This window comes from Magnolia sinica, chromosome 16, assembly GCF_029962835.1.
Source record: "Magnolia sinica isolate HGM2019 chromosome 16, MsV1, whole genome shotgun sequence".
Classification (NCBI taxonomy): Eukaryota; Viridiplantae; Streptophyta; class Magnoliopsida; order Magnoliales; family Magnoliaceae; genus Magnolia; species Magnolia sinica.
The window spans coordinates 52,510,602-52,582,690 of NC_080588.1; the positions used below are offsets into that span (position 1 = coordinate 52,510,602).

Consider the following 72,089-nt stretch of genomic DNA (forward strand, 5'->3'; position numbering starts at 1 on the left):
AAAGGGGACCCGCACTGCAAGATGAAACACATACATCTGAAGTGGGTCCCACTGTCCTGTGGTGTGGATGGTGAAGATAAAGCTCACATATCACAGTGGGTTCCACCATCCATAAAAATACATATATCAGGGTAGGATTCTCACCATCCAGATGATGGATGACATGGATGCAATACATACATTAGGGCCCCACGGTTCTGTCTAGATGCACGGACAGCTGTGGATGTACAACATCATGTGTGAGACCCACTGATCTTGCTGACATCAGCAACAATGGGACCCATCTCTGTAGAAATAGATGGTCGGCGTATGTATAAAACACATGCATTGTAATGGGGCCCATCGTCCAGACAGTGGATGGCTGGAATAAAACACATGCCCCATGTTCAGACCCTGAACTTACAGGCGTTAACACAGCAGCTATATAGCTGCTATACGGTACTCCAACCAATTCACTTCATAGAGGTGGGTCCCACGTGGGGCCCACCATAACGTTTATTCTCCATCCAATCGTTGAGAAGGTCACACAGACCGAAATGAAGAGGAAAAACAAGTTTCATAATGATCCAAAGCTTCTGGACCCAAAAGGATTTCAATGGCAGATGTTTAATCACGCTGTTTCCTGTGACGTGGGCCAATTAAGCTCCAGGTACGACTAATTTTGGGAGGGGCCCACTGCCTAAAGGGGCCCACCAAATGCATGGCGTGGATGTTCAACACACATCACGGTGGGGCCCACATATGGGACCCATGTCCCTGCCCTCCGTCAACCGCAGCAAGACGCTGCTACTCGTCCAGAGGACGTAAGCAGCAGCACCTGCTGCTTTGGTTTTTTTTTAACAGATTTTTCGAGGTTTTTCATAGGTGAGGCCTGCGTCTGGAAAATCCAACCCAACCATTGGATTCTACAGCTCATGACAGATCAAACAAGCCCAATATTGAACATGTTTTGGTGTATAAAAATATCATAGTAGATTTCAACGATAAAACCACTATCTTTTATGCTATGGCCCGCCAAATGATCGAATTGGCTTCGTTCTTCGGCTCAACGCTTAAAATGATCTGGGGAATAGGATGGATGGTGTGGATATAATAAATACTTTAAGGTGGGTCCCACATGGAAGTGGCTCACCCAAATATGATATAACATATATCATATATATCATATAATATATATTATATACATTATATAGTACATAAGCAGATTCATTCCAGTGTCCAGAGGGTCTGGACGCTGGACAGTTGGGTCCCACGGTCAGTAAGGTGGGTCCACGTGGTGTGGCCCACCAGAAATTTTGATACATGATGTTGTTTTGCCTGGATGGTACACATGCAACACATATAAACGGTGGGGTCCACACCAGTTGGCCACTCCACTGATCAAGCTGATATTTGTATTTTTTTTCTAGGGCAACGGGTTGGGGCCCCAACAATTGGATAGTCTAGATCAAGTGGGCCGTAATCCATCACGAAAGAGAGAAAAAGAGAGAGAGAGAGAGAGACAAGCATGAAGGGGAGGGACCCCGCCACTAATGAGCCCTCGCATTTACAATGTATACATCAAGTGGGTCCTATAATAAGTGGCTCTCAAAAATCACAAAAGATCGAGATGACGAACACCTACTGTTAGATCTCGGACTCTTCCTTCCACCGATGCGATCTAGAGCTCCAATAGATAGACTTCAACGGTTGAGATTGGACTTGGATGGTGGAGATGGAAGGTAGGAAGGTGGGGCACACTAGCTCTTTCTTTTTCACCTAGGAAGCCATGGACGTTTCCTCCTTGGTAGCATGGAATGGAGTGAGAAAATGAGAGAGAGAGAGAGAGAGGAGTGGTGAGATGGAGTGATGGGATGAGAGGGCATGGTGCTTGTTGACTTATGGTAAGAGATGAATGGGATGGGTATGGGTTTAGTTGAATTTTGGGTAAAAGAGGAATGGGTAGGGGAGAGAGAGTTGACTTGTGGAAAAGGGAGGAAGGGAGCTTGTACTTGAGGTATGAGGTGTACTTGACTTGATTGATTAATTGATTAATGGGACATGTTGTAAAGATTCTCTTCAAATTCGTAACGCGCAGCGTTTTCTTAGAAATGAACATGGGCCCACATCTTCTAGCTCGGGTATCGGATCGGTATGCGAGTCACGGCGTTGGAACCGCGGCGACGACGCGGTCGCTAAGGTATAAGTTTCGGGTCAAACCAACTTTGGTATGCATGACTCAGCTTATGATCGCATACAAATGTCGGATATAGGTAGAGAGTTGTCAGAATTTGACCGGGAGGATCGCGGAAGCTTACGGACTAGGATATGGGTTTTACAACAACAAAATGGTATCAGAGCATCAGGTTGAAAGTTTGGATTTGAGTGAAGATGTCAGGATTAAAATTCGATATACAGAAGTTTGATGTAAAGAATAAGTTAAATTTATGGCAATGGAAGGTCAATGACATTCTAGTTTTACAAGGGTTGAGCAAGGCGTTGTTGGAAACAAAATTGGAGAATATGTCGGATGATGACTAGAGCAATCTCGGGGAGAAAGCTATGGGCACCATCGGTTATGTCTATCAGATGAGGTTATGTACAACGTCTTGGATGAGAAATCTCCCCTGATGTTGTGGAAGAAGCTAGAAGACCTGTATATGTCGAAGTCCCTTACAAATAAGTTGTTTGTGAAGAAATAACTTTTCGAGCTAAAATTGAAAGAAGGATCAGATCTCCTGGAGCATATGAACTTGTTTAGAAAGGTATGTAGTGAGAAGGTAAGGCTCGAAGAGATGGTTAAGGAAGAAGACAAAGTGGTGGTGCTTCTAGTATCTCTTCCCTCGTCATACGACCATCTCTTCACTACTCTGTTACATGGGAAGAATACAATGAAGCTCGAATAAATCACCACGACGCTTGTTTTAAATGAGATAAGGAATAAGTCGATTGATAATGACTCTAAAGCAGAAGGACTAGTCGAGAAAGGGGGTCAGGGACATGTGCGATCCGTAGAGCGATCTCTGTCAAACAAGAAGAAAAAGTCTAAATCTAAGTCAAAGGCAAAGGATGGATGCTTCTATTATGACATTAAGGGGCACTTCAAGAAAAACTGTCAGAAACGAAATGATGACATGGAAAACGAAAGAAAAGATAAATGAAACACAACTTAATCAGCAAGTGTTGTAGAAGAGAACTTAGAAAGATACCTCTTCTCGTCTCTCAGACAGTTGGATTATAGACTCAGGATGTTCGTATCATATGTGCCTGAATAGGACTTTGTTTGATTCCTACAAGTCTTATGATGGTAGAAGTGTTCTAATAGAAAATGACGCAACATGCGAGGCTATCAGAATAGGGACCATCATGGTAAGGATATTTGACAAAGTCACTTAGACTCTTGGTGACGTTAAGCATGTCCCAGATTTGAAGAAAAATTTAATATCCTTGAGAGTTTTAGATAGAACAGTTGCACATTCACCGCATCTGGTGGTATATTAAAGGTTACCAGAGGTGCAATGGTGTTGATGAAGGGACATAAGGTTGGAAATCTGTACAAATTGGTCGGGAGCATAGTTATGGGTGAGGGCGCTATCACCTCACACGCAGAATATAAAGCAGATGAAACAAATCTGTGGCATATGCGGTTAGGGCATATGAGCGACAGGGGCATGATGAAACTCCATAATAAAAAATTATTGAAGGGAGTTAAGGCATGCAAGATGGATTTCAGTGAGCATTATATCCTAGGCAAGCAATACATGGTAAGGTTCAAGGCTGTTACACACACTAGCAGCGGGGTGCTTGACTATATTCATTCCGATGTGTAGGGCTAGCGACAGTACTGTTTAAGGGAGGGGCATAATACTTTGTGACCTTCATAAATGATTACTCGAGGAAGGCTTGAATCTACTCAGTGTTCAAGTTTTCGGTATCGCTATAAGTTTCGTTGGCCGGAGATAAAGATATAATATCGTTATCATCGATAATATCGTCAATAACATGAAATTTGGGGAAAATGTAAGAAACATGGGGAAAACAGTGGAATTTCTTGATGAAACTTCCGGACATGCTTAAATACATATATCTGTATATTTAGGAATAAAAAACTACAAAAAAGACTGCATTGCATAATAAGTTTTCATTTAATGGGAAAACATAAATATCATCCAACATGTTCATATGGTCACATAAATCTATATGGAACCTTCCTAGGGCCCACCATGATGTTTATTTATCATCCAACATGTTTATAGGGTCACATATGATCCAATAAATATCATCCAACATGTTCGTATGGAGGGAAAACAAAAATATCATATTGATCCAAAACTTTTATGGGCCCGAAGAGGTTTTCAGCGGTAGGCATTCAATCCATACTGTTTCTTATGGTGTGGTCCACTAGAGGATTTGATCTAGCTCATTTGTGGGCTCATGAACTAAAAAGAATGGATGGACGATGCGGATGAAACACATCATCATGGTGGGCTGCACAGTGCCCCTGACAGGACAATCCGTCTCTAGCTAGGTCCTGGCAGGGATACTACCCAGTCCACGCCTAGCTGCGATAAAGAACCAACCATGTGAGTGGAACCCCGATAGTAGGGCCACCTCGATGTATGCATGGAATATCCATGTTGTCCATCTATTTTGCCACATGATATTAGGGATTGTCATAAAAATAAAGTAGATAAAAATTTTAGGTAAACGATGTACCACTGAACACAAAATAGTGGTCATTGACCAATAAAAATTATCTGCCACAAACATTATGAATCAAGCTGAAATTTGTTTTTTGTTTTTTTATCCATCCAAGTCTATATGAACTTATCAATAGGTTGGATGGTCAATAAACATTATAGTGAACCCTAGAAAGTTTTTAATGTTAGGAGATCTGTCATGCCCCAAACCCGAAAATCGGATTCACAGGAATCCTGAACGCCGAATCCGGTGCCGACAGCCTCCGTAGTACCCCATTCTCGGTTTCCAGCGCCCATATGCCAAGTTCCGATCCTGGGATCCTACAAAGAGGATTTTTTTTCTAATGTACATTTATCTCGTATGGGGCATAACTACAAGCTTACCCAAATCACAAAAGCAACATCATCATCACATATCCACTAATATAAACTTTGAATACAATGCTGAAAGGGAAATACATATTTCAAAATAAAATCAAAGTTCCATAAGACAGCTGCACGCTCCAAGCTCAACGCCACTGCGACCAACATCACCTGCATGCATCTATCGTGCATAAGCTTATAGAAAGCTTAGAGAGTGGTGAAAGTGTGTGCGCAAGATCAGTGTTAAGCACACAAATACAATGTCATAATAATACAATGTCGGAAATGCTGGTAAGATCATGAATCATAAGATATCAGAATAAGCGAAAATTTTGATAAGTCCATAAGTCAACCATATCAGAGTACGCAATACAGATTGACTATACAAATAAGGAGTCATAAAGAGCCAAATATCAGATGCCGAGGATGAAATGTAATATACAAATCCTGCTGAGTCCGTCTAGGCCATATAAGTGCGAAAATATAAAAATTCCAAAAATGCCATATGTGTGCGAATGTAATGCAATATGCTATGCAAATGAAATGACCAAGCTGAAGTGTAAAGTCGAGATGATAGTACGTAGTATCGCAGGCTACGGGGTCCACCACAAGGGACTTCTATCCAAACAAGTCCCATACCTAAATTTGGATAGTTGGACTCAATGTGGTAAACTCTTGATCTCAGGTTAGTCGCGCGCCCCAACCAAAATCCTAACCATTGCGAAGGTACTCGTAACAAATAGTTGCGCACCACCAGCCCGAGTGGATAGTGAATGAATGAATGAATGAGTATACAACTCCCACTCAATAAGTCCACATATCAGTACGGTTCCTCTCTGGGATCATCACCGGGGTCTATTACACTCTACGCCAGCCTGTCGCCCCTATCCGAGCGCACAACTGAGTAAGTGGAAGAGACCTCACTATCCGCCTACTAATATCGGGCCCGACTCGTCAATAACGGACTCATTCCTCAAGTTGGTCAGACTCAACCTAGATATTGCCCCCTCACTCAGGCAAGTAAGGTCACACCCCCTCCCAACCGACCATGACACAGTGGGAGACGTGACCTAGTGGTATATGGCCCTCATGCACTCATATATATCCACTCGGTCTCGACGTTGGGGCATCTTCTGGCCATGGAGGTTTAGGAATTTTCACCTAGGGACATTTATGGAGCCCGTATGCTAGAACCAAACATTTCTGATGTCTCATCTGGCCATCTACGATATGTCTATGGAGGCTATGGCCCTGATATCGTTAGGGCGTACAGTAGTCATATCACAAAATGCGTGATGCATGAGTCATACAATCCAGTCATACATCAATCCTACCACTACCAAAAAAAAGAGGTAAAGGATTCAGACCACGTTAGTTTTTTACTACAGATATAAACCTTAGCTACAGTTGCTACGGTTTTAATCCATGGCTAAAAAGTTGATACACCATTAATAATTAATAGTGTTGTAAGGGGCTCTATGAGGCCTAAAAAAGCTATATGTTCTATCTAAGCCGTCTATATATTTTTAAATCAGTTAGATCGAAGGCTCAAGTGGACCACACGGTAGGAAACATGGATATTAAATTAAGGTTGCTTCTTATGGTGTGGTCCACTTGGGCCTTCAATATACCTTAAATTTGGTATCATAAACTAAAATAATTTATTAAAATTATGTATCGAAATTGATTAACGAAATACATCATGGTGGCCCCACGGAGCTCCTGTTCGGACCATCTATGTCCGTCCGTGAGAAGACGCCCAAATTTAGGCGCGCGCTCAAAACAGAGCCGCGCCCAAAGAGGGTATTTCACTCACTCTCTCTCTCTCTCTCTCTCTCTCTTCCCGTTCCCTGATCAGAGCATTCCCTAAGCTCTTCTTTCCCTGATCCTCTCTCTCCCTCCCGATCTCTGCTCCATCTTTCTCAGTCTCCTCCCTCTCTCTCCAATGCATCTCCGCCATCTCTTCTCTCTCTCCATTGCAGCAGCCGTGAAGCTCTTACCCGAAGAAACACATGCCATTCGAAGCCCTTCTCATATCTTTGAGGCATCTTTTAAAACCAAAGGAATCTGAGGCTCCTCTCCATAGGTTTGATATCTTCCTCTCTTTGTGTCTTTTTTTGTCTTTCAGATTTCTTGCATGCTAACTGTTTCATGAAATGACATGCTATCTGTTTAATGAAGTTGCTAGATGAAATGACATGCTATTTGTTTGATGAAATGACTAGATGAAATGGCATGATATCTGTTTGATGAAATGACTAGATGAAATGGCATGATATCTGTTTGATGAAAAGATTAGATGAAATGGCATCCCTATCCCTTGCCTCTACAATCTGCTGGAGCTCCTCCATCCCAACTGCTAGCTTGTCAAGCAATTCCTTCCCGTGCTCTTTCTTCAATTTAGCAAGACCCAAAACAATTTAAGACTTTCCCTAGTTGAGCGCACGAGATGCCTACCTCGCATTCTATCATTCACACATAGATGATAACAGTTAACAGATAATCCAAGACCCTTTCAAACTAAAAGAAATTACTCAGCAATTATTCATCTATGATAGTGTACCTTGATAAATGAAAAGCATGCAGATGGCACAAAATTCATGAGAAGAGATTTGCTAATTGTATATGTATGTAGACTCCCTCTACATGCACGACACTGCCGACATGGAGAACTTGTGAATTTTGGTGGATCCAAGCCTTCCAAGAGAAAGCCCATCGTTTATGTCACCTGGCCCAAGAAGCAGGCCAATCAAATCAGTGCATATGCCAGCTTGTGTAAAAGGATGATGATGATGATGATGGTGACATCTAGAAACTGTTGGAGGAAGACCCACATTAGATGTATGTAAGTGGCCCACCTTATGAGTAGACTAGCCTGATTCTCAGGCCAAGGCGCATTGACAACAAGGCCAACATGATGGACAGCTTGGACCCTGAATGCATGCCACATCAGCACGTGTAGAATTAGCACACATCTAGAACTATCAGAAAGGTGGGCTGGGGTCTGCACACATCTAGAATAAGCAAACCTATTAGTTGAAAAATGACATAGAGCATAGATGATTGCATTCATGACATTCTCATACAACTACCAGAAAGACGGGCAGTTCCAAGAGAATGGTTCAGTTGAGTTTGCTTACTCTTTCCACGGAATCCAATGCCTTGACACCTGCTACCTTGAGACTGTCTGTGATATTTTCAAGCGGTAACTTTGTTATTAATGGGCAGTGCATACCTCAACAATGCACCAGGATCCTTGATAGGAGGCCCGAAGATCAATACTGAAAGATTAGGCAACACTGGCCCAGCTTGGGATGCATATGTAGACCAACCCAATGTGGGTATGCACGTAACCAATCCAATTGCCAGAGCAATAGAAAATGCACACTCCGTAAAGCAAAAGGAGTTGTCTGTCTGCTAGAGAATCCAGTGGAATGGTAAAGGCGGAAACAAAGAGTCAGCCCACTCAAAGAGTTCAATTCCAAGCAAAAAAAAAAGAGCAAACAAATCTATCCTTCGGAAAATACCAAAATCGACACCAACTATTTTCACATTCTCACACCAAATTTATTTCAATATTTGAATTTTCCAGATTCTTTGTTGTTTTTATCATACATCCTCTTTTAGTTGTTCTTAAATCCTAATCCATTTTGGAAGTTGGTTCTCTTTTACGTTTTGATATTTGAAACTTGAACACTCTATCTTTGGTTATTAAGCCTTCTGTTCTTGCTGCATGCTTGAAGTTATGTATGACAATCTGAAATATGATCTTGCATTCATCTAACTGTAAGCTTCTTGTTTACTCAATGGGTTCTTGATTTTGGTTGTGGTCTGAATAGGGAGGTTTTCGATACTCCAGCATATGACTCTCAATATGCTGACTATATTGTGCAGCTCACTTTCACTAAGTCCCAAAAGTCAGATTGGTTGAACAATCCCAACCCTTGATATGTGGACAATTTTTTATTGAAATAGGACCATTGGGTATTTTCCAAATGGTCAGATATCAAATAGACGTTTTCATGATACATATAAACTCGGACCCATAATTGGACATTTTGATTTGAATTACTCTTATACCACATGCAATTTCTAAATAATTACCCAATGCTTACGTATCATTCATCACTCTGCCGAGTATCAAAGTTTTTTTGTTTTCCTTCTTACCATGCTCTTGTGAATAAGGGGCTCAATTTAAGAGCTTTCACAACCATGCTCATCTGGTTTATCTGTTTAAGCTACCATGGACAGCTAAGAGCCTTGGCTCTTATCCAAAACCACTAATGCCTCCTAAAGCATTCCTGTCTTGGCTAGATTGTCCACCCTAGAGTTATCCGACTGATGCATGTGACAGAAAGTTGCCAAGAGAGATGACTTGATGGCAGTTTTGAATGCACCAGACACTCCACAAACAACTTTGCTGAAATTTCTTTCCATCCATTGAGGATTGCATGGACTCATTTTAAATTTTCTTATTCTTTTGGCAAACTAGGTGATGATTGTGGATATCAGTCCTCTACTTGTGAATGATCTGTATTTTCTGGAAGAATTATGTACATGATTGCTGTGGCCACAACATTTCTTCTGTGGTATTTTCCTTAAACTTTAATCAGACTTGCAACATGGGTTTGCAAGGAAGCAACTGGCTCCGACAATGCCAAAGATCCAACATTCCCTTCATTGTTTTGTTGTCATGAAAAAAATCAGTTAGTCCAGTTATCTATTTTTATGAATTATTGATTGTATTATTTTCTTTCCAAAAATCAGGTCTCTGCCAAAACTTCCTGAGGTTATCTTACTTGAAGACCTTATCGTGAGCATCGCTTTGTCATTGAGACAAGAAATGAACAATGCTTTTTATCATTGGGACTTCAGAAAATATCTTATGGTAATTTTTCTCATACAAAGATATCTTAATGCTCTTGTTATTTGGACATAAAATGATGTTGGTAAAAAAAATTTGTGCAGGTGATTGTGGGCTTGTGGGTTGTTTCTATAATTGGTAGTTGGTTCAATTTCTTGACTCTCTTCTACATAGGTCAGTTCTCTTCAATTCAAAAATGGAAAATTTAATTTGAAATTGGATATAGATTGGATTTTTAATAGGCATGTCAGTGGGCCCCACACCTTCTTCCTGCAGGAAATTCCTGTTGGCAGGGGCAGGGGCAATTTGTGTCCAATACATCCGTAAAGACTATTGCTCTTGTTTTTATTATTATTCATTTATTATGCCGTTGCTATGGATTTTCTTTAGATTCAGCTTGAGTTCTTGTACGTCTAAGTCTGATTTATGACAATCCTTGCATTGTCCGATATGTTTTGTATCAATGTGTGGGCTTTATTGATATTTATATCAATTTCTGCATTGAAGAAATGTGATCTTTGCTTCAACGCAAAATTGGCTTTTTAGTATATGTGGTTTTATAATGTTTATAAGTAACATTGTTATGTTAATTAATGCACATGAAGATTGCACAAAATTTCAGAATGTTGAAATTTGCAATGATGGGCAGCTTGGTATCTTGAATGTTACTCAGTCCCAAGTACGTACAACATACTTGGCCCATCTACAAGCAATCTTCCATGAATCTGACTATGCGACCAAGCTAAAGCAAGCCCCAATTGCGATGTCTAGACAGCTGAACTGTCTAGGCAGCTAAACTTGTCTTTTTGTGCTCTTTGGGATTTTTATTGTGATATTGATTTACAAATGATAGCTGCTTCACTATAATTTCATGCTTTTATATTCTTATATATGCTCAGAAATTAGTCCTTTTCTATTTAATATTCCTACAACCCTTTTGTATGTTGACAGGTTCATGGCCCTAGTGTTGATATTGATACACTCTGCGTGGGACCATCCTATGTAAACTGAGAGGTTTTTCTTTTTCTTTTTCATTTTCTTTTGTACAATTCATATTTAATATTTGACTCAAATTGTTGTTTTGTGATTTCTTTCCAATGTAAACTAAGAGGCTTTTGCTTTTCTTTTTGCATGATTCAGATTGTTGTTTTGTGATTTTAAGGGCAAGCTTAAGTTGTTGATTTCTTTCTGCAGGAGGATTTTTTTTTTATAATATTGCATGACACCCTGGCTGAAAGGGAAGAAGTGACGAAATTACAACCAGTTCCAGATGCTCATGTACCAATAATGAAATTCAAGTTCTGTGGAATATCAGTTGATCTTCGTTATGCCAGTATCTCTCTCTTGGTTGTTCCTGAAGTAAGTCAATTAAAACATAGATTTCCCTCTGGTTTTTTGTTCTTTTGAGTGATTTGTTCTTATGTATAAATTAATGATTTCCCTTTTCATTGTCTGTGGAGTTTTATTGCTTCACAGTGGGTTATCTGATAACTTATAAGGGAATAAGAGAAGGTTAGAGGTGAAACATCAAGACCTGTTGAAAGATGGAAGGAGCGCATTTCACATGATTCCTCAAATGAATTTTGGATGAAACCTTGTTTTCTTGGGTTTGAATGTCTCTCATATCTCTTAGTGTTGTGGAAGGGGGCTCATGGTCAGGGACTCTAGCCAGTAGCCAGTAACAAGAGTGTCCTGCAACCATGAGCTTTCTTCTTCTTTCTTCTTGTTTTCTTTTTCTTCCTTTCCTCAGGTTTACTGAGAGAACTTCCCTCACATATTTAATGAGTGGAAAATGAGTAAGCCTTCTTTGATCATGGAATCTTATTCTGTTTTTTGTTTTTTGTTTTTTTTCTTTTGTTTTTATGCCTGACTTTATAGTTTTGGAACACTGTTCTGTCTTTTGATGCTTAACTTTTTATATTTGAAACCCCTTGCCTACTCTTACCTGCAGCCATAGGAGTACTCTTACCGAACAGCTTTCTAACTTCGAGTTATAGTTTTCTTCATGCCACAGGACTTCTCTTGCTTCATATTCCTTTTCAGCTGTTCTTTTGCCAACTTGTAGGAGTCGTCGAGGACAACAATCAAAGTTGCTACTTTTTCGCCTATCTATGCTGTAATCTAATGAAGAACTGAAAACATAAAATCTTGGATATCAGAAAGACGTGATTTTAGATCATCAAGAATCATGCTGCGATAGGGCACTAAACAATTCCTAGGAAAGGATCTATCAAGCATCAACTTTTGAAGCTGTAGTAGTTAACATATCTCTGGAACCACTTGCATACAGTTATCCACTTCTAAAGTTGTGGTTGTGCTGTTCATGGAACTGTTCTTGGTAAACGCATAATGCAGGGCAGTCAAATTGTGTAGTAAATGTTTTCTGAGAATGCAAGGTGGATGTTTTTGTCATAACCACTTGCTGCATATGCATATCTCTGGAACCACTTGCATACACTTATCTATTTCTGAACTTGTGGTTGTGCTGTGCATGAAACTATTCTTTGGAAATGCATAATGCAGTGCAGTCAAATTGTGTGGTAAATGTTTTCTGAGAATGCAGGGGCTGGATTTTTTTGTCATAAGCACTTGTCGCATATACATTGGAAGGCCTGTATCCTAGTCCGTACCGTTCCGTTGGTTTCCGCGGTCATTCCGGTCGAATTCCGGCAATCCTCAACCCATATTCGATGTTTGCGCGTGATCCTAAGCCGAGTCCTGCATGCCAAAGTCGGCTCGAACCGAAACTTGTATCTTAACGATTGCGCCATCATCGCGGTTCCAACGCCGCGACTCATGCACCGAACCGATACCCAGGTCAGAAGATGTAGGCCCACGTTCATTTTGAGGAAAACACCGCGCGTCACAAACTTCAGAGAATCCCTACAACATGTTCCATCAATCAATCAATCAATGTCAAGTACAACCATACCTGAAGTACTACAATCCATCCATCTTTTTCCACAAGTCAACCCTCTCTCTCCCTACCAATTTCTCTTTTTTCAAAATTCAAACACAACCATACCTCTTTTACAAAATTTTCAAACAAAGTCATCACTCCATCACCTCTTATCATTCCCATCACCTCACACTCTCTCTCTCATTTCTCAAATCTCCAAAGCAACCCAAACTCCATACGTCCAAGCTCCTCACTCCCAACTCCAAGTGTGGCCCACTCTTCCCACCTTCTCATCTTCCATCTCAACCTTCCAATCATCATCTACCAGCATCTAAACCCCATCAACTTTCATTAAAAGGCAAACTAAGGAGCATAGGAGCCTAAGGGAGCAAGGAGGAGGCCTAGAGGTGGGTGATTTACCGTTGATCTCAAATTTTGGGGCCACTTGTTGTGGGACCCACATGATGTACGCATTATTTAAGGGAGGGCCCATTAGTGGCGGGGTCCCTCCCCTTTGACGTCTCTCTCTCTCTATCTATTATGATTGGAGTGGGCCCCACAAATATGTGTTATACATAGATGTCCATCAACGGTGTGGCCCATCCTATGGAGATCCCCACACTGACATACATTATATTATATGTATTTTATATCATATTAATATTTTATATATATATATATATATATATATATATATTCATGGTGGGCCATGTCCACGTGGGACCCACCATGATGCTTGAGTTGTATGCAGACCGTCCAATGTCTAGGGACGCTGGGCATGGTTCCACCCTGAAGTGTATGCGCTGACGGTGGGGGTGTACTACAGCAGCAAAAAAAAGGGAGGAAAACAACCAAATATTAGCTTGGTTGAAAAGGTTTGAGTGGACAGCTCCTATAGGCCCCACCTTGATGTATGTTAATCCAAGCCGTCCATCCTTTTCCTCAGATCATTTTAGGCGTTGAGCCGAAAAATGAACTCAATCCGAATTTCTGGTGGGTCATAGCATAACAAACAAAGTTTTCTACCGTTGAAATTATAAGTGCCATAGTTTATAGCCCTTTGTGTTGTCAAATTTGTGGTGCCAAAGACACTGTTATGAAGCTTGCATCTGTGAAGAACAATGCTCTACTCAAGATCAACTTAGGTTGACAAGCACTGTTCACAAGTCAAGAATCTCAAGAAGCTTTCAAGTTCAACCTCAAGATCTCAAGAAGCTTTCAAGTTCAATCTTAAGATCTCAAAAAGCTCTCAAGTTTAAACGACATCAAGACTTCAAGCTCCATTACTTTCAAAGGTCACTCGTCTCTAAAGTTTCAATGTCCTTACTTCACTATTGAGGTATGACTGACCTTAGGTTGACCTTTAGAGTAGGCCATTTTGGATACATAATTCATATGTTTTATATAAGTGAGTTTGGTCTGTTCTAAGACTAGTCTTGAACTTTGTTTGACTAGTCATAGCACTGCTTCGACCTGTCTAAACATTTCCTAGATCTATCGTTAGTTTGTTACAAAAATTGAAATTTTCTGTTAGGCTTCAACTAGTCCTGGGGACTGTTCGACTAGTCGTAGGAACAGTGTCGATTGCATCTTCGACCAGTCGTAGACCTATGACTCAAAGAACAACGTTAAAATTTGGCCACCTACAACCAGTCGAAGGGATCCTATGACCAGTCGAAGGAGACCTACGACCAGTCGAAGGAAACATACGACCAGTCGTGAAGCTGCCAAATCTTATCGCGCCCGAATTTTCAAATATCTGTTGGTTCTACGACTAGTCGTAGAGGTCCTTAGACCAGTCGAAGGCGTGATTTGCTCACCTATAAATAGAGCACGAATCTCAGAATTATAGATGAAAATTAAAGAACTTCAAGCTAAATTAATTCAGCCTTCTGAGAGATAAGTCGGTGCTCCATATAAGCTAAGTGTGCATATTTAATATTCTTTTCCTTTAGCTTTCTTAATTGATTTTGTTTCTTGTATTCCAATCTAATCTGAAAAGAGGAATTGTTATTTTCCTTTTTCTTGAATCAAAATCAATTAGAGCTAGCCCTTTTGTTTTAATTTAAAATATATTAGAACCTAGAACCATTATAAAGTGAGTATTGGACATTGAACTTTGACATTCAAATCTCTACTTCGACTTGGTTCTTCTGGGCTGCTACAATGAAGGAGAAAATCAGGTATTTTACAATTTGTGTAATTTACATTGTTTGGTTCTATTTGAGGTTAAGCTAGAAAAATCTCAAAGTTGGTTATCTGAGGAGAGCCAAAAAACTCAGAAGTGAGGGTTTTTGAATTGTGTAAGCCCTTTGAAAAAGACACAATTGTGAAGGTTTTGGGTGAACCTGTGAAAACCTATTTGATAGTGAACGCTAATAACCCCTAAGTGAGGCTATTAGGAGTGGAGTAGCATTCTGTATGGTTGTTATTTAACAGTTGGTGAACACACAGGCGAACCACTATAATTCTTTGTGTTGTGGATGTGTGATTTATATTTCTAATCTTTTATCATTCGGATTTGTGGAATGTATGTGTGGATGTGAATGTTGTAAATTTTACATTTCAAGCACAGTGGGGAATGTTGTAATAATTTAGATTTACATTTCAGCATTATATTTTTGCTATCTCTTTATTACTTTGAGCTTCAATTTTTCTATTTGTTCTAGTAAGGTTGCCCTGCCATTTTTACGGGGCATGGTTGTCCGTAAAACTATCAATATTTTGAGCTAGCATTCAGCAGTGTGAATTGATTTATTTATTTAGTTCTATCTTTCTATATTTCTGTTGTATTTATCTTAAAATTTGGCATAGTCCTATTCACCCCCCCCCCCCCCCCCCCCTCTAGGACATATAGCTTGGCCATTTCAGAAATACACCCTGATGTTGCTGTACACTAAAACCCATCGAATATTGGGCTTGATGAGTTGGTATTGAGCCATAGGAGCCGATGGTTGGGTCGGATCTAACTGATGTGGGCCCCACCTATGAAAAACTGTGAGAAATCGGTTTATTAAAAAAAATATGCAGCAGCGCCTGCTGCAGCGTCAGCAGGACGCTACCGCTCATGCAGCCGTGGACTTGAAGGGGGCCAGGGAAATGGGTCCCACTTGTAGGCCCCACGTGATGTGTGATGAACATCAACACAGTGCACTTGGTGGCCCCCTCTCAGGGCAGTAAGCTGTCCAAAAATCAACCGTATATGAGACTCAGGTGGCCCACCTCACATGGAATAGTGTTCAATTGGACATCTGCCATTGAAACCCTTTATGGGTCACGGAAGTTTTGTATCAATATGAAATTTATTTTTCCACTTCACCCAGGTCCGTGTGACCTTACCAATAGGCTGGGTGGAAAATAAACGTCATGGTGGGCCCAGGTCCGTGTGACCTCATCCACAAGTTGGGTGGAAATTACATATTATGGTGGGCCCCAACGTCTGTATGACCTTGTCAACAGGTTGTGTGGAAAATAAACATTTTGGTGGGGCCCAGATCTATGTGACCTTATCCACAGGTTGGGTGGAAAATAAACATTATGGTGGGCCCCACATGTGACCCACTGATGTATGTATGTATGGTAATCCACACCTTCCATTAGTGTGGACCCCACCATGAGTTATGTAATTCATCTAAGCCGTCCATCCTATGGGACCCATCATGATGCATGTCTTGCATCCAAACCGTCCAACCATTTTGGAAGCTCATTTTATGGCATGAGCTACCGGCTGAGATAGATCTAGGATCAAGTGGACCACCCAGTAAAAAAGGACAGTGGGGATTAAGCTTCCACCATTGAAATTCTTTTGTTGTCACAAAAGTTTGGATCGTTAGGAAATCATTTTTTTCCTTAATCCAAGTCTGTGTGACCTCATGACCAGGCTAGATAGAAAATAAATGTTATGGTGGGACTTAAGAATTTTAATGGTGGAGATCATTGTTGCCACCATTATTTGGTGTGTGGTCCAGTTAATCTTTTGATTTGATTCATGTATATATATGAGGCCCATGTGACTAGGCCCATCTTGATGCATTTGTGGCCCGTTGTTGAGGCACACGTTGACATATATGAGACCCATGATTCGAGGCCCATTTGATGTATTGGAGGCCCATGGGTCGAGGTCCAATAGGATGTACATAAGGCCCATTGTAGTATGATTCCACAATGGTTTATGTGTTGACCTTTATAGCGGGCTACGCCTTGGGAGCAATGATGGTTTGACACCCTCATTGTAAGTACAATGTTGGTTAAATGTTTGCATTGTGACTCTCCCTAGGGCCCAATGATAGGTTCATACTTGTAGTGTATAGACCGTCTAGGCCCATCTTTGTTACGAACAGAACCTATCACCACATAACATGTTTAGATCCATGATTCATACTCATACGCATCATATGTATGCTTGATATGAGGAGTGACTGGTCATAGCATATGCCTTTGGGCAGATTGTTTATGGGCTCCCTGATAGGCGGAGTTGCCCTTCATGAGCGCGCGGTACGCACAGGACTGTTGCATGACTGTTAGTATGATTCATGCACTTCACTTTTGTATGACATGATTACTATACGCCCTATCAACATCAGGGTTATTACCTCCATGGACACATCGTGGATGGCAGGATCGGATACCGGAAATATTGTTACTAAGCATCGGGGCACCATAGATGTCCCTGGGTGAAAATCCCTAAATCCGATGGTACTAGAGGATGACTTCAACGTCGAGACCGAGTGGATATATGAGCGCACGAGGGCCAAATACCAGGAGGCCGCATCTCGCACTGTTTTGTGGTCGGTTGGAAAGGGGTGTGGCCTTACTCACCCAAGAGTAGGGGGTAATAGTAGGCTGAGTTTGACCAGCTCGTGAATGGGCCCGCTATCGACGTGCCGGATAGGTATTGGCAGACTATTGGCCAGGCGGATAGTGAGGTTTTTTACGCTCACCTGGACCGTGCGGCTAGGAGAGCGGCAGTGCCATTTAGAGTGTACTAAACCTCCGTGATTATCCAGAATGAGAACTGTACTGATATATGATGAAGATTGGCATGCTTGAGTTGCATCTCGCATTGCATGACCCTGTTATAGCCGATCGTATTCATATCCTGCACCGCATAGCCTTGGTACGGCTGATTGTATTCATGTACTCTTCAGCATGATTTTGCATTACTCTGACCTTACATTCTGAGCATGCTTATATTGCACACACACTTACACCACCCTTTAAGCTTTCTATAAGTTTATGCACGATTGATGCGTGCAGGTGACGCCAGGACGCAGCCGTAGTATAGGAGCAGCAGGAGCGTATAGTCGAGATTTTGGAGTTTTCGTTATTTGCATTATCTTGTATTTCCCTTCAGACGCATTGTACTCAAAAGTTTTTTATCATAGTGGATTTTGTGATGGTGTTCTTGTGGTTATTGTTCATGGGTTAGGCTTATGGTTATGCTCATTATAAATCAAATTAATGATTAGAAACCCTCCTTGTAGCATCCCAGGATCAGAACCTGGCGTATGGGTACCGAGAGCCGAGAATGGGGTATTACGGAGGCTGTCGGGGCCAGATTCGACGATCAAAAATTTTGTGAGCTCGGTTTCCGAGTTTGAGGCGTGACAAAAGTTGGTATCAGAGCATAACATTAGAATAACCGAGAACAACATCACATGTTTGCTATGAGTCTAGGTTCTGAGTGCGTAACCTTTCAATTCAATTCTCTATGAGTCTAGGTGAATTCTCTATGAGTCTAGGTTCTAAGTGCGTAACCTTTTGTGAGCTCGGTTTCCAAGTTTGGAGCATGACAGAAGTTGGTATCAGAGCATAACTTTGGAATAACAGAGAACAACATCACATGTTTGCTATGAGTCTAGGTTCTGAGTGCGTAACCTTTTGATTGAATTCTCTAACGTGCAATTCTCAAGGTTGATCGACGTCCTTATTCTTCCTATAGGAAATGCCACGTAGGATGGTGACCCGATCGACTCCCGATCCACCTCCTGATGCTCTCACTTTACCACCTGCGGCTCCCGTTCCACCCCCAGATATCCCTGCTCCACAGCCTGAGGATGTCGTTTCTCCACCTAAGGCCGGTGCGGATCCGACCGTACCTGTGAGTGTCTCTCAGTTACAGCAGATGTTACAGGCTATGACAGCTGCACTTCAGGGACAGGGAAGGTGCCCAGTTATTTCTCTAGCTCAGGCAGAGTAGGAGCGCGCGAGCGCCCTTCTTCGAGAGTTCAGACAGTTCGATCCTCCGCATTTTCAGGGCGAGCCAGATCCGACAGCAGCTGAGAGGTAGCACTTCGATGTGGAGAAGATCTTCTATACTATGGCATGTATGACTGAGCAGCGAGTCCCACTTATAGGCCCCATGTGAAGGGGGCCAGGGAAATAGGTCCCACTTATAGGCCCCACGTGATGTGTGATGAATATCAACACGGTGCACTTGGTGGCCCCCCCTCAGGGCAGTGAGCCCCCCAAAAATCAGCCGTATATGAGACTTAGGTGGCCCACCTCACATGGAACAGTGTTAAATTGGACATCTGCCATTGAAACCCTTTAAGGGTCATGGAAGTTTTGTATCAATATGAATTTTCCACTTTACCCAGGTCCATGTGACCTTACCAACAGGCTAGGTGGAAAATAAACGTCATGGTGGGCCCAGGTCCGTGTGACCTCATCCATAGGTTGGGTGGAAATTACACATTATGGAGGGCCTCAAGGTCTGTATGACCTTGTCAACAAGTTGGGTGGAAAATAATCATTTTGGTGGGGCCCAGATCTGTGTGACCTTATCCACAGGTTGGGTGGAAAATAAACATTATGGTGGGCCCCACATGTGACCCACTGATGTATGTATGTATGGTAATCCACACCTTCCATTAGTGTGAACCCCACCATGAGTTATGCAATTCATCTATGCCGTCCATCCCTATGGGACCCAACATGATGCATGTCTTGCATCCAAACCGTCTAAACATTTTGGAAGCTCATTTTATGGCATGAGCTACCGACTGAGATAGATCTAGGATCAAGTGGACCACCCAGTAAAAAGGACAGTGGGGATTAAGCTTCCACCATTGAAATTCTTTTGTTGCCACAAAAGTTTGGCTCGTTAGGAAATCATTTTTTTTCCTTAATCCAAGTCTATGTGACCTCATGACCAGGCTAGATAGAAAATAAATGTTATAGTGGGACTTAAGAATTTTAATGGTGGAGATCATTGTCGCCACCGTTATTTAGTGTGTGGTCCAATTAATCTTTTGATTTGATTCATGTATATATATGAGGCCCACTTTGATTTATATATGAGGCCCATGTGACTAGGCCCATCTTGATGTATTTGTGGCCCGTTGTTGAGGCCCATTTTGACATATATGAGACCCATGATTTGAGGCCCATTTGATGTATTGGAGGCCCATGGGTCGAGGCCCAATAGGACGTACATACGGACCATTGTAGTATGATTCCACCATGGTTTATGTGTTGACCTTTATAGCGGGCTACGCCTTGGGAGCAATGATGGTTTGACGCCCACATTGTAAGTACAATGTTGGTTAAATGTTTGCATTGTGACTCTCCCTAGGGCCCAATGATAGGTTCATACTTGTAGTGTATAGACCGTCTAGGCCCATCTTTGTTATGAACAGAACCATCACCACATAACATGTTTAGATCCATGATTCATGCTCATACGCATCATATGTATGCTTGATATGAGGAGTGACTGGTCATAGCATATGCCTTCGGGCAGATTGTTTATGAGCTCCGTGATAGGCGGAGTTGCCCTTCATGAGAGCGCGGTACGCGCAGGACTGTTGCATGACTAGTAGTGTGATTTATGCACTTTACATTTGTATGACATGATTACTATACGCCCTAGTGACATCAGGGTTATGACCTCCATGGACACATCGTGGATGGCAGGATCGGATACCGGAAACATTGTTACTAAGCATCGGGGAGTCATAGATGTCCCTGGGTGAAAATTTCTAAACCCGTTGGTACAAGAGGATGACTCCAACGTCGAGACCGAGTGGATATATGAGTGCACGGGGGCCGAATACCAGGAGGCCGTGTCTCCCACTATGTCATGGTTTGTTGGAAAGGGGTCCGGCCTTACTCGCCCAAGAATAGGGGGCAATACTAGGCTGAGTTTGACCAGTTCGTGAATGGGTCCGCTATTGACGTGCCGGATAGATATTGTCAGACTATTGGCCAGGCGGATAATGAGGTTTCTTACGCTCACTTAGACCGTGCGGCTAGGAGAGCGGCAGTGCCATTTGGAGTGTACTAAACCTCGGTGATTATCCAGAATGAGAACTATACTGATATATGATGAGGATTGACATGCTTGAGTTGCATCTCGCATTGCATGGTCATGTTATGGCCGATAGCATTCATATCCTACATCGCATAGCCTTGGTACGGCTGATTGCATTCATGTACTCATCAGCATGATTTTGCATTACTCTGACCTTACATTCTGAGCACACTTATATTGCGCACACACTTACCCCACCCTCTAAGCTTTCTATAAGCTTATGCATGATTGATGCGTGCAGGTGACGCCAGGATGCAGCCGTAGCATAGGAGTAGCAGGAGCGTGCAGTCGAGCTTTTAGAGTTTCCATTATTTGCATTATCTTATATTTCCCTTCAGACGCAATATACTCAAAAGTTTTTTTATCATAGTGGATTTTATGATGGTGTTCTTGTGGTTATTGTTCGTGGGTTAGGCTTAGGGTTATGCTCATTACAAATCAAATTGATGATTAGAAACCCTCCTTGTAGCATCCCAGGATCGGAACCCGGCGTATGGGTGCCGGGAGCCAAGAATGGGGTACTATGGAGGCTGTTGGCGTCGGAATCGGCGATCAAGAATTTTGTGAGCCTGGTTTCCGAGTTTGGGGCGTGACATACAGATCTCTGGAACCACTTGCATACAGTAACCCACTTCCGAAGTTGTGGTTGTGCTATGCATGAAACTATTCTTTAGAAATGCATAATGCAGTGCAGTCAAATTATGTGGTAAATGTTTTATGAGAATGTAGGGACTGGATTTTATTTTATTTTTGTAAGGTGCAAGTTCAAAATGAACCCCTTGGTCAATCAAGACCTGGCTATAATAGATAGGGAGTGGATGACACTAAGTTTTCCGAACCCTCATTTTATTTCTAGAATCAGAAGCTTTGTGAAGTTTGCACGAGAACACCTTCTTGGTAGAAAAACATTCTTTGTCCATGCGCCACTTGCAGATGTTTACGATTACCGGTTTCTTAATGATGATTTGGAAATACATCTAATGAAAAATGGAATCGACCCAAGCTATAAGGTTTGGGACATGCATAGTGAGCATGTATCACCTAAGTGTACTGAATATGCATCAAGTTCCCAACAGTACCACAATGTCCTGAACTTAAATGAGGTTCACAATGCGATTGTTCAAGAACTCGGTGGTTAATTTTCATTCATTTTCTGAGAGGGATTCTTAAAATGAGGTTCACATTGCATCAAGGTGAGTTGTGTACTTTTCATTCATTTTCTGAGAAGGATTCTTAAAATGCTTGATGGTTAATTTCAATAGTTTTCTGGCTTCTTCTACTATCATTTGAGGACCTCAAAGGCCTAACTAACTTAATATTTTTATATGCAGGCTGATGTATTTTTAGCCCCACAGATCAATGTTGCCACTACAAGGTTCAATATTGAAATAGTAAAGTTTTTAACTATTTATTTTATCTTTGTTTTTTCCTGTTCTTCATAAATAATTTGATGTCTTAACCTCCTGTCATTACCAGCTAGTCTTGTCACTATTTGTGCATATGTCATTTCATGAGTCTTACTTTTTGTAATTTTCTTACCCCTATAGTGATTATCAGAAGCAGAGGGCCATCATTGAAAGATTACCCTTATAGTGAGTCCAATCAAGGTATGGATAATATATGGTTTTAGCTCATGGTAAATGGTACCTTTTATTATGGGTGGCCTGGCCATTTGGACAAGCCCGTGTTTATGTATTATCTTGAAATTGATGAAGCAGATCCGAATGTGCGTCGGAGCTATCCAGATGTTGAGCAGGGGTCTTTGGAATGTGGGAACCGCTGTTATGACCATGATGAAGCTGTCCATATCCTATGGATAGGAATATAGGTGGCCTGGCCATTTGGACAGGCTCGTGTTTATGTATTATCTCGAAATTGATGAAGCACATTCAGATGTGCGTCGGAGCTATCCGGATATTGAGTGGGGATCCCTGGGAGGTGGGAACCGCTGTTATGACCATGATGAAGCTGTCCATTTCCTATGGACAATAATATGGGTGGCCTAACCATTCGGACAGGCCCGTGTTTATGTATTATCTCGAAATTGATGAAGAAGATCCGGATGTGCGTCGGAGCTATCCGGATGTTGAGCAGGGGTCCCTGGAAGGTGAGAACCGCTGTTATAACCATGATAAAACTATCCATTTTCTATAAATAGCATTGGAGGGGCCTGGCCATTTGGACAGGCCGTGTTTATATATGTATTTGCAGGGACCACACCCTTAACCTAAACCACATCCTAAACCTATAACCTAAACCTATAACCTAAACTTTAACCTATAACTTATAACCTATAACCTAACCTAAATCTAAACTTGTAACCTAAACCTATAACCTATAACCTAAACCTAAACCTATAACCTAAACCCGATCCCGAACCCGAACCTGATTTCCTAAACCTAAACCTTAACCTATTCTCAATTCCCTAAAGATATAACCTATAACCTAAACCTAAACCTAACCTAAACCTATAACCTTAACCTAAACCTAAAACTTAAACCGAAACCTATAACCTTAACCTATAACCTATAACCTAAACCTAAACCTAAAACCTAAATGTATTCTCAAATCCCTAAACCTAAACCTACACCTAATCCTAATCTCAACTACTTAACCTAAACCTAAACTTGAAAACCCAAACCCGATTTCCTTAACCTAAACCTTAACCTATTCCCAATTCCCTAAAGCTATAACCTATAACCTATAACCTAAACCTAACCTAAACCAATAACCTAAACCTAAGCTAAACCTAAATCTAAACCAAAACCTATAAGCTTAATCTAAACCAAAACCTATAGCCTAAACCCTAACCTATAACCTATAGCGTATAACCTAACCTTAACCTAAACCTAAAACCTAAACCTAAACTATAAACCAAAACCTAAACCTAAACCTAAAACCTAAATGTATTCTCAAAACCCTAAACCTAAACCTACACCTAATCCTAATCTCAACTCCCTAACCTAAACCAAAACCTAAATTTGAAAACCCAAACCTAAACCCGATCCCGAACCCGATTTCCTAAACCTAAACCTTAACCTATTCTCAATTCCTTAAAGCGATAACCTATAACCTATAACATATAACCTAAACCTAAACTTTAACCTAAACCTATAACCTAAACATAAACCTTAACCTAAACTTAAACCTATAACCTTAACCTAATCCAAAACCTATAAACTAAACCTTAACCTATAACCTATAACCTATAACCTAAACTTATAATTGATAACCTAACCTTAACCTAAACCTAAAACCTAAACCCAAACCTGTAACCTAAACTTAGAACCTATAACCTAAACCTAAACCTATAACCCAACCGTGATCCTAAACCCGATCAAGAACCTGAACCCGATTTCCTAAACCTAAACCTTAACCTATTCTCAATTCCCTAAAGCTATAACCTATAATCTATAACCTATAACCAAAACCTAAACCTAACCTAAACCTATAACTTTAACCTAAACCTAAAACCAAAACCAAAACCTATAACCTAAAACCTAAACCTAAACCTAAAACCTAAATGTATTCTCAAATCCCTAAACCTAAACCTACACCTAATCTTAATCTCAACTACTTAACCTAAACCTAAACTTGAAAATCCAAACCTAAACTCGAACCTGAACCCGATTTTCTAAACTTAAACCATAACCTATTCTCATTTCCCTAAAGCTATAACCTATAACCTATAACCTATAACCTAAACCTAAACCTAAACCTAACCTAAACCTATAACCTAAACCTAACCTAAACCAAAACCTATAAGCTTAAACCAAAAACCTATAACGTAAACCTTAACCTATAACCTATAACTTAAACTTATAACCTATAACCTAACCTTAACCTAAACCTAAAACCTAAACCTAAACCTATAAACTAAAACCTAAACCTAAACCTAAAGCTTAAATGTATTCTCAAATTCGTAAACCAAAACCTACATCTAATCCTAATCTCAACTCTCTAACTTAAACCTAAACCTAAACTTGAAAACCCAAACCTAAACCCGATCCCGAACCCGAACCCGAACCCGATTTCCTAAACCTAAACCTTAACCTATTCTCAATTCCTTAAAGCTATAACCTATAGCCTATAACATATAACCAAAACCTAAACCTTAACCTAAACCTATAACTGAAACCTAAACCTTAACCTAAACCTAAACCTATAACCTTAACCTAAAGCAAAACCTATAAACTAAACCTTAACCTATAACCTAAACTTATAACCGATAACCTAACCTTAACCTAAACCTAAAACCTAAACCTAAACCTATAACCTAAAACCTACACCTAAACCTAAAACATAAATGTATTCTTAAATCCCTAAACCTAAACCTACACCTAATCCTAATCTCAATTCCCTAACCTAAACCTAAACCTAAACTTGAAAACCCAAACCTAAACCCGATCCCGAACCCGAACCTAATTTCCTAAACCTAAACCTTAACCTATTCTCAATTCTCTAAAGCTATAACCTATAACCTATAACCTACACCTAAACCTAACCTATACCTTAACCTAAACCTAAACCTAAAACCTAAATGTATTCTCAAATCCTTAAACCTAAACCTACACCTAATCCTAATCTCAACTCCTTAACCTAAACCTAAACTTGAAAACCCAAACTAAACCCGATCTCAAACGTGAACCCGATTTCCTAAACGTAAACCTTAACCTATTCTCAATTCCCTAAAGTTTTAACCTATAACCTATAACATATAACCTATAACCTAAACCTAAACCTTAACCTAAACCTATAACCTAAACCTAAACCTTAGCCTAAACCTAAACCTATAACCTTATGTAACGCCCTGAAAATCAGGGGTTGAGCACAAACTCGACTCCCGAGTTCCAACGCATCACTTATGTAACAAAGATAATGATGATTAAATGTTGTCCATATTAGTGCATTAAATATGAATGAGATTATACCAAAACAGCATATCATAGTCCAGAGACAAGTGAATTTTGCAAGCGGAAGACTGTATTAGATGTATAAGATATATGAATTGTAGTAAGTCTTCGAAGTATGATCAGGTTACTAAGTTAAACATCTACATGTATACTCCGAAAATGTACAAAAAGAATATACATGTGTGCACCAAAATACAATCATAATGAGTGTAATGATATCTAGTCAGCATCCCTGTAAGCCCCGTCGATTAGAACACGGTCTACATAGACACGCCCGATAACTGCATATAGGAGAAACCCTCATCATCATCCTTGAAGTCCGGCTCCGCCTCATAGGCTACGCCATCATCTGAACCTACAACAGGGTCTAGTTGGTGTGTACAACACCGTCCCATAATGTGGGAGTGAGTGATCAACTCAGTGGAACAATAAAGCAAAGGTTAACATGTTATCAAACCAATCAAGCAGAAATGATAAAGCAGCACAATTAGACATCCCTAAATACTCTGATTAATGTAAGGATAAAATGTAAGCATGATGCATGCCCTCGCCTACACTCCCTCGTGTGACACCATCTTACGGTCGCGGCATGCTTTCTTCCCTCTGTGCTCTTCAACTCGGGGCACATGCAGTGCGATGAAATGAGAATGATTACTGAGTTATTATTAGTCCCTTTCATATAGAAGGATTGGGAATCTAAGATACCTCCCTTATATCATTCCCAAACAATGATCCATTCTAGGGTTGTCAGTCCTAGTAAATCTCATACGATGATATGGTTCTAGGTTGTTGCAAAGGACTCGTCACCTTATCAGTGTAGGCCTAGTGTACTCTTGTTGTTACGTAAGGGCTCGTCGCCTCTATGCAGTCTTAGTGTACGCTCGAGGTCACTACAAAGGGCTCGTCACCTTATCAGTGTAGGCCGACAGCTCGAATACAGTGTCTCATACTACCGTATTCGGCTCATGAGTCTAGGTTACTCACTGGTCACTAAGGGAAGGTTCATCACCCCAGCGTATGCCTACAGCTTGACCACGGTGTCCCATACCACCATGTCAGGCTCATGAGTCTTAGCGGATCGAGGTACCAAGGTTAACGGGGTTTCACTGGTAAGTTTGGTACCTTAGGTTCAAACAGTAGCGTCCATACATGGTGAATATACAATAGGGCCAATCGGGTTACTTGACGAGCTCGACTAGTACGAGCGCACGTTGAGTTAATCAACATGAAGTGCGTAAGCACTCCGTGTGGCCTAACCACTGCCAACATCCCAAGTACGGCTCGAATTCATCGATTACGTCCTATGTGGCGAGACAACCTCAGCCACAAAATCAGAACCTGTTACCGATTGCTTGGACTATTTCATAGTCCCAAACACATTCAATTATAACAGATAATCATATAAGCTAATCAGAATAGTAATGGATCAACAATTCCAATCATACAAGCATTGATGGATTTCAACTTAAATATGAATTCACACATAAGCAGTGTCTAAGTAAAACAGACAAAGAATGTAAGTTACATGGAGGAAATCATACACATCGTTAAGATAGTTGAGAATCTCTTCTCAACGCCCATATAAAGTGCAATATATTACACATTTGTTCATTCAGACATTTCTACAAACAGTTAGACAACATATTCCAACATACATGACATATGTTGGTGATAGCATGTATTAGGGCAAATCCTTACACTAAGGAGTTGCCCCATATACCACACGCATATACCCACGGTGAATAATCATGGCATGCATGAATCCGGGTTCCATATTCATTTAATCATTTTCACAAACACTTGGGCTACACACTTTAACATATATAACGTATATCGGCCGTGGCGTGATTTAGGGCAAGTCCTTTCGCTAAGGAGTTGTCGCATATATAACAAGCATATATCCATGACAAATAATCATGTTAGGCATAATTTCAAATTCCATATGTATTTAAATATCACAACATGTACATAGAATACACTATATGTCACATAGTTTATATATACTTGTAAAACGAAACAGACGACTCATTTTGCATGTAAAATAGCACCCACGTCAGTTATAAATCATTAACTGACATTGAAAGCTTTGAAAACCATAACAAATACATTTATAGTTTGCACCTTTCGCCGGTAGACTCGTAACGAACTCAATTTTAAAGCTAAGTCTTTGTCTACGGCAGATTAGCAACCTATAACATAAATTAGGTTAGATATTTCATAACTTACACTATCTAAAACACTAAAACAGATTAGGGTTAGGTTTTCTTACCTAAGAACAGGATTGGTATCGCCCGTATAGCGACATAAGAGTGGTGGCTAAGCACATGGAGCGTCAGGGAAAGATCTCAACATCTATCTCTCACTCTCTCTCTCTCTCTCTCTCTTCCTCACTTTCTTCTTCTCTTTTCTCTCTTCTTTCCCTTAGGGTTTGTAAAATTCGTATGGCATATGAGAGGGAGTGTTTAAGGTCCTTATATAGGCCCAGGTTTGATGGGAATGACCCTAGGGCCAAGGTTTACTTAGGTTATATCCAAATACGGACTGTTCCGGTCCAACGGAGCACTTCTGGTGGCCCCTTTTCTACATGCGGTCGTACTTAAGCTCCCTGACCATGGATCTAGGTCAGGCTGAGTCTTCGTTCCAAGAAGATTTACAGATCAGTCGTGGCGGACCAGTTTCAGTTCAACGGTCACGGTCACTCGATCAGGGCCACAAGCACATCGACATGTGTGAGACATTTCTCCTAATTCGAGGGTGTATTTGGGTCAGATTCTGACAGTCTGAATCCTTATATTTGGCCCGTAATTGACGCGACTCAGATTACTTAAATTCGGATATTTATTTCTAAATATTTTCACGTTTCTCACACTCTTCGCTCCGGGCTGAAGTTGTGCATTTCTAGACCCAATTAAGACTTGATTTCCAAGGGGGTTGTCAAATCCAGTATTGTGGTCATAACTGTATAGTTTTACGGTTATCGGGCTTTCGACGTGCGGTTCAGGTCCGATACGAAGTTTCAAGGTACTCCCGAGAGTAACTAGGTTTTGAGATGGATCCTAAGTTTCAAAATAATGTAGCGTTAATGATTCTACACATTTTGAGTCTTTTATTTTGTATTTAAAGTAGTTCGAGCTAATTCTATTGATTGTTCAGTTTAACACTTAACTAAATCGTGCCCTAATTACGATAGAATAAGGTCTTAGGGCAGTTCTACACCCCTTTCTGGCACTTTTAGTTGGTATATTATTTTAATTATTATTTTAATAGTTTTTTATTAAGTCCACTTCATCCTTACCAAATTTCATTAGATTTTGTATTGTATAAAAATTCTAAAAATTCTAGAAGCAGCAGCTGTCCAAACTAATGATTTTCGGATAGTTGTCACAACGACCTATATTTAACTATATTAATTATTTTATTATATTTTTTATTTATTTTTATATGTAACTAGACTTATCAAGCTTCAATATAGATTTTGAATCACCTAAATTGAAGTTATAACGAGGGAGATGATTTTTCAAAGTCGGACGTATATTGTAGAATTTTTCTGCCGAAAACGGGTTGCCGGCTCGCTATGGCCCTACCAGGCCCATTGTACGGACGAGGCTCCTCGCCAGTCGCTAGACTCTGAGGTGATGGCTCACCCCAGGGGCGATGTCCTCCCCCCGGGGGGGTGCTGGATACATGCAGGACCCACCTCGGGTCCCCCCGAATTGTGTCGTTTGGCCCTCGTGTCCGTGTACGGTGTTTTTGAGTCCAATTTACAAACTAGAATGATTTTATTTGATATGCAATATATGATTTTGGGGTAGGAGATACTAATCTATCCAACTAACCTATTTATTTTGTTAGATTCCAAAAGGTTAAGGGTCAAAAACCCATTTTATCCATTTAGTTACTATTTATGGTAAGTTTTAGTTTCGGTATTGTTCTTCATCATTTATACCCTAGGATTGGTGTGTATTATGAATGTGCTTAGAAACATTTGAAGGATAGGATGGTGAAAGGTGAGATCTCGAAGGAAAATGGTTAAAAAGGGACTTTACGCTTTGGGATTGAGTTTTAGAAAGTTAATAAGGTGTTATGATCGACCCATTGCCTAAGTACGTCTAACTCCAAGTTAGCAAAAATCCAGGGTGTTACACCTTAACTAAAACCAAAACCTATAACCTATAACCAATAACCTAAACTTATAACCTATAACCTAACCTTAACCTAAACCTAAAACCTAAACCTAAAACCTAAAACCTAAACCTAAACCTAAAACCTAAATGTATTCTCAAATCCCTAAACCTATAACCTAAAACCTAAACCTAAACCTAAAACCTAAATGTATTCTCAAATCCCTAAACCTAAACCTACACCTAATCCTAATCTTAACTCCCTAACCTAAACTTAAACTTACGCCTAATCCTAATCTCAACTCCCTAACCTAAACCTAAACCTAACCTAATCTTAATCTCAACTCCCTAACCTAAACCCGATCCCGAACCCGAACCCGATTGATGTAATAATGTAGCCCAATCACATGGCAACAAACAAGAAAATCTTGCTTTGTTGGCAAGTATACTCGAACTCAAGCATCACAATGCATCTATTTCCATCTCTACTATCTCTTATAGCATAGATTATTTGAGATTTGGATTTATCTCATTTTTAGAGTCATGTCCTAACACAATATGATAATATTAATAGACAAGGTGGATTTGTCACCAACATTATTCCAAGACCCATATAACTTCTCCTTATAGGAAGTTGGGTAGGGTACATGCAGCTTGAATCCATCAAAGGAGATAAGGATCACCTCTCATATGTTCTCTCTCTTTTCATTTGTTTTTTTCCATAGGATTGTTTATTTTGTGGTATCTGCTCATGTACAACATTTTAGCATGTTAACATTTTAGCAAACCAAAATGAGTTTTTCAACATATCATATATTATTTTAGGTAGGAGAAGCTACTTTAAAAGTCCATCCTAGGTTTGAACACATTACTCATGTTAGATTTTGCCATAGTTTAGAAGATTTGTAGGTACATTTTTTATTTTTTCATATATAAGTGTTTTTTTTTTTGTCTTTCTTCCTTTTAAGATGTGTACAAAGGTATGCTTGTTTGATTGTGTCTACAAATGCTGTTTTATACAGGCTGACAAGCTAAAGAAGTCAGTGGAGGATGAAATTCATTTTCTCAAGGGAAGGGTTTAAGAACTTGAAAGTGATCTTGTCTTGAAGTCCACAGAAGTTACATCTGCAGTTTCAAGGAAAGAAGCTCTATCTTCTGCATTTGCTGAAATTGACCATCTGAAGGAAGAAAATTCTGTAAAAACGTGAGCATTATTGAATGCATATGGAGGGTGTTTATTGTGTTGGAGTGTATTTTATTTCTTGCACATGAGGGCACGCCTTAGTTGTAATTCTTATGATAGGTTGAGCAAAGTAAAGTATTGTTTATTTAGAAATGTGAATGTAGGATGCATTGTATGATTTGATTGCTATTTGTAATAAATGCATCGTTTTTTTTTTTCTGATTGCATTTTATGTACTATTTCTATTTGCATTAAGCTTAGATGAGTTATCAATCATAGCAAGTTCTTGCAATGGAAACAGGTCGTATTATTACAATTTTTTTAAAAATAGCTACGAATATAATCCGTAGCTATAGCTACGGCTTTTGTCCGTAGCTATTGGTATCTATTGCTACGGATATAATCCGTAGCTAGTGGTATCTATTACTACGAATATTATTGGTAGCTATTGGTATTTATTGGTACGGATAAAATCCATTTTGCTACGGATATGATCCGTAGCACGTTCGTCGCTATTAGTGGGGTAGCTATTAGTATCTATTGCTACGGATATAATCCGTAGTTATTGGTATCTATTGCTACGGATATAATCTGTAGCTATACCTTTAGCTACCCCACCAATAGCGATGGACGTGCTACGGATCATAACCATAGCAAAAGGAATTTTGCTACGGTTTTTGGCCGTAGCCTATGCCCGTTTTTCTTGTAATGTGCGCATGCCGTGTGCTCATGTCATATAACCTCCGCTTATCAGGGATTCTCATATCAACCTGCCCAATGACATATGTGATGGTCAATCACATCTCATAACAAACATTCAGATGATGCGTATGTGCATGTATCATGGTGTTGTGCTGTCACATACTAATAATTGGTATCGGATGATATACACGTAATCAGTATCGATAACCGGCACCAATAATTGACCTTGACAATGTGGACATTTAACCAACATTGCCCCTAAGGAATAACCCACATAGAGCTTAACATATAGTGGACCCATGGCCTCACACAAGGGCCAAATATACAACACCATGAGCCTCACTCAAGAGCTTAACACATCCCAATGAGCCTTTCACATGGGCCTAACATACGTCACAATGGGCTACATCACCTGGCCCTCAAATGCATCACAATGGGCCTCATCACATAGGCCTCATATACATCACATTGAGCCTTAAACGCGGGCTGAATATACATCACAATGGGCCTTAAATATGGGCCACATACACATCACATTGGACCTCAAACACAGGTTGAATACGCATCACAATGGGCCTCAAATACGGGCCGCATATACATCACATTGGGCCTCAAACACGGGCCGAATGCACATCACAATGGGCCTCAAATATGGGCCGCATATATATCACATTGGGCCTCGTCAATCGGCCTCGATATCCAGCCTTGACAATCGAAATCAACCTTGATAATTGACCTTGACAATCGGAATTGGCCTATACAATCAGAATCGGAATCGGCCTCAATACTCGGCCTCGACAATCGGAATTGGCCCATACAATCGGAATCGGAATCGAAATAGGCCTCACCAATCGGCCTCAACAAACTAGAATCGGCCTCGATACTCAGCCTCGACAATCAAAATTAGCCTATATAATCAGCCTCCACAATCGGAATCGTCCTCGATACTCGGCTTCGACAATTAGAATCGGCTTATATAATCGGAATTGGCCTCGATACTCGGTCTCGATAATCGGAATCGGCCTATACAATTGGAATCGGAATTGACCTCACCAATCGGCCTCGACAAACCAGAATCGGCCTTGAAAATAGGAATCGGCCTCCACAGTCGGAATCGGCCTCGATACTCAGCCTCGACAATCAGAATCGGCCTATATAATTGGCCTCGACAAATCGGAATCAGCCTCAATACTCGGCCTTGACAATCGGAATCGGCCTATACAATTAGAATCGGAATCGACCTCACCAATCGGCCTCGATACTCGACCTCGACAATTGGAATCGGCCTCACCAATTGGCCTCGACAAACCGGAATCGGCCTCGACAATCAGAATCGGCCTCACCAATCGACCTCAACAAATAGGAATCGGCCTCGATACTCGGCCTCGATAATCGGAATCGGCCTATACAATCGGCCTCCACAATCGGAATCGGTGAGAATGGGCCTAACAAAGCCTAAGGGAAGGTCACAATATGGACATCCAACCATCATTGCCCATCAATGTAGACATTCTACCAACATTGGTCTCAAGGAGTGGCCCACATAGGGCCAAACATACAGTGGGCCCACGACCTCGCACAAGGGCTTAATATGCATCATTCATGGCCTCACTTAAGGGCTACATATGCATCACATTGGGCTGCAACAATGGGCCTTACATACATCACATTTGGCTTACGAAATGGGCCGGAAATACATCACAATGGCTTATCAACTGGGCCACAAATACAACATAATGGGCCTCTCGCACGGGCCAAAATACATCACAATAGGCCACACCAATAGGCCTTATATATATCAAGTGGGCCGCACTAATGCGCCTCAAATTCAGAATAGGTGGGCTTATACCTTCGAAATGGGCCCACCAAATGATCGGCATGGATGAACAACACATATAGCAGTGGGCCGCACGTCCAGCGGACTGGACGGCATGGTTATAACACATACATTAAGATGGGCCCACCCCCAAAAATAGATGGACGGCGTAGATCAAAATATACATCATGGTGGTCCATAGCACCATCACATGGTGTCAAGCACTGCCCAAACTGTCCAGCACCGTCCAGACCCCTTGGACGGTGTGGATGAAATCTACATTATGATGGGTCCCGACAAAACAAATGGACGACGTGGAGAACACATACATCACGACTGGCCCCACCATCCACGTGGACGGTGGGAATATGCAATACATCATCAAAGTAGGGCCTCACTAGCACTGTCCAGACATTCTGGACGGTGGGGATACAGAATACATATGGTAAGGTGGGCCCCACCCACTTCCAAAATAGATGGACGACGTTGATAAAATTCATGCATCATGGTGGGACGTCCACGTCTCAGCTGGACGGTGGAGGTCCCACACGTGCAGAGTGGGTCCCACCGTCCAACAATTGGACGGACGGTTTGGGTGAAACATCATCAAGGTGGGTCCCACAGAACCTGGTGACGTCGATGCAGCAAGTGCTGCTGGTGTGAAGCACTCCAGCCACTCTGCTTCCCAGGGTGGGTCCCGCGTGTGGAGCCACGTGCCACCAGGGCAGACCCAGGGATTGACCGAGTAGATAAAACACTTACATCGCTGGGACCCATCGTCCTTTGCTGACGGTGTGAATTTTTACACGTACCACGTGGTGGGGTCCACGGACTAACAGAGTGGATAGAACACAACATCATGGTGGCGTTCCACTGTCCAGCTTGCTGGACGGTGGAGATACAACACGGACATCATGGTGGGGTCCACACGTGCCATCAAGGCAGGCCCACAGGTTGCTAACGTCAACGTCAATACAGCAGCTATGTAACTGCGTAGCTACATCATCCAATCCACTTGGTGGGTCCCACGTGTGGAACCACTAGATATAATACTTTATTATTATAATATTATATATATTGTTTTAATCTAAGCCTCTGGGTGTCCATTGACGGACGGTCTGGACATCACATAGCTGCCATGTGGGACCCACCATCCTGGCTGCTGGACGGTGGAGTCACACGTGAGGAATCAAGTGGGTCTACATGTGTGGTCCACAGGTCTGGATACGAGCGGATATTTGTGTTTTTCCTTCGTTTTGGGCGGCAAGGCAGTCTAGCTGTTGGACTGTGGGTATCCCATTGTTTGGACAACGTGTGGTCCCACTAGATGGCGTGGATCATCCATCAAGGTGGGCCATCATTCACAAAAGGAGAGAGAGAAGGGGAGAGAGAGAGAGAGATAGAGAGAGAGAGACGAGATGGAGAGACTCCGCCACTATGGGCCCCTCTAGATTTCAACACATACATCAAAATGGGTCCCATCATAAGTGGGCCCTTAAATGAGAATTAACGGTGGATCACCCACTTACGGCCTTCTTCTTTAGCTCCTAGGAATCCCTGTCTTCTTGGCTTTAACTTTAATGGAAGTTGATGAAGGTTAGATGGTTAAGATGGGAGATAGGGTGGTAGGAAGTGGGCCACACCTAGCTTCTTTTCTCTCCTTGGAGGCCATGGACATTTTTCCTCCTCTTGGGTGCTAGGAAAATGGTTAAAGAATGAGAGAGAGAGAGAGAGAGAGAGAGAGAGAGAGAGAGAAGTGATGAGGCAGAGTGATGAGATGAGATGGCATGGTGCTTGTTAACTTAGGGTAAGAAATGAATGGGATGAGTATGGGTTGTGTAAGAGAGAGTTGACTTAGGGAATGGTAGATGGATGGGCTAGGTAAGGTTGTGTACTTGACATTGATTGATAGATTGATGTGACGTTTCGTAGAGATTTCCTCAGAATTGCAACACGCAGTATTTTTCTTGAATTGAACGCAGCCCACATCTCCTGGACCGGGTACCGCATCAGCGTGTAATATACCGCGTCGGAACCGTAGCGACGGCACGGTCGCAAGGGTACAAGTTTCAAGTCGAGTCAACTCCGATATGCAGGATTCGTCTTAGGATCAAGCGCAAACGTCAGATACAAGTCGAGGGTCACCAAAATTCGACCGGGAGGACTGCGAAAGCCTACGGAATGGTACGGTCTAGGACACAGGCCTTACAAGATCAATGACCATTGTTTCTTGTGGCATGATCCACTTGAAACTTGTATCAATTTCATTTTTGGACCATGCCCTAATATAGGCTATAAAAGAAGATGGATGACGTGGATATGCAAAACATACATCGAGGTGGGCTCTACAGACTCCCCCATCATTCGTTTACTTTCAAAGGTAGAAGATTAGGTGCGGCCTAGCCTGGCCTGACCTAAGACAGTACGACACTTATGGTGGGGCCACCTTGGTGTATTTATTGTATATCCACATCATCTATATATTTTAAAAAATCATTTTAGGGCATGATACCAAAATAAATCAGATTTAAATCTCAAGTGGGCCATGCCGTAGGAAACAGTGGTTATTGCCTATTAAAACTTTCTAATGGTTCACAAAAGTTTTGGATCAACCTGATATTTATTATTTTACTTTCATCTACATTTATATGACCTTATAAAGAGGTTGGATGACAAATAAACATTAAAGAAACATTACGGTGGACCTTAGGAAGTTTTTAATGGTATATGTTCAAGTAGCACTCTTTCTTAGAGTATGGCCTACCTAAGATTTTGATCCAATTCAATTTTTTCCTCATGTCATAGAATGATTTGGAAAACCGTTTGGACAGAATGGATATGCAATACATGCATCAAATTGGGCCCTACTGTAAGGGTCACACCATTTCACTGCAGCCCGAGTCGCGCCAAATCGACTCTCTTAAGTGATGGGAGAGGTCGAGAGAGTTCAACAAAAGAGTCCTCTTTTTTGGTAAACCCACAAATGACAATGGCGATTTCGATGCTTTTTCCGTTAGAACTCCCAAAAATCTCTCCCCAGATTCATTTTTTTTTCAAATACCAAATCAAATCCCAGATGCTTTTTGTAAGACCCGTGTCCTAGATCGTACCATTCCGAAGGCTTCCGCGGTTATCTCGGTCAAATTTCAGCAACTCGCGTTCTGTTACCGGGGTTTGCGCGCAACCCTAAGTCATATCCCGTTATTCAAAGTCGGCTTGACCCGAGACTTGTACCTGTGCGACCGCATCGTCGCTGCGGTTCCAACGCCGCGTCTTGCATACCGATCCGGTACCTTGGCAGGGGGATGTGGGCCCGCGTTCAGTTCTAGAAAAAAATGTCGCGCCTTGCAACTCAAGAATAATGTCCCATCAATCAATCCCATCATTCACTCCACATGCCAAGTACGTTGCCCCATTCCCAAGCAACCCCCAAAGTCAAACAACCCCTTTCCCCCTCAAGTCAAGTACACCCATCACACCCATCCCTTTCTCTTACAATTTTTCTCTTTCTCTCTCTCTCTCTCTCTTCCTCTTCATTCCATTGCTAGCCATGGACGTCCCAAGCAAGCTCCATTTCTAGCCCTCTCACCTTTAGATCACTCCTAATCTAACCATTAGAAGCCCATCTCCACCATTGGAAGGGGTCCTAGAAGGCTTGAGGAACCCATGGGTAGAAGAAGAAGGAGAAGATCATTGTGGGTGCTTCTCTCTCCATCTCTCTCTCTCTCTTTCATATTTTGTTGCTCACCTGATCGATGTGAAAGTGATCCGGACCGTCCAGTAGCAAGGACGCCCTTGCTGTCCAGATTGCTGAGCATCCAGTGATCCCAGGCTCTGATGAAGGGAAAACCATATATATTAGCTTGATAATGGGGGCCATGTGGCCCATCTGCGTGGACCCTCCCATGATCTATGTATTTGATCCCAACCGCCCATCTGTGGAGATCATTTTGTGATGTGAACCCGCCCAATCTGATCAGGTCAGCTGCTGGCAACCGTCCAGCCTGCCTGCAGGCTTGGACGTAAGAAAACACAAATATTAGTTTTGATTCAAACGTAGGCGGGCCACACTCACGTGGACCCCACCTTATATATACGTGTTGCGTCCACACCATCCATGGGGGAACCGTCCAGATCTAGAACCCTGGTGGCCCGTACCATAGCAGTAGCAGAATCAATGGCCGTGCTTTTGAAACACCTGGGCCCACCGTGCTGTATGTGCATCTCATTCATGTGGCTCACCTAGTGGATGGGACCCACTATGATGTACGTGTCCCACACCTACACCATCCATCTTCCGATCTACCTTGATCATGAGGTCCGCACAACACCCGCTGGGCAGAAATCTGCCCAGCAACAGGTCTGCCGTGACGCATGGGTCTTACCCAGTCCACCCATATCGGCCCACCTGGACAGGTTCTGATGAACTGTCCCCAGATGGGACCCACCGTGATATGTATGTCATCCTGACTGTCCATCCAATTTCCCATGCCATTTTAGGCCATGGGCCTGAGAATGGGACAAATCCAAATCTCAGTTGATCCACACCGTGAGAAACAGTCGGGACTGATGTCTGCCCTTTAGCATTTTTTTTAAATTTTTTTTATTTTTTTGCCCACTACGAATTTTGCTTGAAGCCCAGCTAGGGGCTACTAGGCCCACCTTGCGCATGTGTTTCAACCAGGCTATCCAGTTGAGGGACGGCCAACAGGCCCAGCCGCTGGTGGGCTGGACGTTTCGCAGTGGGCCCCATCTTGCTGTGTGTTATTTTCCCACTGGGCCCCACCTCTGATGTATACGTTATATATCTAAACCGTTCGTCCATTTCCTCTTATGGACCACCATGTTTGTATGTGTTGCATCCCACGGTCCATCTGGACGGTGGAAATCTTGTAGGTGGGGGCTGCTGTGTACATCTGCAGGTTCTGGGAACCAATGTGATGTGTGTGTGTGTTCTGAGCACACCGTCCATTTGCTGGTGGGGCCCTGACCGTGATGTATATGATATATCCTAACCGTACATCTGTCTGGACGTGGGTCCCACACCAGCCATATGCTGCTGTCTGACGTCCGTAGGTTAGGTGGGCCCTGACTATGATGTGTGTTGTATATCCAACCGTTCACCCAAGTGGGCATCAAATGACGTGTATCTTGTATCCACACCGTCCAGCTCTCTGGACAGCGGAATCCATTGTGATGTTTATGCCGTTCATCGGTGTGTGGCCCACGTAATAACCCACACACACGATATAGTGTTTTATCCATGCTGTACGTGGGAACCGTGATGCATCTGAACGTTACTATATATATAATTCTATATCTGTGTAGTGGCTGGGCCCCACGTGGATAGCCCACTATGATGCATGCTATAATCACCACCGTCCACTGTCTGGGACGGCGGGACCCACCTCTTTCTCTGAATACAGCCTTGGGGCCCACGTGATGTATACGCATCACCCACACTATCCATTGTGTGGACATGGGGCCCACACTCGATGTATGCATTGTATACTTACACTGGACCACCATAAGGTACCTGTTCCATCCAACCGTCCATTTGGACGTTTTGCTGGGTGGGGCCCTCCTTGACTTATGTGTTGCACATACACACCGTCCATCTTGACGGTGCTGCATGGGCCACCCTGATGTAAGTGATTTGGCCACGCCGTCTAGTCCGTTGGACGTGTGGCCCACTCGGTATATGTATTGTATATCCAAGCTGTTCATTTGGTGGGCCCATTTAGAGGTGCAGGCCCACTTGCTATATATGTATAGACCTACCTTGATGTCAGTGTTTCATATCCACACTCTCCGTACTTGGATAGCGGTAGATGTAGCCCACCCTGCTGGATGTGTTTTATCCAGGCTGTCTGTCCACGTGGGACGTGTGGACCTCGCATCTGATGTAGGAATTTCACTCATGCTGTCCATCCATGGGTCCCACGTGGGGATTGCCATGATGTACGTATTTTATGTCCACACCATCCATCTGCTGATCCCACTTTGATGGATGTGATTCATCCACACCGCCCGACCATGATCGATGGGCCCACCGACCGTGTTATCGCAGGGCCCACCATGATGTACGTGTTTCATTTATCCGGCCCCTATAATGTGGCCCACTTGATGTTTATGAGGCTCGTTGGTGCGGCCCATTGATACGGCTCACTTGATGTACATGAGGCCCATTGGTGCGGCCCACTGATACGACCCATGGTAATTATATAAGGCCCTTGTATAAGGCCATGGGCCCACGATACTTTTGGCTCTATGTGGGACACTCCTTGGGAGCAATGTTGGTTGAATGTCCATATTGATAGGCAATGATGGTTGGATGTCCACATTGTGACCTTCCCTTAGGCCTTGTTAGGTCCATTCCGTGACCGATTTGTCAATTCTGATTATCGATTGATTTCGATTGTCGTGACCGATTGTCGATTCCCATCGATGTGACCGATTTGTCGATTCTTATTATCGATTGATTCCAATTTTCGTGACTGATTTGTTGGTTCTGATTATCGATTGATTCCGATTGTCATGACCGATTGCCAATTCCGATCGACGTGACCGATTTGTCAATTCTAATTATCAATTGATTCCGATTTGTCGTGACCGATTTGCCAATTCTGATTGTCGTGGCTGATTGTCGATGCCGGTTACTGATACCGATTCTGAGTATGTGATAGCATAACATCATAATACACGCCCATACGCATCATTTGCATGCTTGATATGAGATGTGATTGACCATTGCATATGTCATAGGGTAGGTTGCTCATGGGGCTCCCTGATAGGTAGAGTTACCCCACATAAGAGCACGACATGTGCAGGATTGATGCATGATTGGACTGTGTAATTATGCATCTCGCATTTGTGTGACATGACCACCATATGCCCTGGCGACATCAAGGTCGTAGCCTCCACAGGTATTTCGTGGATGGCCAGATGGGACACCGAAAATCTGTTCTATATGAGGTGTTATAGATATCCCTAGGTGAAAGTCCATAAACTCTCTTGGTTACAGAGGTTGCTACCGTCTAGACCGAGTGGATGTATGAGCGCATGAGGGCCGTATACCGTTAGGCCCCGTCTCCCACTGTGTCGTGGTCGGTTGGAATGGGGTATGGCCTTACCTGCCCGAGAGGAGGAGGCAATGCTAAGCTGAGTCTGACCAGCTCGAGGAATGGGTCCGCTATCGACGAGCTGGGCCTGATATTGGCAGGCGGATAGTGAGGTCTCTTCTACTCATCTTGTTGCGCGCGATGGGGCGGCAATCTGGTTTAGAATGTAATAGACCCCGGTGATTCCCCAGAGAGTAACCATACTAATATGTGAACTTATTGACTAGGAGTTGCATATTCATACATTCATTTTATTCACTATCCACTCGGGCTGGTGGTGCGCAATTAACTGTTGTGTACCTTCGCATGGCGAGGATTTCGGTTGGGCGCGCGACTAACCTGAGATCAGGAGTCTATTACATTGAGTCTGGCTATCCAAATTTAGGTATGGGACTGGTTTGGATAGAAGTCCCTTGTGATGGACCCTGTAGCCTGCGATACTACGTACTATCATCCCGACTTCACACTCCAACTTAGTCATTTCATTCGCATCTCATTGCATCTTCAGCACATATCATTTGGTTTACTGCGCTTCTATATTGCATAACATAATTAAGGTTAACGATATTCGTGGACTCGGTATCTGATATTTGGCTTACTATGTCTCCTCATTGCATAGTTGATCTACATTGCTTCCTCAGTATATGATATTGGTTTATTATATTCTCACATCGCATAGCTTGGATAAGGTTGATAGTATTTATGGGCTTATCAGCATGTTTTTGCATTACTCTAATATCGTATGATTTATGATATTGCCAGTATTTATGATATTGTATGATTACGGGCTTATTAGTATTTCTGGTTCCTCTGATTACTCTGATATTTCTTACTTGACACTTACTTTGTACACACACTTACACCACCCATTAAGCTTTCTATAAGCTTATGCACGATAGATGCGTGCAGGTGATGTTAGGTTGCAGCAGCATTGAGCCTGGAGCGTGCAGCGGTCTTCTGGAGCTTTGATTTATTATATATATGTATTTTCCTTTCAGTATTGTACTCAAACGATTATATTAGTGGATATGTGATGATGATGTTGCCTTTGTGATTTGGGTAATCTTGTGGTTATGCTCATTATGAGATAAATGTACGTTGGAAAATCCTCCTTGTAGGATCCCAGGATCGGAATCTGGCGTATGTATGCTGGGAGCCGAGAATGGGGTACTACGGAGGCTGTCAGCACCGGATTTGGCGATCGGAAATTTTGTGAGCCCGGTTTCCAAGTTTAGGGCGTGACACTTTTTCTAGGTGAAGGGATGTAGAGAGCGGTCTACGCTCAAAGTGGAGGTCTTCAGAGTGACTTGGCATAATGCAAGTCAAGGTGGAGATTGTTATGTAGATGCCTTGCATTCTGCAAAGTATGGTCAACTGTGAGGATCTATGGTTGACCGTGACTCTCTGTGATGATTCACGATCAACCGTCGGGTTCCACAATTTTGTGTAAAATAGGGTATTTAAGCCAGATTTTGTCATGAGGGCTTCAGGTTAATAGAAAACTAATACAAGTGTTTTCTCACTGGGCTAGGATTGCCCAAGGGAGATGATTTTCTACACTTGTAAGGGGACTTGACAAGGATTTCTCAAGAGATCTAGGGGTTTTCTAGAGGTGTGCCTTACAATGGGAGATCGGGTACATTTGTAATCAAAGAATGTGAGTCTGTACAACTCTAATGTTTTGATTATTGTGGATATTTATCGCTCTGTGCCGTGGCTTTTTCCCATAAGGGTTTTTCTACGTAAAACATTATTGTGTTTGTGATTTTTATTTTTTATTTAGTTTCGTTATCTCGCATCATTATATTGTTCTATATTCGTTTATCGTGCTTCTGCAAAGCACACGGATTGGTTGTGGTGTTAGATCCAAATTTCTAATACCTAGAGTTTGATTCGGATTTAGTGTTAGCTTGGGTTTACACCATTGTGGTGTGATATAGAGCAGGTTCACTCACAACAATAACTAGATAATGAACCGAAATAGGTGCAAAGGAAAACCATGTGAAAGATCAGTCACCATGAATCTTGATTTTTAAGAAAATAAAGAAAATGCCAAGAAAATAAATTTTGATTTTCAAGAAAATAAAAATAATTTGAGAAATATATAAATCAAACCTTGGGGAATTTTATACAATGCTTGTGAGATAGATACAAGGATATAATTTGAAGATATAAGGTGTAAAACACTCTACTTGAAAGAAAATGATTGTATATAAAAGGACTAGATTCTTGATTAAAGAAGAGAGTAAAAGAAAAACTACCAAAAAATTATATAATCGATTTATAATAATTTAAAAAAAAAAAAAAAAAAAACCCTTAGTAGAGGATCACTCATCTGGAAACTAAAGCTAAAATCCCTTCCTCTCGGCTTCACCTTTTCCTTCTCTTCATCCCACTTTCTATCTCTCTCCTTAGTTCACATCCTCTCTCTCTCTCTCTCTCTCTCTCTCTCTCTCTCTCTCTCCCGAAAAAAAAAAAAAAAGATAGGGTGAAAGAGAGGGGTTGCTCTTTATTTATAATGCACTTTCACATCTCCCCCTTCTTATTCCTTCTAGGAAATTTCATGTTACCAACTCTTATATCCCTATAACTTGCACACTGCACTGTTTCACACCCCACATGCATGTGATGCATGGTGGGTTGGGTAGATGAAGGTTATAGATGGGTGGACGGCTAGACCATCAAGTGGGTGGACAATTCGGATTGGGTAAATGGATGACTCTATTGATAGGTTAATTGGACAATTACAAATCATATAACATTAGGACGGATTTTTGTTGTTGTTGAGAATTTAAGGATTTCACCAACCAAAGGACAGGATGGACGTACAGTACCAATTAAGAGATAGGACAGACACTTCCATTTACTTAAGTTATTTTTATGTAAATAAGAAAGTACTCCCATTTTAATCCAATAAAAATTCTTTAAAATCAAATTTCTAATAATTAAAATTTTAATTTTTAAGATCAAGAATAAATGCGACTTTTTAATATTTATTAAAAAAGCAACTTTTAAATAACAAGGTTTTTCTCAAATCCTATATCTCATAAATTTTATTATATCAAAATAATGCTAAAGTATTAAAGGCCGGTTAAAAAATGTTTCTAAATTATGATATTCCTTTTTACCAAAACAAGAAACAGGTATCGACAGACAACTGATGAACGAATAGCTAAATGAATGGTAAGATAGATAGTTAGATGAATAAACGGTTTGGTTTGGTGAATAGATGGTTAGATTTGGTGATATGGATGAATGATTAAGATTAAGAGATTGATGAATGAGTGGGATATAATTAATTGTAGGATTAAAGGGTTTATGCATCTTAAGAGTGAAAATCAAGAGATTGGTCTATCTTCTTAGTTGGATTGAATTAGACGGTTGGGCACATTATCATGCATCTAAAAAGGACTGTTGTAAAATATGAGTTTAGTGGTTATTAATGATGTGAGTTTATGGTGGAAATCATAAGTCAAATGAAGGTGAATTGATTTTAAACTTTGTGGGTTCGTTTCGAGTGGGTTTAGCTCAAGATTGCATGGTTAATAATGGGCCGATTTGACATACAGAGTTTTAGAGTAAATAAAATGCTATAGTTGAGTGGTTTTGGTATATGGGTCACAGATTATGGCCGGGTAGGTTTAATGCATATTCAATAGTTAAGATTGGGTTAGTTTACGAATGGACACTCGATTTTGTGTGCATAAGCAGTGAGAGTGAACATATGCATACATACATACACAAACAAACAAAAATCATATATTTACTAATTAATACATCAATGATTAATATTAAACAGTTCTATCACACGTTACATCTTACATAGATTGATAGATACATAGTCATTCATGAATAAATGTATGAATGTATGGATGAATGGGTATATTTATGCATGCATGCTTGTATAAATGTAAGTGTACATGTATGTGTGTATAAAAATGCACACTAAAATCTCGAGTCATAGCAGATGTCAACCTTTTTTTTTATAGCCGCACATTGACTGACAATGACCCCTGACTCTCTGGAACTAGCACAAGAAACTCACAAATGCCTCTACCTCAACAATTGCCTCTATGAATGGTCTCTTGTAATGGGGCTTGAATAGACATTCAACCGATGCCTTAGGCACCGATTGTAGACCCATACTTTTTCTTTTTACAACTTATGGTAGGCTTCCCTAGTGAAGCTATCATGATGTTGACCAGGTGTTACTTTTTATAACTTGTACTTTAGGTACCTGCTATGGAGTTTTTCCATTTGCTACCTTGTAGTTATTGTGTCCGGGGGTTCCAAAGTTTTTGAGGGTAAGGACCCAAGATTTTAGTGCGCATGTGCATACGTGTGCACTTGCATTTATTTAAGCTTCCATACATTCATGCATCCATTGATTTGTATAAGTTATGCCCATTGAAATGTGTGATCAATATATTTAGTTTGAACCATTGACTTGTGCAATTATCAATTTTATAATTTTATGTGTGTACATGTACACTTATACTTTCACCGCTTGCACTCACAAGACCTCCCATCAATCTTTATATTAGCCCTTATACTTGTCCATTCATCAAATCAACCAATAAAATGTCTAATTATACTTAGATTTGAGGATTTAAACGGCCATTTTTAATTTGGATCATCACATCATCATTTAATAGATAAAGATCTCATTTAAGCCCTTTATACCTTTCATTTAATCGTCCAGCTACAATACTAAACCTTTCATCATGATTCTAATACACTAAAGAGTGTTTTGCAATGTTAAGGTCCAATTCCAATGGCTACATATGCACCATTAATGATCTTTAAATTTTCATTGTGTATATGATCGTACTCGACATTGGACCTTAGAAAACCTATTTATATAAATCTGATCATAATGAAATTTCCAACAATACTTAATCCAATTGAGCCATGCATCATCAAATTTAGAACCTAACTCACAAGTTTTATCGTCTATCAAATTTCACATCATATCCGTTAGATGACTCACTTGAAAATCACACAATGACTATTATTATGACCCTCAAATAATTTCCAAAGAATCTATTGGTAAAAATTCACATTGAGACACGTTTAAACCTACTTTCAGATTTCTAAGATCATCCAGGAAGAATTCTATGAGACCTATAATTTCCAAATTCAAAAGTAGATGGTAGTCACAGCTCTGCCTTACTCCATGCACTCGCACTCCAAATATCATGGTCTAACCTATTGATCTGATGGATGGACCATACATCTAAACTTAGACACCTCCAAGAACCCCGTTAAACCATTGAATTGTGATTTCAAAGAAATTATACTGTTAAATTTCAAACATGACACCTCTCAACCATATGATCTAAAATAATCATTATTCAACAACTCAAAACACTTTCTGGAGCAGACCACTGGACATCACAACCTTACATTAACCAATGACCCCACTTCAATTGTCCACACATGCAAAATTGCACCCATATACGTGTGCATGTGAAACCATGAAAAATCCCCACGCACGAAAATTGATTTCGTTTGAAATCTTTCTTCCCGACTCTTTCAAACTTAATAATGTTTTGGAATAGCATTTTCCAAATGATCATCACTGTCCAAATCAAAGTCCGCATCAACAATGGATCCCTCGTCTTGTTCAAACCTCGTTGTCGAGAGATCTCAACCGTTAAAACACCAGGCGCGGAAAAAGTGTTAACGAAACCTTCTTCTCCTCCATTTCTTTTGGAAAACTGATCCTTACCAATTCGTGAGAGCCTTCTCTAACAGATATGAGACGTTCTCCAGGGAGAATCTTAGCCGTCCATTACCTCATCACTTGGATCCTTAGCTTGAGAAATTAGTTGGATAGAGAAAATGGCTCCATGTATTTCATTCTTCTTTGGTGTTCATTGAACCTCAACTGCAAGTGGCCAAATCAAATCCAAACCATTCAATTCCATTTAGAGGATTCCTGTAATTCCAATTGGATTACAAGAAACTGTAATTTCCAAGTTTCTCCCTATTTTTTTCTGACAACAAGCTGAATCCTTCGAACTATAGGGAAGCGCAGAAGATGAGCCCTCAAGATCTGACGGTCTACACGAGTTTTGGAACCCTCACAAAGCAAAAGATTGACGCTCCAACGGCCCGTCTATCTACTACTGGAGTAGATAGATCTATTCACACCTCTGATCCTACGGTATAAGTGGCCCTGGATTGCGATCTATCGATTATATCGTCCCAAGGACAAGCCAAAATGGATAGATTACTGTGCACACTATATCTCTTTGTATACCCTCGGTATTTCTTATGACTCGGTGCTTTTTATGAGAGAAAAACTATCCCTTTTATAGGAAAGGAAGGAGATGGGATGACACCAGATTATCCGGTCTTCTCCCTATCTCCTATCCAAAATCAAATTCAAAATTGAATTTGATATTTCAACAGATAGGAAAAAGCCGGAAGAAGCCTCACCATATGGTACCCACCCACTAGTGATTCTACTAGTGAAATGCATGGAATTGACCGTGAAGTGAAGGGAATTGACCGTGAAATGCACGGAATTGACCATGAAATGAATTGAATTGACCGTGAAGTGAAGGGGAATCGCCGGAATTGGCCATAAAATGCATGGAATTGACTGTGAAGTGAAGGATATTGATTGTGAAATGAATTGAATTGAAGCGTGAAGTGAAGGGGAATCGCCATAATTGACCATGAAATGCATGGAATTGACCATGAAATGAATTGAATTGACCGTGAAAAATTTATATGCTTATATATACAAATTTATATAAATATATATTAGAGAATATTGTAGGTAGAATAAAGTTCTCCATGTAATAAAATAAAATAAAATAAAATTTTAAAAAAACAAATTGCACAGACTACCACGGACTACAGTTATGGCTAAGGTTATAATCCGTAGCCATAGGGAAAATACCTTCGATACATATCGAATGCTCTTCGATATGTATCGAAAATTGTAGGATTTTTTAGGCAAACTCGCTATACAGTTCTGGACCTTTCTCGATTATATCGAAAGACCGTCGTTACATATCGAGGTACACATCGAAAGACCTTCGATACATATCAAAGGACATATCGAAAAAGCAGGGGCTAGGGTTATGGCTACGGTTACAATCCGTAGCCATAGGAAGCCCCAACTTTAAAAAATGTGCAGAAATCACATTTCTGAAAAGGCAAGGGCATTTTCGACCTTTGGCAAGTCATTTGTACATATGGGGATTATCCTCAAGAGGTAAAAATAAGTGGACTTAAAAATGTAAATGGGCCATAAATGGGTCGTACAGTTGTAAATTTCTCATTCTTTTTTCCAATAAAAGTCCAAGTTGGAGTACCGTTTAATGCAATGCCCAGCCAGCATGTATCATCCAACCTTTTATGTAAATATGACATCCAGCCCATCTAATAGGTTGGTCCATTACAAGCATTACTTTTTGTAAAACACCACAACAACCATATGTGTGTGCGTGTCTATATATATATATATATATATATATATATAAGCCAGTAGGCTAAACACAATTTGGTTGATTTTAAAGGTGGGAATTTCTATCTTAACTATTTACCATGGTGTAGCCCAATCTAGTGTTGAATCTACCTTAGTTTTAAGCTCTTGTCCAAACATGAGGTGGCCCACATGATGGACGGGATGGATCTACTCCACATGAATTCTTTCCTTCTAGGTCTGCAAAAGCAACGCCCCCTTACCCTTTGGAAGGTCATGCAAACTTTATAGTAACATTTGGGAAGAGGAGACGTGAAAAGGGAGAGTAAATGTAGGATGGGCTGTATGTTATTATATATTTGGACCATCCAACTCAAAATCAGATTCATGCATTGATAGATTACACGTCAACATGCCAGTGGCAGAAAAGAATTTGATGATCTTATGATCAATCATGTCAAATACTTAGGAAAGGTGTTGGTTGTTAATAAAACAGTCCAACCATCCAGATTTAACATGCATACGTGCTTTCACTTGTACTTTCCTTTCAAGTGTAGTTTCTTAGTTTTTGGTACATAATTTCTCTTTAACGAATCTTAACTTATGAATGGCCTAGATCTTTGACACGTATGTCACCTTACATTATTATGAAAAGCATTCTAAAATCCCTCAATGTAATCACATGTATTATATAAAAGAAGAATTCTTTTTACTAAATACATAGCTAGTTGGACGAAAATGCATTGTCAAACTAGCTGTGTTTGAGGAGAAATTTACGACTGTGGACTGCACCTTTTATCCGGCAGACTTTTATGAGCCAATACAAACTTAACGTACAAACTTAGACCTGCTCGTACGGCCAGCGATAATGAGGACGAAACTACCCCTCCTTTTTAAGTAAGCCTCTCTATGCCTACAGATTTGGTGGCCCTCTATGGCTACCGATTATAACCGTAGCTATAAGTACTGCTAATCCATAGCCATAAGTACCGCAGTCCAAGGACCCGATCAACTGGGTCAGCTAGTTAGGGTCGATCGGGTTGGGACGATTTTTTTTTTTTTTTTTGGCATATTCTTAGCATTTATCCTCACATTTTTCTTCATTAATAATGTAATCTATGCTGCGAATGTCCGCTCTATTTGCCATTGCAATATTGTATCTAATTGTGTTCTTCATCTCGTTATCTCATTTTTTTACTAACAACCAGATTAGCCATCTTGATCCCAACCTCTGCCTGCTCACTTAGAGATATTGTAGCGTTTCCATTGATATGGCCCAAATGCTCCTTGAATCTTAGCACTACTCCAGAATACATAATTCCCATAGCAGTAGCCATTCACTGCGTGTATCAGCTAAAAATCTCAACTACATGCTTAAATCTTCACTCTTGCTGTTGTGCTTGAAAGCACCATTGGGGCATCAATCTGTGTCATGATCTTTGGGTTCACGACGAACCAAGATCCATCCAATCGAAATTGAGCGGGGCAAACTAGAAATTGAGCGGGGCAAACTAGAAATTCAGTGGGGTAAACTGAAAATTGAGCCAGGGAAATTAGAAAATCAGCGGGGCAAACTAAAAATTGAGCGGGGTAAACTGGAAATTAAGCGGGGCAAACTTGAAATTTAGGGGGCAAACTAGAAATTGAGCCAGGCAAACATGAAATTGAACGGGGCAAACTAGAAATTCAGCAGGGCAAACATGAAATTGAGCGGGGCAAACATGAAATTTAATGGGGTAAACTGAAAATTGAGTGGGAGAATCTAGAAAATCAGCAGGGCAAACATGAAATTGAGCGGGGCAAACTAAAAATTGAGCGGGGCAAACTAGAAATGGAGCGGGACAAGCTGGAAATTGAACGGGGCAAACTAGAAATTCCTCAAGGTAAACTGGAAATTGAGTGGGGGAAACTAGAAAATCAGCGGGGCAAACTGAAAATTAAGCGGGGCAAACATGAAATTAAGCGGGGCAAACTGGAAATTGAGCGAAGCAAACTAAAAATCGAGCGGGGCAAACTGGAAATTAAGCGGGGCAAACTTGAAATTGAGCGGGGCAAACTAAAAATTCAGTGGGGCAAATTTGAAATTCAGCAGGGCAAACTAGAAATTGAGCGGGGCAAACTCGAAATCGAGTGGGGCAAACTAGAAATTGAGTAGGGCAAACATGAAATTAAGCGAGGTAAACTAGAAATTGAGCGGGGCAAACATAAAATTGAGCGTGGTAAACTGGAAATTGAGTGGGGGAAACTAGAAAATCAGCAGGGCAAACTGAAAATTGAGCGGGGCAAACATGAAATTGAGCGGGGAAACTTGAAATTCAGCGGGGCAAACTGAAATTTGAGCAGGGCAAACTAGAAATTGAGCAAGGCAAACATGAAATTGAGCAGGGTAAACAGGAAATTGAGTGGGAGAAATAAAAAATCAGCAGGGCAAATTGAAAATTGAGCGGGGCAAACTTGAAATTCAGCGAGGCAAACTAGAAATTGAGTGAGGTGAACATGAAATTAAGTGAGGTAAACTAAAAATTGAGTGGGGAAAACTAGAAAATCAACGGGGCAAATTGAAAATTGAGCGGGGCAAACTGGAATTTGAGTAGGGCAAACTAGAATTTGAGAAGGGAAAACTAGAGATTGAGTGAGGCAAACATAAAATTGAGCAGGGGAAAAGATGCCTACATTCAGTTTGAATGCAATGGATCAAGATAGCTGGTGTGTATATAGAATACCTCGTAGACTTGATGCAATGGATAAAATAGTGTCGATACGGGGGAGTTTGGATTGTAAGTAACTTGATATAAGCTACCTATGCGTTAAGTAGCTTATCTTGGTTCCTACTTCTCAAACTAAAGTGATTACGTAACTTTAAGTAAAAAAAAAGTTACTTATAATTGTTCTTAAACTGACCCTACATTCAGCAGAACACTTTCTCTAGTTACAGTAGATAAAGCTTCAGGAAATGTGAAATTATCTGCAGTTAATTTGTATACCTCTTCCATATCCATCACAACTCCCAACAAATTGAACTCAGTGGTATAGCAACCAAACTTGTTTCCTTAGAATTTTTTATTGATGACAGCAAGGTTTGTTTTTGTAAGAGATCTCCTGTAATGGATGAAAGGATAACCGACCCAAATGGGGTTACATACCCTTTAGAGCTCTTCATCCATTCCCCCTTTTTCAGAGTTCTCAAAAAATCATCATCGACTTTTCTCCTCTTCTTTAAGTACCTAATAAACTGCAGCAGTAAAATTCCATGTTTGCTAGTAATTCTTGATGAAGGAAGAGATGTAACATGATTGATTATTAGTCTACATATGTGCACTGCCCCAAACTACACCTCAATCAATTTTATCTTATCTATGAATTAGTCTACATACATGATTGCTAGTAATTCTTGTGCCTCTATTTTACTAGTAGGACGGATTGGAAGGGATTGGAAGGTAAAATCCCAGAATATGACGGGCATGCCAAACAGACTCGGTGAACCTATCCCAGGATATAGCAATCCGGTGGAGGTCTCGACCTTTGATCCAGGCATTGAGAAGGCCCGACCTTTCCTCAAATCAATCTACATCCCTGATATGGCCTAGATATCTAGTCCAGACAACTGGATAGTTCAAATCTTTAACACAGATGGTTGGAACTTAAGGTAGGATCCTCGTGCTCTTCAATCTACCAGCATGGAACTCTCTTCTTAAAAGCATGGAAGTATAGAGTTATAATCACAATTACAATTTGGAATGATTGAAATGATAATTGAATTTCAGTCCTTGGCTGATTAGCCCATATGGTGGTATCCAAACTCTAGACACAATAGCGGTAAGAAACATGGATTAAAATCACACTAATAATAACCCATGCCATGTATTGAAACTATAAAACACTAGGCACAATAGCAGTAACAAGCATCATATCTAAAGTACCTGAAGTCCCATCATTCTTGCATCAGCAGCACCACAGTTATCAAGGTTATGATGTGCTTCAAACAGCTTAAGGATTAAAGAGTTCTAGTAATCCAAGCACACCTATCCATGCATTTGACACAAATAAAATAATACTCTTTGCAAACTCAAATACAAAGAAAAGAAGGCATGCAGTTAACATGACTACCATGGTTATCCGCTCAAATTTCAGTTTGCCCCGCTGAATTTCTAGTTTGCCTCGCTCAATTTCTAATTTGCCCCGCTCAATTTCAAGTTTGCCCCGCTCAATTTTCAGTTTGCCCCGCTCAATTTCATGTTTACCCAGCTTAATTTCATGTTTGCCTTGCTGATTTTCTAGTTTTTCCCACTCAATTTTCAGTTTACCCCACTGAATTTCATGTTTGCCCCACTCAATTTCATGCTTACCCCGCTCAATTGCTAGTTTACCCCCTGAATTTCAAGTTTGCCCCGCTCAATTTCCAGTTTGCCTCACTCAATTTCTAGTTTGCCCTGCTCAATTTCATGTTTGCCTCGCTCAATTTTCAGTTTGCCCTGCTGATTTTCTAGTTTCCCCCACTCAATTTTTAGTTTACCCCGCTAAATTTCATGTTTGCCCCGCTCAATTTCTAGTTTGCCCCACTAAATTTTCAGTTTGCCCCGCTCAATTTTCAGTTTGCCCCGCTGATTTTCTAGTTTCCCCAGCTCAATTTCCAGTTTACCCTGCTCAATTTCATGTTTGCCCCGCTCAATTTCATGTTTGCCCCGCTCAATTTCTAGTTTGCCCCGCTCAATTTCTAGTTTGCCGCACTCAATTTCTAGTTTGCCTTACTCAATTTCATATTTGCCTCGCTGAATTGCTAGTTTGCCCCGCTCAATTTCTTGTTTACCCCACTCAATTTCTAGTTTACCCCGCTCAATTTCCAGTTTGTCCCACTGAATTTCTAGTTTGCCCCGCTCAATTTCCAGTTTGTCCCGCTCAATTTCATGTTTACCCCGTTGATTTTCTAGTTTTCCCCGCTCAATTTTCAGTTTACCCCACTGAATTTCACGTTTGCCTGGCTGAATTTCATATTTATCCCGCTTAATTTCTAGTTTGCCCCGCTCAATTTCATGTTTACCCCGCTCAATTTCTAGTTTACCCCCTGAATTTCAAGTTTGACCCGCTCATTTCCAATTTGCGTCGCTCAATTTCTAGTTTGCCCCACTCAATTTCTAGTTTGCCACGCTTAATTTCATGTTTGCCCTGCTCAATTTTCAGTTTGCCTCGCTGATTTTCTAGTTTCCCCCACTCAGTTTTCAGTTTAACCTATTGAATTTCATGTTTGCTATCTAGTTTGCCCCACTCAATTTCGAGTTTGCCCCACTCAATTTCGAGTTTGCCCCGCTCAATTTTCAGTTTGTCCTGCTGAATTTCCAGTTTGCCCGGCTCAATTTTATGTTTGAGATCCTAAACCATGCAGTTAGATTGCTGGAAACACTGATTTATGTGGAGTAATAACATGGCTTTGATCATTCTCTCACCCTAGAGATTAGTATGATAAAACCAAACAACATGATTTATTGGATTGGATGGATCTCGGTTCGTCGTGAACCCAAAGATCATAACACAGATTAACGCCCCGATGGTGCTTTCAAGCACAACAGCAAGAGTGAAGATTTAAGCATGTAGTTGAGATTTTTGGTTGATACACGCAGTGAATGGCTACTGCTGTGGGAATTATGTATTTTGGAGTAGTGCCAAGATTCAAGGAGCATTTGGGCCATATCAATGGAAAGGCTACAATATCTTTAAGTGAGTAGGCAAAGGTTGGGATCAAGATGGCTAATCTAGTTGTTAGTAAAAACATGAGATAAAGAGATGAAGAACACAATTAGATACAATATTGCAATGGCGAATAGAGTAGACATTGGCAGCATAGATTACATTATTGATGAAGAAAAATGTGAGGATAAATGCTAAGAATATGCAAAAAAAAAAAAAACACAAAAAATCCGTCCCAACCCGGTCAACTGGGTCAACTAGCTGACCCAGTTGATCGGGTCCCTAGACCATAGTACTTATGGCTACGGATTAGCGGTACTTATGGCTACGGTTATAATCTGTAGCCATAGAGGGCCACCAAATCTGTAGCCATAGGCAGGCTTAGTTAAAAAGGAGGGGTAGTTTCATCATCATTTTCGCGATCCGAATGAGCAGGTCTAAGTTCGTATGTTAAGTTTGTATTGCTTCAAAAAAGTCCGCTAGATAAAAGGTGGGATCCACAATCGTAAATTTCTCGTGTTTAAGCATTACTCTCTCTCTCTCTCTCTCTCTCTTTATATATATATATATAGAAAAGGTTCTATACCGTCGAGCTCATGGGAACTCCCCATAAGGTTGAGTTGTGTGGGCCCCACCATGATGTATGTCCAACATCAACACCGTGCATTTGATGGGTCCCCTTTAAATTATGGGATATCCTAAAAATTAGTCATATACAAAACTTAGATGGGCCATACCATCTAAAACCATGTGAAGACATACCTAAAACATATAAAAGCACTTGGTGGGGCCCACTTGAAATTTGGATGCATCTGAAACTTGGTCTGACCCCTCATCCAAGTGGGACACACATAATGGATGGGCTGGATTTGTGAACCACATCTCAGTGGGCCCAAAAAATGATTATAAATGTTTTAATGGAGGGTAACCCCTCTCAACTTTTGTATGTGGTGTGGCCCACACAAGTCACAGATTGACTTGATTTTGAAGCCCTAGGCTCACTATGGAATGATGCATCTGACTGATGGGGTAGATGTTCGACATACATCATAATGGGGCCCACACAGCTCGACCTCATGGGGAGTTCCCATGAGCTCGACCGTATAGAACCTTTTCTCATATATATATATATATATATAGGAATGTATTACAGCAATATTCTTTTAAGTTTGCAAAGGATTACGGTAATGTTCCTCTCCAATTGTTTAATAACATCTACATTCAACGATTTCAAACACAAATCCTTAAAGAATATCCCCAACTCAATGAGCGCTGCACTGATATCTTTGCTCAAGAATCCACGAATCGCAACCGGTAGTAAGCGTTGCAGAAAGACGTGACAATCATGACTTTTCATTCTTGTTACCTTACAGTCCGTAATGTTTACGTACCGAGATATGTTTGACGCATACCCATCGAGAGACTTCACCGATCTCAACCATTTACAGAAACGCTTTCTCTCTAATTTTGTCAACGTATAGCAGGCTGCTGGTATAGTATACAAATTTTCATGTGGTTACAAGTGCAACTCTTTCCTTAAACTCATTGCTTATAGATCTAATCGAGCCTTGAAACTGTCTTTTATTTTCTTCTCTATGTTCATCAATGTTCCGAAGACATTTTCATCTATATTTTTCTCAATATGCATGACATCCAAGTTGTGTCGCAATTTCAGTTCACTCCAATAGGGCAACTCAAAAAAGATACTCTTCTTCCTCTAGTTATAGTCCAATACTTTATGTTTCATCTTCTTCAAGTGCGATGCCTTACTAAATCTAACTTCTCCAATGTTACTCAGTTGTTATATCATATCTTCCCCAGATAGATCTTTCGGAGGTGGCCTATGATCTTGTTTGCCATTAAAGATCATCGTCTTCCTGCGCCAACTATGATCGCTTGGAAGGAAGCGATGATGGCCCATATAACACATTTTTTTACCATGCTTCAATGATAATGAACAAGTCTCAATATCACATGTAGGGCAAGCCAACTTGCCCTTCGTGCTCCACCCAGACAAATTCTCCATACGCGGGGAAGTCATTTATTGTCTACAAGACCGTTGCATGCAATCAAAATGTCTGTCTTGCAAATGTGTCATACGTTTGTATACCTTGACTTCACAACTCATTTAACTCATCTACTAACGGTCACAAATACACATCAATGTCATTCCTAGGTGACCTTAGTCCAGGAATAAGCAATGACATCATGAAAAATGACTCCTTCATACACAACCAAGGAGGTAAATTATAGGGCATAAGTACCACTGACAACATACTATACGATCTACTCATATTACCAAATAGATTAAAACCATCACTTGCAAGACCTAGTCGAACATTGCGAGAATCCTCTGCAAACCAGTCATATTGCTTGTTAAAATTTTGTCAGGCTTCAGAGTCCACAGGGTGCCTTAGTGTACTATCATCATGAACGCATTTCTCCTTATGCCACCTCATATCTTCAGCCGTCTTACGAGACATAAATAATCTTTACAATTTAGGTTTCAATGGGAAGTACCTTAACACCTTTTGTAGGATTTTCTTATTATTGCCTTTGTCATACTTCCACCTAGATTCTCCACATTCTAGATAATCTTCAACATTATCATGCTCTTTTCAATACAATAAACAATCATTTATACATGCATGTATGAGGATGTAACCAAGGCCCAAGTCTCGCATCAAGGATTTTACCTTGTAATGAGACTTAGGCAATCTCTCACCGTCCGATAATGCTTCTTTCAACAAGTCAAGCAACATGTTAAACGATTTGTTACTCCAATGATTTATTGTTTTCAAATGAAGTAACTTTGTAAGAAAATTCAACTTGGAGAAGTTCTCACACCCCGGATAAAGTGGACATTGCGCATCCCTCAACAACTTACTAAACTTTTCTGATTCGACATCACCCATAGGAGAAGTATCTTGGCTACTGCTTGTCGCTGCAAAATCAGTATCCGCAATTGTTCTCCTGAACACATCCCCTATGATATATTGCATTTCGTCAACATCTTCATCCTCGTCATCCGGCACAATTGGGTCAGCAGAGACTTCAGTGGCCTGAACTCTATGGGTCATATCTTCACCATGATGGATCCACCAAGTATAACCCTGATCAATCCCAACTATGAACAGATCGTCCTCTACTTTGTCTAAAGTCTTATATATCATGTTCTTGCATTTTCGACATGGACACCTAATACTATTCCTTGAATCTGCCCAATTTCGCACAAATTCCATAAACTCTTGAATCCCTTGTTTAAACTCTGGGCCAAACCTAGTCGTAGCTCGCATCTAACTCTTGTCCATCTCTACAATGAAAAGACTAGAGTCAGTTTATGAAAATAGGTTTAAGATTAGGCTAGGTTATGGGTTTAGGTTATACGTTTAGGTTTAGGGAATTGAGAATAGGTATAAGTTTAGGTTTAGGTTTAGGTTAGGGAGTTGAGATTAGGATTAGGTGTAGGTTTAGGTTTAGAGATTTGAGAATACGTTAAGGTTTAGGTTTAGGAAATCAGGTTCGGGTTCGGGATCGGGTTTACGTTTGGGTTTTAGGTTTAGATTATCGTTAGGTTATAGGTTATAGGTTATAGGTTATAGGTTAAGGTTTAGGGAATTGAGTTTAGGTTATAGGTTATAGGTATATGTTATAGGTTATAGGTTAAGTTTTAGGTTTAGGTTATAGGTTTTGGGATTTGAGAATAGGTTTAGGTTAAGGTTATAAGTATAGGTTTAGGTTATAGGTTAAGTTTTAGGTTTAGGTTATAAGTATAGGTATTGGGATTTGATAATAGGTTTAGGTTAAGGTTATAAGTTTAGGTTATAGGTTAAGGTTTAGGTTTAGGTTATAAAGGTTAAGGTTTAGGTTATAGGTTATAGGTTAAGGTGTAGGTTAGGTTATAAGTTTAGGTTAAGGTTATAAGTTTAGGTTATAAGTGTAGGTTATAGGTTTAGGTTTAGGTTAGGTTATAGGTTAAGGTTTAGGGAATTAAGAATAGGTGTAGGTTTAGGTTTAGGAAATCGGGTTCAGGTTCGAGTTTAGGTTTGGGTTATAAGTATAGGTTTGGGTTTTCAAGTTTAGGTTTAGGTTTAGGTTAAGTAGTTGAGATTAGGATTAGGTGTAGGTTTAGGTTCAGGGATTTGAGAATACATTTAGGTTTTAGGTTTAGGTTTAGATTTTAGTTTATAGGTTTAGGTTATAAGTTTAGGTTTACGGTTAAGGTTAGGTTATACGTTATAAGTTTAGGTTATATATTATAGGTTCCTTTTCCAAGTATGTACATTTCAGTTCGAATTCTTTCTCTAATTACGATAGCCTTGAGAGGGTTGATCCGAGGGATGAGTTGATTGCAAAAGGACTAATTAAAACTATATTGGGTTATCTTGCTGGTATAGTGATTTTAGGACCAACAAGATAACCCAATATAGGTTTCATCCTCCCTTTTGCAGTCAACCCATTCCTCGGATCTACCTTCCGAAGGCTATCATGATTAGAGAAGGAACTCGAACTGAAATGCACAGACTTGAAAATTTTTTACACTCCAGATTACTGTAAACCTCGTACAATATATATTTAACGATATATATAATACAATGTATATAACATGAAATAGTACATGAGTGGGACAACAATGTACAATGTATATTCAACAATGAAATTAATACAATGTATATAATACAACATCTCTTCCTGAAATTTGTTGAAGCAGACCCGGATGTGCGTTGGAGCTATCCGAATGTTGAGCGGGGGTCCCTAGAAGGTTAGAACTGTTGTTATGACCATGATGAAGTTGTTCATTTTCTATGGATAACATTGGAGTGGCCTGGCCATTAGAACAGGTCGTGTTTATGTATTTGCTCAAAAATGTTGGAGTAGACCCAGATGTGTGTCGGAGCTATCCGGATGTCGAGGGGGGGTCCTTGGAAGGTGGGAACCGCTGTTATGACCGTGATGAAGCTGTTCATTTCCTATGGATAGCATTAGAGTGGCATGGCATTTGGACAGGCCTTGTTTATATATTTGCTCGAAAATGTTGGAGCAGACCCGGATGTGCGTCAGAGCTATCTGGATGTTGATCGGGGTCCCTGGAAGGTAGGAACCACTATTATGACCATGATAAAGCTGTCCATTTTCTATGGACAGTATTGGAGTGGCTTGGCCATTTGGACAGGCCGTGTTTATGTATTTACAAGAAATTGTTAGAGAAGACCCTAGTATAACCCTACACCTAAACCTAAAACCTAAACTAAACCTACACATACAACCTACAACCTAAACCTAAACTTATAACCTAAACCTAAACTCAATTCCCTAAACCTTAACCTAACCTAAACCTATAACCTTAACCGAAACCTATTCTCAAATCTCAAAACCTATAACCTAAACCTAAACCTATAACCTAAACCTAAACCTAAAGCTATTCTCAAATCCCAAAACCTAGAACCTAAACCTAAACCTTAACCTATAACGTATAACCTATAACCTAAACCTATAACCTATAACCTAAACTCAATTCCCTAAACCTTAAACTATAACATAACCTAACATAAACTTATAACCAACACTTATAACCTAAGCCTAAACTTATAACCTAAACCTAAAACATAAACCAAAACCTAAAACCTAAATGTATTCTCAAATCTCTAAACCTAAACCTACACCTAATCATAATCTCAACTCCCTAACCTAAACCTAAACCTAAACTTGAAAACCCAAACCTAAACCCGATCATGAACCCGAACCCGATTTCCTAAACCTAAACCATAACCTATTCTCAATTTCCTAAAGGTATAACCTATTACCTAAACCTAAACCTTAACCTAAACCTTAACTTATAACTTATAACCTATAACCTAAACTTATAACCTACAACCTAACCTTAACCTAAATCTAAAACCTAAACCTAAACCTGTAACCTAAACCTATATACTAAAACCTAAACCTAAACCTAAAACCTAAATGTATTCTCAAATCCCTAAACCTAAACCTACACCTAATCCTAATCTCAACTCCCTAACCTAAACCTAAACCTAAACTTGAAAACCCAAACCTAAACCTGATCCCGAACCCGAACCCGATTTCCTAAACTGAAACCTTAACCTATTCTCAATTCCCTAAAGCTATAACCTATAACGTATAACCTAAACCTAAACATAACCTAAACCTATAACCTTAACCTAAACCTAAAACCTAAACCTAAACCTAAAACATAAATGTACTCTCAAATCCCTAAACCTAAACCTACACCTAATCCTAATCTCAACTACTTAACCTAAACCTAAACTTGAAAACCGAAACTTGAACCCGATCCTGAACCCGAACCCGATTTCCTAAACCTAAACCTTAACCTTCTCAATTCCCTAAAGCTATAACCTATAACCTATAACCTATAACCTATAACCTAAACCTAAACCTTAACTAAAACCTATAACCTAAACCTTAACCTATAACCTATAACCTATAACCTAAACTTATAACCTATAACCTAACCTTAACCTAAACCTAAAACCTAAACCTAAACTTATAAACTAAAACCTAAACCTAAAACCTAAATGTATTCTCAAATCCTTAAACCTAAACCTACACCTAATCCTAATCTCAAATCCTAAAACCTAAACTAAAACCTAAAACCTAAATGTATTCTGAAATCCCTAAACCTAAACCTACACTTAATCCTAATCTCAACTCCCTAACCTAAACCTGAAAACCCAAACCTAAACCCAATCCTGAACCCGAACCCAATTTCCTAAACCTAAACCTTAACCTATTCTCAATTCCCTAAAGCTATAACCTATAACCTATAACCTAAACCTAAACATTAACCAAAACCTATAACCTAAACCTTAACCTATAACCTATAACCTATAACCTAAACTTATAACCCATAACCTAACCTTAACATAAACCTAAAACCTAAACCTATAACCTAAAACCTAAACCTAAACCTAAAACCTAAATGTATTCTCAAATCCCTAAACCTAAACCTACACCTAATCCTAATCTCAACTCCCTAACCTAAACCTAAACCTAAACTTGAAAACCCAAACCTAAACCCGATCCTGAACCCGAACCCGATTTCCTAAACCTAAACCTTAACCTATTCTCAATTCCCTAAAGCTATAACCTATAGCCTATAACATACAACCTATAACCTAAACCTAAACCTTAACCTAAACCTATAACCTAAACCTAAACCTTAAACTAAACTGAAACCTATAACCTTAACCTAAACCAAAACCTATAACCTAAACCAAAACCTATAACCTATAACCTATAACCTAAACTTATAACCTATAACCTAACCTTAACCTAAACCTAAAACCTAAAACCTAAACCTAAACCTAAAACCTAAATGTATTCTCAAATCCCTAAACCTAAACCTACACTTAATCGTAATCTCAACTCCCTAACCTAAACCTAAACCTAAACTTGAAAATAAAAACCTAAACCCGATCCCAAACCCGAACCCGATCTCCTAAACCTAAACCTTAACCTATTCTCAATTCCCTAAAGCTATAACTTATAACTTAAACCTAAACCTAAACCTAAAGCTTAACCTAAACCTAAACCTATAACCTTAACCTAAACCAAAACGTATGACCTAAACCTTAACATATAACATATAACCTATAGCCTAAACTTATAACCTAAACCTTAACCTATAACCTAAAACCTAAACTTAAACCTTAAACTATTCTCAAATCCCTAAACTTAAACCTAAACCTAATCCTAATCTCAACTCCCTAACCTAAACCTAAACCTAAACTTGGAAACCCAAACCTAAACCCGATCCCGAACCCGAACTCGATTTCCAAAACCTAAACCTTAACCTATTCTCAATTCCCTAAAGCTATAACCTATAACTTATAACCTATAACCTAAACCTAACCTAAACTATAATCTTAACCTAAACCTAAAAGGTAAACCTAAACCTAAACCAAAACCTAAAACCTTAACCTAAACCAAAACTTTTAACCTAAACCTTAACCTATAACCTATAACCTATAACCTAAACTTATAACCTATAACCTAACCTTAACCGTAAACCTAAAATCTAAACCTAAACCTATAACCTAAACCAATAAACAAAAATCTAAACCTAAACCTAAAACCTAAATGTATTCTCAAATCCCTAAACCTAAACTTACACCTAATCCTAATCTCAACTCCCTAACCTAAACCTAAACCTAACTTGAAAACCCAAACCTAAACCCGAACCCAAACCCGAATCCGAACCCGATTTCCTAAACCTAATCCTTAACATATTCTCAATTCCCTAAAGTTATAACCTATAACCTAAACCTAAACCTAAAACCTAAACCTAAACCCAAAATCTAAATGTATTCTCAAATCCCTAAACCTAAACTTACACCTAATCCTAATCTCAACTAGTTAACCTAAACCTAAACTTGAAAACCAAAACCTAAACCCGATCCCGAATCCGAACCCGATTTCCTAAACCTAAATCTTAACCTATTCTCAATTCCCTAAAGCTATAACCTATAACCTTTAACCTAACCTAAACCTATAACCTAAACCTATAACCTTAACCTAAACCAAAACATATAACCTAAACCTTGACCTATAACCTATAACCTATAACCTAAACTTATAACCTATAACCTAACCTTAACCTAAACTTAAAACCTAAACCTAAACCTATAAACTAAAACCTAAACCTAAACCTAAAACATAAATATATTTTGAAATCGCTAAACTTAAACTTACACCTAATCCTAATCTCAACTCCTTAACCTAAACCTAAACTTGAAAACTGAAACCTAAACCTGATCCCGAACCTGAGCCCGATTTCCTAAACCTAAACCTTAACCTATTCTCAATTCCCTAAAGCTAACCAATAACCTATAACCTAAACCTAAACCTTAACCAAAACCTATAACCTAAACCTTAACCTATAACCTATAACCTATAACCTAAACTTATAACCTATAACCTAACCTTAACCTAAACCTAAAACCTAAACCTAAACCTATAAACTAAAACCTAAACCTAAACATAAAACCTAAATGTATTCTTAAATCCCTAAACCTAAACCAACACCTAATCCTAATCTCAACTCCCTAACCTAAACCTAAACCTAACTTGAAAACCCAAACCTAAACCTAAACCCAAACACGATTTCCTAAACCTAATCCTTAACCTATTCTCAATTCCCTAAAGCTATAACCTATAACCTATAACCTATAACCTAAACCTAACCTAAACCTATAACCTAAACCTAAACCTAAAACCTAAACCTAAACCTAAAATCTAAATGTATCCTCAAATCCCTAAACCTAAACCTACACATAATCTTAATCTCAACTAGTTAACCACCTAAACTTGAAAACCGAAACCTAAACCCAATCCCGAACCCGAACCCGATTTCCTAAACCTAAATCTTAACCTATTCTCAATTCCCTAAAGCTATAACCTATAACCTATAACCTATAACCTAAACCTAAACCTAACCTAAACCTGTAACCTAAACCTATAACCTTAACCTAAACCTAAAGCCTAAACCAAAACCTATAACCTTAACCTAAACCAAAACCTATAACCTAAACCTTGACCTATAACTTATAACCTAAACTTATAACATATAACCTAAACCTTGACCTATAACCTATAACCCATAATCTACACTTATAACCTATAGCCTAACCTTAACCTAAATCTAAACTTATAACCTAAACCTATAAACTAAAACCTAAACATAAACCTAAAACATAAATGTATTCTGAAATCCCTAAACTTAAACCTACACCTAATCCTAATCTCAACTCTCTAACCTAAACCTAAACCTAAACTTGAAAATCGAAACCTAAACCCGATCCCGAACCCGAGCCCGATTTCTTAAACCTAAACCTTAACCTATTCTCAATTCCCTAAAGCTAACCTATAACCTATAACCTAAACCTAGACCTTAACCAAAACCTATAACCTAAACCTTAACCTATAACCTAAACTTACAACCTATAACCTAACCTTAACCTAAACCTAAAACCTAAACCTAAACCTATAAACTAAAATCTAAACCTAAACCTAAAACCTAAATGTATTCTCAAATTCCTAAACCTAAACCTACACCTAATCCTAATCTCAACTCCCTAACCTAAACCTAAACCTAAACTTGAAAACTCAAACCTAAACCCGATCCCGAACCCGAACTCGATTTCCTAAACCTAAACCTTAACCTATTCTCAATTCCCTAAAGCTATAACCTATAACCTATAACCTATAACCTAAACCTAAACCTAACCTAAACCTATAACCTTAACCTAAACCTAAAACCTAAATGTATTCTCAAATCCCTAAACCTAAACCTACACCTAATCCTAATCTCAACTACTTAACCTAAACCTAAATTTGAAAACTGAAACCTAAACCCGATCCTGAATCCGAACCCGATTTCCTAAACTTAAACCTTAACCTATTCTCAATTCCCTAAAGCTAAAACCTATAACCTATAACTTAAACCTAAACCTTAATCAAAACCTATAACCTAAACCTTAACCTATAACCTATAACCTAAACTTATAACCTATAACCTAAAACCTAAACCTAAACCTATAAGCTAAAACCTAAACCTAAACCTAAAACCTAAATGTATTCTCAAATCCTTAAACCTAAACCTACACCTAATCCTAATCTCAACTCCTTAGCCTAAACCTAAACTTGAAAACCCAAACCTAAACCCGAACCCAAATCCGATTTCCTAAACCTAAACCTACACCTATTCTCAATCCCCTAAACCTTAACCTATAACCTAACTTAAACCTAAACCTATAACCTACACTTATAACCTAAACCTAAAACCTAAACCTAAACCTAAAACCTAAATGTATTCTCAAATCCCTAAACCTAAACCTACACCTAATCCTAATCTCAACTCCCTAACCTAAACCTAAACCTAAACTTGAATACCCAAACCCAAACCTAAACCCGATCCCAAACCTTAACCCGATTGATGTAATAATCTATAGCCCAATCACATGGCAACAAACAAGAAAATCTTGCTTTGTTGGCAAGCATACTCGAAGTTAAGCATCACAATGCATCTATTTCTATCTCTACTATCTCTTATAGCATATATTATTTGAGATTTGGATTTATCTCATTTTTAGAGTCATCTCCTAACACAATATGATAATATTAATAGACAAGGTGGATTTCTCACCAATATTATTCCAAGACATGTATAACTTCTCTTTAAAGGAAGTTGGGTAGGGCACATGCAGCTTGAATCCATCAAAGGAGATAAGGATCACCTCTCATATGTTCTCTCTCTTTTCATTTGTATTAAAACTATTTTGAATCTACCATGAAGGCATGAATAAGGACCTAGGTGTGTGTGCACAGTCAGCGATGTATTCACCACACTGACTTTTGTGAGCCCCCCCAGGAAATAGGCTATGAATAATTTTTTATATTTTATTTATGATGTTAAATTTATATGTATTTATGCGTGGATGAATGTGATGTGGATAAGATTGTTTGTGTTGGATGGATGCAGTTTATGTTTGGATGAATGTCGTTTATGTTTGGATGGATTTACGTAGTTTGGGTTGAGATGGATGTGAATGTGAATATGATGAAATATATTATATAATAGGTGTATATTAGGAAGAATATGATGAATTATATTGTAACAGGTGTATATGGTCAGGATAGTGAAAAAAAAAAAAGAGAGACTTTTACCTACGAAATATTTCGTAGGTAAAAGTCTCATGCATAGAAATATAACACTTTTACCGACGAAACATTTCGTCTGTAAAAGTCGTTCGTGTGTTTTTTATCAACGAAACGTTTCGTCGGTACAAATATTAACTTTTCACACTTTTACCGACGAAACTTTTCATCGGTAAAAGTCAAGGCGAAAATTTCCTAAATGGTATAACACTTTTACCGACGGAAATGTTCGTCGGTAAATGTGATTCTCAGTTTTTTACCGGCGAAACTATTTGTCGGTAAAACTCTTAATGGAAAATTTTCTAATTTGAAAATACAACACTTTTGACGATGACCATTTTCGTCGGTATACATATTATGGCCGACGGTTTTGGTTCGTCGGTAAAAGATCCAAAATTTCTAAGTTAAAACCATAACACTTTTATCGATGAAACGTTTCGTTGCTAAAAGTAGGTCCTTGCTTTTTACCAACGAAACTATTCATCAGTATAACTCTTAGAGAAAAATTTACTAAGTTAAAAATAGAACACTTTTACCGACGAAACTTTTCATCAGCAAAAATAATATTCCCGACGGTTTTGGTTCGTCGGTAAAAGACAGCGAAAATTTTCGAGTTGAAACCATAAGAATTTTACTGACGAAAATGTTCCTTGGTAAAAGTGGTTTTGTTCTTTTTATATCATTATTCCCAACAAAACATTTCGTTAGTAAAACTCAGGGCGAAAACTCATCAAAAAATTTTACCTTGAATATACAACACTTTTAGTGACGACAATTTTCATCGGTAAAAGTGATATTCTGTTTTTTAGCAACGAAAATATTTGTCGGTAAAACTCTTAGTGGGAAAATTTTCGAAATAGCGCGGAAATTTACTATCTTAAAAATCAAAATAGTTTTACTAACGAAAATTTTCGTCGGTAAAACCATTATTCCCGACGGTTTTAGTTCATTGGTAAAACTCGGGGTGAAAATTACTAGGTTAAAAAGATAACACTTTTACCGATGAAAAGCTTCGTCGGTAAAACCATTATTGCCGACGGTTGTGGTTCGTCGGTAAAACTTAGGGCGAAAATTTCCATGTTAAAAAGAAAGCACTTTTACCGACGAACATTTTCGTCGGTAAGTGGTTTTGTAATTTTTCCTGACGAAAAGTTTCGTCGCCAAAAGTCTTACCGTGAAATTTTCGAAATGGAGCAAAAATTTTCTAATCTTAAAAAGTGAAATACTTCTAACGACGAAAATTTTCATCGGTAAAAATATTATTAACGACGAAAAAACATCCCATCGGTAGAAGTGCAGTTTTACCGATGCAAACAAATTTCGTCAGTAAAAATGTACTTTTACCGGCGAAATTTTTTTCGTCTGCAAAAATATCGTCGGTAAAAGCATTGTTTCTTGTAGTATTATTATGTTGTATATATGTTGAGTTTAGATGTTTTAAGCAAGATTTTACATTGCCTCGTATGATTTCGCCCACCTGATTTTTAAAATGGCCTGATTTTTGGGATAAGTGGCAAACTAGAGCAATGCATCCAGTGAACATCGTATTTCCAACGGTGGCACCCACAACTCAACTAGAAAGAAGCTATTTCTGATGTTTTTGCCAAGGGAATGGGATTAGGGTTGGTTGTTGGAGTATGATGATTGACACACATGCACTAGGAAAATTGTACATATATAATGATTGCAAGACAATTCCAGCCGCCTAATTTGCTAAATCAACTATCGAAGGGAGCTCAATAAGAAAGTTGCACCCATCTCTCACACACTTGATGATGTAAGAAAGCATTTAATATTAAGTGCTTTGCATTATCCACATGTGGATATGTAGTGTCATTGCCAAACACTATTATACATCTACTGTCACTCCATCTTTAATCGTCGTAAAATAAGCTTATCCAAACAGCAAAATCTGGCACCTGCCAAATGACTCCCAAGAGAGTTTTCTGATACTTTTGGTACTTCAATACTATAAACGTACACAGCCATTTTATTACTTGTATGCATGGCATACATTCACCTCAATCTATACCATCCAAATCCTAATCCATATTAGCCATTACTTAGTTATATACCAAAAAAATAAAATAAAAAATAAAAAAATAAATGAATGATACTATCTGGTGCTGGTCATTATACGAATGGTTGGAATTTTTTTTTTAATGATTCAAATTGAACGAAAATTTCAATTTACCAATGGCCAGTCTTCCAATGTGGTTTTTGGGTGGGCTCCATCTACAATGCTACTGACTATTTGAACAGTACAAACTGAGGTATGTATAAACTGTGTGCAGTGGAGTGTATGAGGATTATACCTCGCACGCGTATTCATATTATATTAGTTTTTGAAAGCTCTTGAATGCCGGCCAAAAGTGGATGAGATGGTTGGTTAAATCCTACCCCACCCACCAATAAAGGCAAATGAGATGCGGGAAGCATGTGGCCTAGAGCTTTTTGCATTGTGTTAGGTGGTTAGGTTGTCTGCATAAAGGAGGGTCTTTTCTCTACTTTTAGGGGCTGTTCCAATGCACCCAAATTCATGTATCAGATGTGCTGTCTTGCAATGTTGTGCACATCATCCAACACTAAGCAGAACATGCGAGTAGCATAACATGATATTGTTGGAGCCACGGAAGCGAATCTTGAATTTGAATTACACGGACAAAAGATAAACACAAACAAAATAATTACAGAGAACATATAAATTTACATAGAAAAATTCTTGTGGAAAAAAATTACAGCACAAAGCAGCAATCCGCTGTGAAAATGAATTATAAGAGATAAAAACGACTTACCTATAAGAAAAATCAATTTCAAAATCCTAACTCTCATTTAGAGTAAGTCTTTGTTCAGTTAAGATTATCCTAATTCTGCATTACACCTATATATATAGTATTACATCTGGAATAGGAAATAAATTGCGTAATTATGTAAAGCCACGCTTATTGTCGGTCTAACCATCGATCGATCGAGCAACCCTTAATCGATCAAGCCTTCATGTTCAATTAATTGAACATGCTCAAAAGTCTCTAGAGAGTTATATTGATTTTTTCAAATTTTTTCCATCGATCGAATTCCGATGGTCGATCGATCGAAACTATAAAAAACTGTCCAATGAGCAAACTCATATATTCAGGTTATTATTAATCAATTGAATCAAACTATCGATTGATCAAAATCTCCTATTCTGACATAGATTGGAGACACTGATTTCAACAATCTCCATAATGGCTTCAATCTTCATGCTACATTGCTTCAAGCTGCTATCAACATCTATAATTTCTCCATGATAGTTTCAACACTATAGTCACTTCTCTTACACTCCTTGTCTTTAGTAAATCTTTGTCAATCCTAGAGAAGTAGAACAAAATTTGAACTTCTCTGAAGGAACCACATTCGTAAGCATATCTACTAGATTCACGCTCATGTGAATCTTCTTAAGAGTAACACAATCTTCCCTAAGCACATGTTAAATAAAATAATAATGAACATCAATATATTTAGTTTTATAATGGTAAACCAAGTTCTTCACCAAATTGATGACACTTTCGCTGTCACAATTCATTGGTACGACCTCCTAGTGAAGACCCAACTCATTCATCTTCCTTTCAACCAAACATCTTCTTTGAATAGCTTCATCACTACCATATACTCAGCTTCGATTGTAAAAAAAATAACTACAGACTAAAGCTTTAACATCCAACTGATCGCTCCACCCGCTAATACAAACGAATAACCGAAAGTCGACCTTGTATTGTCTATGCTTCATATATAATCATAATTCACATAGCATATAAATTTCTCCTTTGATTTTTTGAATGTCAAGATGTAGTCCTTCATACCTTGTAGATACCGAAGTAATCATTTTACTACTTCCCAATGTTGCTTGCCGAGGTATGACATATATCTGCTCACAATACCTACTACATGTGAAATACCAGTTTTATAGAGACCATGACATATATTAAACTGTCAACTATGCTTTAGTAGGGCACACGCGATGTAAATTATTATTATTTATTTGTAGTAGGACATTGCTCTGAAGAAAGTCGAAAGTGAGCAACATGGGGCGTGCTAACCATTTTGGCCTTATCTATCTCAAAACTTGAGTATGACCTTCTCAAGATACTCTGCCTGAGACAACCGCAGTCTGCTTCTCTCCTATCTCTGTATATATCAATATCGAGAATCCTCTTTCCTGCTTCCGGATCTTTCATCTCGAATGTCCTCGATGACTGAGTGTTTAATATGTTGATGTTAGACATATTATGAACGACAATAAGCATATAATCAATATACAATACCAGTATAATGAATTCTCCATCACTAAGTGATCTGAAATATATACAATGATCAAATTCACTCCTAGTAAATGGCTAACTCACTATGAAAGAATCAAACTTTTTATATCACTGCCTAGGCGATTGTTTCAAGTTATATAATGATTTTATTAATTTACAAACCTTATTCTCTGACCCATATACCTCGAACCCATCTGATTGCTTCATGTAAATATGTTTTTCCAATTCCCCATGTAAGAAAATAGCATTCACATCTATTTATTCAAGTTCCAGATTGTATTGGGCAACCAGCTCCAACACAAATGATAGATACCTTCTCGACCATAGGTGCAAAAATCTTGCTGAAGTCAACACCCTCTTTCAGTGCATAACCTTTCGTTGTCAGTCTGACCTTGTATCTATCATGTTTCTTACAATAGATCCACTTACATTCGATGGCTTTACACTCAATGGGAATGCCCACCAGCTCCCACATCTCATTCTTATACAAAGAATTCATCTCATCTTGCATTACTACTCCACCTACTCATGTATCTTTTCTTATGACTCGGCTTCTACATATGTCTCGCCCTTTTTTATTTCAATATCAATTGCCGCTAACTTGTCTGTTTCCTTTTCTTCATCCTTGCAGAATAGGGAATCCTCATCAAACCGACGTTACGGCTAATCGTGATCTTCCGTGTGACCTGGTCATAAAACTTGTATCCCTTCACATCATCACCATAGCCCACAAAGGTAAACTTCTTCACCCTTTGATCTAGTTATCTCTTTCAACATATGGTACATGAGAGTAAGCATCACAACAAAATACTTACAGCCCTGAGTAGTCTACATCATGACCACTCCAAAATTCTTTTAAAATTTTACAATCTATAGCCGTAGACGAGGATCGATTTACTAAGTAACAAATCATATTGATGGCCCCAGTTTATATTTTCTTGCCTAAACAGCATTACTCAACATACTTTGGGCTCTTTCTAAGAGAGTCTGGTTCATATGTTCGGTCACACCATTTTTCTCTAGTGTATGCCTTGTTGTATTGTGCATCATTATCCCCTCATTTTTACAAAACTAATTGAATTCCCTAGAAGTGAATTCTTCATCATTATCTATCCTCAGTGATGTGGCAGTGACGGAAGCATTCAAAGAAATTATTTGATTGAGAGGCATGATAAATCAGTTGGGGCTTCAGCAGGAGGCATATCGGTTAATTGTGACAGAAAAAGTGCTATAAATTTGGCTAAAACTCTGTTTATCATTCACATATTAAACACATTGATGTTCGTCACTATTTTATCCAACAAGTGCTTAAGGAAGGAGGCGTAACGCTGGAGAAGATTCACACTAGCTTGAATACGGCGGACATGCTCACCAAGGTGGTTCCTGCAAAGAAGTTTAAGTTCTGTGCGAATTCTCTAGGCTTAGCGATGGCGTAAAAGGAGCTATTATGCATGACAGAGATAAGACGAGAGGACCAGACCTACACATTTGATGATTGAAGACATGGTGGAGATTGTTGTATTTAACGTCTTAAATCTAGTCAGATACAGGGCCTGTCGATGCCATCAATAGTTTGTTCTATGTCACCTTCGATGACATCAAACATTGCTTGATCCCATTGAGATTTTTCATATTTTCTTCAGTTGGTCACTGGACTATCAGGGCATTTTTTTAATGCCATCGAAGGGTGTTTGATGACTTCGGAACGGATGTTCAATGCCATCGAACATAACTCGATGCAATCGAGGATTTCCAGAAAATCATGTTGTCTCTTGACAATTTAGGTGTTAGTTTAATGCCATCGAAGTATAAGTTTCAACGACATCGAAGTGTTTTCAATGCCATCGAACTACTCCACACATATTTATGCAGAACTGTGATTTTGTGAGATTTGTTTCTAATTTTTCTTGAGATCCTTCTATAAGTTAAATATATATGGGTGTAAGCGGGATTGGGAAGCACTTCTAGGGTTTCTAATTTGTCCAAGGGTTTGAAA

General features: G+C 39.7%; 1 protein-coding gene across 2 annotated transcripts; it reads left to right on the forward strand.

Annotated features, from left to right (window-relative positions):
* The first annotated feature begins 6,938 nt into the window (after nt 1-6,938).
* Nucleotides 6,939-10,932, forward strand: LOC131229584 (reticulon-like protein B5). 2 transcript variants are annotated; one of them, XM_058225586.1, is made up of 5 exons: nt 6,939-7,128; nt 9,535-9,631; nt 9,810-9,930; nt 10,011-10,080; nt 10,858-10,932. In XM_058225586.1, exons 2-5 carry the CDS (start codon nt 9,594-9,596, stop codon nt 10,869-10,871), a joined length of 243 nt encoding a protein of 80 aa, XP_058081569.1. In that variant the 5' UTR covers nt 6,939-7,128; nt 9,535-9,593; the 3' UTR covers nt 10,872-10,932. The 2 variants fall into 2 exon arrangements, with proteins under 2 accessions (XP_058081569.1, XP_058081568.1); XM_058225585.1 differs by lacking the exon at nt 10,858-10,932 and adding an exon at nt 10,183-10,851.
* The last annotated feature ends 61,157 nt before the right edge of the window (nt 10,933-72,089 follow it).

Bases quoted from the DNA above. Each gene is read 5' to 3' on its own strand.
- LOC131229584 (XM_058225585.1), top strand. From the start codon at position 9,594: ATGTACATGATTGCTGTGGCCACAACATTTCTTCTGTG. The intron at 9,931-10,010 runs GTAATTTTTCTC...AAATTTGTGCAG, and splicing joins ACTTCAGAAAATATCTTATG to GTGATTGTGGGCTTGTGGGT. The intron at 10,081-10,182 runs GTCAGTTCTCTT...TTCTTCCTGCAG, and splicing joins CTTGACTCTCTTCTACATAG to GAAATTCCTGTTGGCAGGGG.